The 70,037-nt window shown below is 43.6% G+C and overlaps 5 protein-coding genes across 8 annotated transcripts; 4 read left to right on the top strand and 1 right to left on the bottom strand.

Annotated features, from left to right (window-relative positions):
* Positions 1-16,891: 16,891 nt before the first annotated feature.
* LOC116328983 (interleukin-25-like) lies at positions 16,892-19,483 on the top strand. The gene is made up of 3 exons (XM_031750882.2): positions 16,892-17,622; positions 17,701-17,921; positions 19,333-19,483. Exons 1-3 carry the CDS (start codon positions 17,515-17,517, stop codon positions 19,481-19,483), a joined length of 480 nt encoding a protein of 159 aa, XP_031606742.2. The 5' UTR covers positions 16,892-17,514.
* A 9,083-nt stretch (positions 19,484-28,566) lies between these two features.
* On the top strand, positions 28,567-32,579 carry LOC120440763. Of its 2 annotated transcripts, none has more exons than XM_039613976.1 (2): positions 28,567-28,835; positions 30,068-32,579. In XM_039613976.1, the coding sequence occupies exon 2, from the start codon at positions 30,120-30,122 to the stop codon at positions 31,284-31,286; it is 1,167 nt and encodes a 388-aa protein (XP_039469910.1). In that variant the 5' UTR covers positions 28,567-28,835; positions 30,068-30,119; the 3' UTR covers positions 31,287-32,579. The 2 variants fall into 2 exon arrangements, with proteins under 2 accessions (XP_039469910.1, XP_039469909.1); XM_039613975.1 differs by having other exon boundaries at positions 28,567-28,841.
* Positions 32,580-33,290: 711 nt separating this feature from the next.
* Positions 33,291-47,049, top strand: gpn1 (GPN-loop GTPase 1). The gene is made up of 13 exons (XM_031750899.2): positions 33,291-33,489; positions 34,198-34,291; positions 34,516-34,622; positions 34,710-34,747; positions 40,027-40,105; positions 40,183-40,277; positions 40,727-40,772; positions 40,865-41,011; positions 41,236-41,318; positions 46,179-46,218; positions 46,295-46,385; positions 46,468-46,575; positions 46,686-47,049. Exons 1-13 carry the CDS (start codon positions 33,322-33,324, stop codon positions 46,790-46,792), a joined length of 1,203 nt encoding a protein of 400 aa, XP_031606759.1. The 5' UTR covers positions 33,291-33,321; the 3' UTR covers positions 46,793-47,049.
* Positions 47,050-51,742: 4,693 nt separating this feature from the next.
* LOC116329003 (stathmin-4-like) lies at positions 51,743-61,356 on the top strand. Of its 3 annotated transcripts, none has more exons than XM_039613964.1 (8): positions 51,743-53,081; positions 54,022-54,434; positions 56,140-56,210; positions 56,292-56,387; positions 56,938-57,146; positions 58,138-58,302; positions 58,415-58,432; positions 59,844-61,356. In XM_039613964.1, the coding sequence occupies exons 3-8, from the start codon at positions 56,198-56,200 to the stop codon at positions 59,850-59,852; spliced, it is 510 nt and encodes a 169-aa protein (XP_039469898.1). In that variant the 5' UTR covers positions 51,743-53,081; positions 54,022-54,434; positions 56,140-56,197; the 3' UTR covers positions 59,853-61,356. The 3 variants fall into 3 exon arrangements, with proteins under 3 accessions (XP_039469898.1, XP_039469895.1, XP_039469901.1); XM_039613961.1 differs by having other exon boundaries at positions 51,749-53,081; positions 56,935-57,146; XM_039613967.1 differs by lacking the exons at positions 51,743-53,081; positions 54,022-54,434 and adding an exon at positions 55,876-55,905 and having other exon boundaries at positions 56,935-57,146.
* A 64-nt stretch (positions 61,357-61,420) lies between these two features.
* On the bottom strand, positions 61,421-63,322 carry LOC116329001 (interleukin-17F-like). The gene is made up of 3 exons (XM_031750900.2): positions 63,082-63,322; positions 62,317-62,507; positions 61,421-62,219 (listed from the first exon to the last, which is right to left on the bottom strand). The coding sequence occupies exons 1-3, from the start codon at positions 63,112-63,114 to the stop codon at positions 61,976-61,978; spliced, it is 468 nt and encodes a 155-aa protein (XP_031606760.1). The 5' UTR covers positions 63,115-63,322; the 3' UTR covers positions 61,421-61,975.
* Between the last annotated feature and the right edge of the window lie 6,715 nt (positions 63,323-70,037).

Raw genomic sequence — 70,037 nt, 5'->3', positions numbered from 1 at the left:
ATCGTTTATTTGTATAGCCCTTTAAGAACACACAAGGCAGTCCAAAGTGCTGAACAACACAGATTAAAACAACCCTAACTACCAATTTAAAAATACTATAAAATCATTACATACAATAAAATAAATAAGAAGGTGTCAGTTTCCTACAGAGTTAAAAGCCAGGTAATAAAAATAGGTTTTCAATCTGGATTTAAAGACCTGCACTGATGATGCTAGTCTAATTTGAAGGGGAAGGTTATTCCAGAGCATCGGAGCCACAATTGAAAAAGCTCGGTCTCCTCTGCATTTCAGCCGCGACTTAGGAACTGACAGCAACAGCTGCTCAGCTGAACGGAGCGAGCGAGGAGGAACATGTGGTTTCAGCAAATCAGATAAGTAGACAGGAGCCAGACCATTTAAAGATTTAAAAACCAATAAAAGGACTTTAAAACGAACCCTAAATTCAATGGGAAGCCAATGCAAGGAAGCCAGAACCGGAGTGATGTGATCGAATTTCCTACTACCGGTTAAAAATCGTGCCGCCGCATTTTGCACTAACTGCAGGCGTGACAAGGTGCCCGACCCGGCCCCTATTAAAAGGGAATTACAATAGTCCAGACGTGAGGTGATAAAAGCATGAATAAGAGTTTCCAAATTGGGTTTGGAAAGGAAAGGCTTAACCGACAGACAGGCGTCTGAGGTGATAAAAGCAGATTTTACCACCCCATTTACATGACCTTCAAAAGTAAGCGCGAATCAAGTTTAACACCAAGATTAGTGATTGAACTTTTCAGATAAGAGGTCAAATCACCAAAATCAACATCTGGGGTATCAGTAGAGCGATGCGGGCCATATAAAATTGCTTCCGTTTTGCGACCATTAAAATTCAAAAAATTATTTGCCATCCATAATTTAATATCACTAAGACAGTCAAGCAATGATTGACATGGGGAGGTATCCAAATGACTAAAAGGTAAATAAAGCTGTCATCGGCATACAAATGAAATGACACTCCGTGTTTACGAAAAATCGCACCAAGGGGGAGTAAGTACAGCGAGAAAAATAATGGCCCAAGGATAGATCCCTGGGGCACACCCCAAAGCAGAGGGGCCACAGAGGAAGCGGCCAGTCCCAGTTTGACACAAAAACTCCTTTCGGAAAGATATGATTTTACCTTTTGTCCTTTCACTGCAGACGACTGCCAATTATCACAGAATTAATTTCAAAGTCCCAATGTCAGCTTATAAAGGCCTACATGGTCTTGCTCTTCCATACCTTTCTGAGGTACTTCAGCCTTATATTCCCTCAGGGGTCCTTAGATCAGCCAACCAGCTGCTTGTGGTTGTCCAGAAAAATCTAGGCTAAAACTTAGTGGAGAACCAACTTTTTTCAACTGTAGCTCACAAACTTTTGAATAGGTTTCCTTTAAATATTACACAGGCATCTTCGCTTCCTGTTTTTTAAGTCTCTTTTGAAAACACATTTTTTTTCAACAGCGTTTGGACCGCTGTGATTTGATATGCTTTTTATGCTTTTATGTGAGTGTTTTGATGTGAATGATTTTATTTCTTATTTAGTTTTTGTACAGCACTTTGGGCAAACTTTCTGTTTGTTTTTTTTTAAACATGCTATATAAATAAACTGGATTTGGATTTAAATTCACAACAAACTGAAAATGCCACAAATGCAACAAAAAATGCAGCACAAAACAGCATGCCACCTTAACTATTTTCTCTGAGGCCTTATGTTTAAGTGTTTAGGATCTTTCTGCAACGTTTCCCACGGCCAGTGTGTACAGTAAGTAAACGCAGGTTTTCACAGATAAAATGAAAAAATAAATAAGAAAGCATAGCATCTAGTCTGCAACCATTAATTTGAACTGCTCTACTAGTTTCCATTTAAAGAAAACGAAGTGTGAAACACAGAGTGATTTAATAACTATGATCGGGTCTTCAGTCCGACTTAAAAGCTGTCAGCCGTTTCCTCACCTGCATTCAGTGTACCATATTTTCCGCACTATAAGGCGCACTTACAATCCTTTGATTTTCTCAAAAATTGACAGCGCGCCTTATGTATGAATTGTGGTTGTGCTTACTGACCTCGAACCGATTTTATGTGGTACACGGCGCTCAAAATTCTGTCAAAAAATGTTTAGTATGACTTTGGTAAGCTACGAAGCCGCACCGCTTGATGGATTGTTGGAGCATTACGGCTACCGTAGTCAGGAGCCTCGCGGAGTAATCTGGGTCCAAAACTCCGTCCGCTTCAGGTCCCAAAGTCAAACAAACACTACAGCATCACTATGAGTGATCCGGTGCGCCTTATGCATGAAAACACACTCGGTAGTCTTTTGTTGTAGTGATGACGTTGTGGTTTCCCTGGAGACAGATTTTCATTATTATTTTTAATCAGGTGGCTACTCCTGTCTCCATGGAGATTTTCTGGCAGGCCATTAGAAGACAAACAGTGTAATTTATGTGGAGTGATAAGCAGCAGGATTCCAGCTAGGAAGGAAAAGAAAGGAGGAAGGAAAAGAAAGGAGGGAGGAGGGAAAGGTCCCTTGAAATACCATTTTAATTTCCTTTTTATGGTTTTCAGTTATTGTTTCAGCTGGTTTTGCAAAGTTTAGTACTGCCCGAGAACAATGTTTGCTTTATATTTATTTTTTGCTATATTATTAGTTATACTGTGATCTCCATGACACTGGGGAAAAGACCACTGTTGTTGTTTTGTTTTCCACTACAGCAGACTGTATATCAAACAGGCGAGATGTGATTGTAGTGCAGACGTTCAGCTTGAAATCAGCTTCTTAAACAAAAGCATTAAATGAACTGTTTAGGAATTATAGGCATATTTATAATTAACATAACTGATATTATATTAAGACTTTTTTAAATACTTGAATGAAAAACCTTTGTAGACACTGATGGCCTGAAGTGAGGAACCAAATGCCGTGTCTCCTCCAATGAGTTGCTTGTTTAGATCTTTACTAACCTTTGCACCCAGGTTCAGTTTTGTCTTCAGTGACTGAAAAGCTGCTCTGTTGGGCTGAGATCAGGTGACAGACGTGGCTACTGAGGGACATCTCATTTCTGTGCTTTGAGAAAGTCTCTGGGTTGTTATTGCCGTGGAATTTTCTGTAATTAAAATTCTGCAACACAGTCAGCTGTGGTGTAATTACAGCGTGCACGCAGGAGAGCCAACACACATCAGACATCACAGTTCACAGTCATGCCAGCTCTGAAACGGAAGTGGTGCTCCCACTTTATGCATTCCAAGGAAGAGGGAGGAAGTTACAAACTGATCATATGAGCCTCGCTATGAAACGGAACAATGGGTATGCTGTTTTGTGCCCTTGGCGTTATCAGCACCTGTAAAGGGAGATGTCTTCTCCCAATGCTGAGGCTGAAAAAAGTTCATCTAGTTTTAGAAACTTTCGCTGAACTGTCTATTATAGTGTCACAACTAAGCATATGCATAAGCACTTAAATACTTTAAATGAGAATAATAGAAATGTTCTATTACATCATCCACCTGCACTCTGTCTCATCAGTTTTGCAGCATTAGCGAGAGTACAGCCCTGAGCGCCTCATAGTTCATCCTCCTGCGTCTACCTGCAGTCACGTAATCGATAAACACCAATGACCCAGTTTCGCTCGGCTCTCTCTTCACCACAAAGGACCAGTAAAGCGCCCGCATCACTGCATCTGCACGACCAATCCCAGAGAACCAAGATGGCGAAGCTCTCGATTTACCGGTCGAGCTACTTCTCTCTTCCCATCAGTTTAGTTTCATCTTTTTTACAGAACTGTTGCGGCTCTTTACTCTCTGCATCAGCATCCTCCTGCCTCTTCAAGGGTGTTCCTGACTTGGTTTGAAGTTGTGAAGTTGGTTTTCTAAACCATGGAAATAATTATATCATCATTCACTTAAGTTGTCTTCTGTGTTCTTTCAGGCCTGTTGGTGTTGCCGAATTGCTGAGTGTATTCATTTTCTCATCTCTCTGATTGGTTTATTTGGGGTTTTCAGCCTGATAATGGCCTCCTACACTTGCACTGGCATCTCAGATATGATGTCTGCCTCATTTATCATGAAATAACAAAAGGGCAGGCCTCACTGGAGGACTGTGTCCAAAAATGGATCTCTACAACTGAAATACCTGATGTGAGGTGCCAGCAAAGCCCGCCCATAAATATATTCCAGTCCAGAGACAAGAGACCAGAGGCTTCATCCACTGTAAGTGGTAAATGAACTATATAGCACGTTTCTACTCTGACTACTCAGAACATGTTCTACAACATACCTCATTCATCCATTTATTATTTCCCCATTTTTTAAAATGTTTTTCTACCTTCTTTCACAATCCAGTGACTGCATCACAGAGCAACGTGGGGTTGAGTGTCTTGCCCAAGGATACTTGCAGCACGCAGACTGATATAGCACTGAGAAATTGGATCAGATTATCAACCTTCAAGTTAGTAGATGACCTGCTCTGCCTGCTCAGCCACAGCCAGCTCTAGATCAGCAACAGCTCATTCACCATCAGAGCTCTTCCTGCAGCGTGCTTAACTCAAAAACCAGACTGCATTGGCTCAAATGAGTCATTTGGTAACAAATATTTCAGAGGCTGATTTGAACCAGGTCTGTGGTTATTTAAAAAAAAAAAAATGCATCTTTAGTGATTGTAGCAGCTTTAAAACATCCTGGAAAAAAAACACACCAGTGAATAGCAATTTAATTAGAATAGGTAAACTACAAAGTCATAATATCGTCCACAGTTCCTTGATGACCCAGGCTGGCAAAGCATCTCAGTTACATAATGACCAAAGAGCAAGATTCAAATGCTGGGAAACCCTGAAGAAGATCTAGACCTCTGACATGTAACGACAACATGCACGTCTGCCAGGGAGGAGCTTCATTTGTGATCAGTTTTTCCTACGCTCGATTTTATTTCAGTTTTTCTGATTTCATATCCACCACGTCACTCAACAAGTTTTATCCAAATGGAAAACAAGGACAGAGTGTGTTCAGAAACTGGAGAGCTTATTGTAAAAAGACTCTTGAAGTATTTTGGTCCTGAGATGTTATATAAGCCAAACAGCCTCTAACAGCCAATGTTTCTGTTCCATCTCCCAGCTCTGACATATCATGATTCATGATGTTATATTGTATTTTAGTAGCATATGTGTCGTGTTTAAATATATTTATATACACAAAAAGCTGTGCATCTACAGGACGTGCTGCCTTTGCGGAGGTTTAAAACTTGTTATGATACAGCAAACCTCACTCTTGTTGTAACTACAGGGGTCCAACAAAGAATGGCCACGCATCATACTGATGTCTTCGGAAATTTATTTCTCTCTCTCTCACACTCTTAATGTCTTCAGACACCGTGAAAACTGAAGAAACACAAAGTTTACAACATAAATGTTTTGAGCTTATCAGTCTCTCATATCAGTGTCCATAAACAGTCTTGTGCAAGCAGAACAGAAAAAATGCACAATAATGTATATCACAAAAATGTCCCCTCATTACCAGCGTAGAACACGTATGCAATAATATACAAACAATATATATGAAACCACACCGTGTGCGCCTCTTGGACCACATGCAGAATAACATTAACACTGAGGCTGTAGATGCATCTGTAGCCATGTATCCATGCTAGCTTCACAATGCCATGGTTGTGCTCTCAACCAAACTCTGGTCATGTGACCATTACAAACTCTACCTCAGGGGTCGGCAACCTTTTTGATGGCGAGTGCCATTTAAAATTTCCTCAGAAGTCAGTGTGCCATATGATTGCATTAGCAATAAATTTAATAACGCTCTATATGAACAGTTACACATTATATAGAACAACTTTATAGAAGTATATTTGTTCGCAGATGTTGGCAGCTATCAGCGAATAGTTATCAGCTATTTTGAAACAAAAACAAAAAAAAGGTTCCATAACAAGAACTCCATTACAGCAAATACAGAAAATACAAATGCTATTTATGGTCTCCTCACAACAATGATAAGTAAAATAAACTGGACCAATATGGCATGTTTGTTAATACAGAGACACACATATTAATGTGATCTCTGGTCTCCCACTCAGAGACACAGGTCTCAGAGTGTCCAGCATTCAGACGGCTACCTGAGGACACTCATGTGAGAGAAAATCTGCTCACACAGATATGTAGAGCCAAATACTGTCAATAAGGCCTCTGCAATGTTCTGAAGACAGTTAAACTTGTCAGGCAGTGATGTCCAGCAGGTGACAATGCAGCTCCATGAACACGCACAGCTGTAGATTCCAGCTACTTCAATGTTATATGTATGATTTCTATACATTTTATGTCAGATAAAAACTTTGGTTGTAAGCTTCAGATAATTATTTAATAACAGCCAGACATTTTAAATGAGAATAAGAAAGTATTTCCTTGTGCCCCCCTTTCCCTGTTAATGCCCTACCTGCCCCCCTGGCAACACTTTGCTAGACCCGCCCCTGCACAGTTACCAGCTGTCAGCTACGTAGAAAAGGATCCTGGTGTTATTTGTCTCTCAGAAACAGTTCATAACTTCCCTTCAACTCATTCATGTCACCTAAAAGGTAAACCTGTTTCTCCATCAGCTGTTCAGCTCTGATGATTCAGTAAGGACATCTCCTGGTTTCATCTTCATGTTTCCCTCTCACCAGATATACAAACCACCATGACCAGCAGCTTTTACAGCTGTGGCTCCAGCAAACATCAGCTGATACTAGAAATTAATATTAAATAAATTCTAACAACAGCTGATCAAGCTTAAACGTGCTGCTGTTGTTTAGCGCGACATCCGCTGGTTTCCTCTTTCTGGCGCAAATAAACAAACACGAGAGAAAAGCCGATCAGCTGATCATTGATCGTTTCATGATTGAAGTAGCAACAGGAGAGGGAGGGGAGAGAATGAGAGAAGAAGAGGCAGCTGACAGCGTAAGGACAGAATAAATCCAGCGTTGTCTTTTTTTCCATTCTAGCTGAAGTCCGGGACAAACTGTGTTCCTTTTCAGCTTAATACGAAACGCGTAATATTTTCTCTGAATGAGGGACGATTCCGTCTTTTTACAGACAACTCTACTAACCTTATGAATAAAATACAGTTCACTATCAGTAACATCATAGCACCCACCCAGCTGTATAGAAACTCCGTCATGCTAGCTAGTACGCAGTACGAGTTATTGTAACTGACTGTAAAAAGTCAGCACAACGAAAATAAACTCCACCTAAACTTGGTTTATATCTGACCCAGATAGACTGCAGGTCATAACCTCTTACCTGAAGTTCAGTTCACCTGACACTCGGCCGACTCTCCTCCTCCTGCCTCCCTTTTCTCTCATCCACCTGCTGGCCTCCACCACTTGTTAATTTTACTGAATCTGAGGAAGCGCCGCCATAGCCACCACCACACAACTGAGTTATTTTTACACACCGACCAGCATCTGGACAAACCACCACCTTTCATTGTTTATACCGTTACAAAGGGAAAAAAAGTCACCGGGCCACCGAGCAAATGCCCGATGGCCAGTCCAGCATTGGTCGTGCCATCAGTTAACCCTTCGCGTGCCAGCTGTGGCACGCATGCCGAGGGTTGCCGACCCCTGCTCTACCTCATACAAACATTACAGCACTTTACATATTTAACAAATCCATATTTTGTAATCACATATTTTAGACAAGTTTTTTATCAATGTTACACTTTTATCAACTTATCTTATAAATAAATGAACTACATTAAGCATGAATCTATCACAGAAACATATGAAATAACCAACTTTATTTTAACTGTCTCAGGGACAGTTACACTTATATTTTAAATTCCGAGATAGGAAACAATTGCTTAAAAGCTGAATTTGCTCTTCTGGGATAAAGTTTAGCTTTTTCTGTTGCACCTGTTTAACAGATGACAAGAGGGAAAAGGGAAGGGTCATAATGAGGAATCACACTTGTTTCTTCTTACTATCGTTGTTACTATAACAACGTGACAGTTTACACCTGAAAATAAAGCACAGATGCAGTGCCTCTATTACATCAGCTGAAACTGTGGGAGCTGAGTCATCTGATGAAAAGAGTGCAAGCCAGAGCCTCCAAATACAGATGGAAAAATTTACTGAGGCGGACACTGCTGTGACATTGCATCAGTCCACTGGGACTGATAGTAGCAGCCTGTTTTTGTACTGGGGTGTAAATGTTTGACTGTTATTTCCCGAACGACCTACAAACTGTTCAGCTGAGTCACTCAGCATTTTCGTCATCTTTATAAATATAGCGCTTCTGCAGTAAGAGATTTGTAACTAAATAATAACCCTTTTTACAGTCGTGCATGTTTTTACTATTTTTAATCTTCCCTGTAAATGTTATTAAGGCACACTTCGACTGTGATCATAGACTGAGTCATGGAAGTTTTTAAGTAAACTGCAAACACTTGATGAGTGTCTTTTATCGCATGCTGCAGCATGGTGAGAGCGCGCCAGTCAAACGTCATCTCTAAAGATGGGCCGCCACCCTCGTGTCTTATATACGAACTGACGAAACACACAGAGCCAAAGGGAATTCCACAGCACATCAAGTAGGTCTGTGCTTTCAGCTCATCCTTAACTCCTCTGGGAAAAGGAATTACGACTATGTTTTTCACTTAGCCGTTACCTAAATGTGGCAGCACGAGGTGGGGAAGAATGGAGAGTCTTCACAATCTGACAAAAACCCGACAATGCCACCCTGGGAATTTCACCCAGAGATTACTGGATCGAGATGATGCTAATCACCAAGAAGGCACTTAGGTTCGTTATGCTCAGCACAGAGACATGCATCAGGGATAAAATAATTTATTAACCACTATTTAAAACATTGCATAAAAGCATTAACAGGTTGAGCAACATACATGTATTCTAAAAAGTTCAGAGCGGAGGCTTACCAGTGGGAAAATCCACCGATAAATGTGCAGCACACCGTCACACACACTCACACTCTCGTGCAGCTCAAACAAAGGTGTGTAGTACACCGAGGGTCCCACCACCAAGACACCCCAGTCACTTCCACTTCAGGCCCTCTGCATCTGAATAAAAGAAACAAAAGAAAATTATAATGTATTCAAAACAAACTTGATATACTCCCCCTGTGGTTAGCCCAACCAACACACGGTGATCCGCGGCTAGAAAAAGGGCCTCCTTCCAGTGGTGCAAAGCAAAAGGTTACAAATCAAAAACATTCAAAAACCAAATATACATTGAAATGAATTAACCCTGTGCTCTAAGCAGAAGGCGTCACAATATCACTCCAAATCGTCGTCCATCCGACGGCTCTGATTGAATGATTCAGTCAATTAACATGGACGTCAACAGGCTTCCATATCTGACATGTATGGCGCCACTGTTCTAAATTATCCACTTCTAAGAAGCTGCTAGCAACAGGGAAAAGGAAGGCAAAGCAACAGCACTTCTGTCAGTGTAGCTTAGAAAAGGCGCCCGACTAAAAATGGGATCAACCAGAACATATAATATTCATCCTGCTACATAAAGATTTACCTCTCAAATCCTCCCCACAATAAGCCTGAGAGACTCTGACTTACTCACAGCGGCCTCACTGTGTGTGTGCGGAACATGAATGTGATAAAGCATTAAACACACTTGTGATGCTGTCCTATATGTATATAACTAAGTGACAAAAAGTGATCATTACTATTACTAAAGTGATCAATACATAAAATAAAGAAATTTCCATCACAACTGTATATAAAAGATGGATGTCAGTATTTGGCTGAGAGGGTGGAGATATCTGTTAATAAGTGTTGAGTGACATTAAAATACCTCTGGACATTTCCAAATAACCACGGTCACAAAAAAAAAAAGGACTCGTGTTCCTGGTTTCCAAAAGAAACGCTACCAGTTGCATTATGACTTAAAGATTGTTTTATTTATTGCAAACTAAAGAAGTAACAATGAGGACCTTCCAATAAAAATAAGACATTTATCAAGAACAACCTGTGTCAGAAAACCGTGAGACTCCTAACCTCTCCGTCCGTGCTCCTCCTCGTCCTAACCACACAGCTTTCATGCTGCCATTGCACTTACATGCTTAAAGTGGTAGGCACCTCTTTTAGGTTCTAATCCCAAACATGTCATTACCTTACATAAATGTAACTTAAATGTTCAAATTTATTAATCCTGAAAAGATCAATTATGTAACTAATCTATGAATTATAAACCCAACATGAACTTAATCGCAAATCAAAGTATAAAATAGACATCTGACCCCTACAGGCTTTGATCAGTGGTTGTTGATCAATTTGCATATTGATCAAGGAACTGACCTCCCAGCCCATTGTTCCTTCAGTGGTGCTAGTTTCAGTCATTGTGCAGATGTACTGTTTATAAGGCTGGAAACCTGCAGTCAGCTGATGATGACGAAACGTTTCTCTCACTGAAAACGTCCAGATGGACAGAAATTTGGGGAATGGCTGCAATCACAGCACTGTAAGATGGTGACAGATGTACCCTTACTTACCTGATTGTCACCGTTTGTTTGGTAGAGGACTCAATCGCAGGACTCAGAAGCTTAGAGAAAAGGTGAAGGGTTTATTTATAATATTGCACCTGATGAAGATATATACATATAAACACGGTGCTGCAGGGAGTCCAAAGGTGAAGCAAAGGTCCAGGGCAGGCACGCACACACACAAACACGTTCTGCTTTACGCGGTCTGTGACTCACTCAAGCAGTCTGACCCAAAACGCCCACCGTCACTCACACACATCCACAGAGGTCCACGCTGCAGGGGAGACAGGAAGCCTGTACACAGAAGAAAAAGACGCCAGGGAGAAACTCTGAGAAATCATAAGGAAAAGATGCTCAAGAGGCTGGGCTACACTAGTTAGTACAGCGATCCAGCGAGGGAGTAGAGTCTCCTGCCGGCTTAAGTAGTCTGCCAGGGTAATCGCTCATGATGAGAAGCCAGAGTAGGATCAGCGTGAATGAGCAACAGGTGTGCAATGAAAGCGGGTTCAGAGGCAGGGGAGCAAGGTCCAGCTCCGCCCTGGTGGGACAGGCGAAGGCAAAAAACACACCACACATTCTCCAGATCCTGAGAACCATGACATGGATGATTGAGCATGCCTCAAGAAATTTTTGTTGTAGTTTTAAATGGTTGAACAAAAACAAACAGCCTGAGCCACTGGCTGCAGCTTTAGGTAAACAGCTGTCTATAAGTTTGTACATGCATTTTTTTTTTAAATTTACCATTTATGTTATATTTATAAATATAAATGTAATTTATATATTTCAAATTATGAAAATGATTGATTAAACATGTTTGTGGTATAACTTTTTCCCTACTCAGATTTGAGTGTTTTGTGTGATTTTATGTCAAAGGGACAAAATAACTGTAAATTCAGACATGTGAGGTTGTGCTGAAAGAATGATACCAAACATGGCGAGGTAAAAAGTTTTAAAGGTGAAGTAGTCCAGCTCCAATGTCCCTGTGAGATATTGCTCTCTTCTGTAAGGCTGGGTTTGTGTTGGTATGTTTGTAAGGCTGGGCCTGCAGGCGAGCTCTGCTTCTAAACACAGGCAGCAAGACTTTATAGCGAGAGGGAGGAGACTGCAGTGACATGGCGTCACCTCACTGGTTTCTGTGAAGTCTGTGCCAAAAAGCAGTTCAAAGACACGAACAGCACAAGCCACACAGCGTCAATCAGAGAAAAGCTGGTTGGTTCCAGATCCTAATTCTGTGCAGCTTTTGATGAGCAGCAGTTCAAAGTGAATCGTCCCCAGCAGCCCCTCATTTCATCAGCATTTGGAATATCCACCCTCTCTGACGTCACACAGATCCTGAAACAGAAAGTACTGTCTGAAGACTGGATGCTCAGCTCATTCAGCCACTTGAGGTGCTTTAAGCTGCATTTTACCATACTATGCTAGCTAAGTTAACAAGCTGCATTCATATACTTTTAGACATGGAAGGACTAAGGAAGAGAACCTCAGTTTTGTCACTGTTTAACTAGGACCTGGCGTCCACATATGTGGACATCACATTTTGGGTTATTTAGACCAAAATACTAAATTTTGCTCTACAAGGACCTGATATCCACTTAAGAGGACGTTATACTGCCACTGTTCTATCGAAATTTTAAACGAATATCATCATATATGGGTCTCATTTTTCTCAGAAAAAAAATCAGGTAAAAAAAAAACCAATCTGGTAATTCTTTGTTTTTACATTCATCGGGTCCCAATCAGCCCAAATATCAAAGAGAAGTTAAAACTGCATGCCATGGAAGAGTTCGGGTCTTAGGAGGTTAACTGGAGGACGTTATTAGTGGACAGCCTGGTTGTAATGAACCCTGAGGTTTGAGTGGAAAGTAAAGCTGTAAATCATTAGCATAGAAATGAAAGCAGATGTTTAATCTCCTAATAGTATCAGCAAATGTAAGCAGACACAAATACAAGAGGACTGGTCCCAGGATGGATCCCAGTGTTCTTCGTAAGGTGAGAACTGAACCAGTGACGAGCTGCAGCCTCAATGCCAACCCAGCGTCTGAGGCAAAGAAGGCAGCAGCTCTGAGGTCCATCAGATTCAGGGCTGCATTATCATCTGAATCTACTGTGAGTGACAGATTATCACTCACCTTCAACGGTGCTGTTTCAGCATCATCAAGGGCTCAGAAGCTTTCAGGCCAAAACATGATGTAACCTTTTCCTTTTTACCAATCAGTAATTTCTAGACTTGTAGTCAAGACCGCCTAATCCGAGATCAAGACAAGACCAAGTCGAGACGAGACCGAGGCCGAGACAAAAAAGTCTTTAAACTGCAGCCAGATGCTGCTACGTTTACGTGTGTCAGGCATATTTATGTGTTTTTGCTTTCGCACAGCCCTCCTCACCGCTGTCTACTGTCTCGCTCACTTACTGAGAGGACAGACGCACGCTCCACTTGACTGTTGCGTCTCTCACCCTCTCTGTTTTTCACATAATGATATTATCCTATATCCTCACATGTGATTGACCACAATATGGAGGGATTGGAGCATAGCTGAGCCACTGTGTGAGAGCTGAGCAGCCAAAGGAAATTAAGTGAGGGTAGAAATGACTGAAAGATTATTAGGCTCTGTTTTGAGTTTTGTTCAAAAAAGAATGACTTCATATAGGAAAAAAAAACAAATATCACATATGCAGGACACCTTAAACTGTATCAAGACACAGGGACTAAACCCCAATTCAACCAGACCCAGAACTGATCCGGAATTAAAACAGGACTACAACAGTTCAAAATCAGGACTACTTAGGACTTAACCAAAACAGAACCAGAATCAAAACTAGATGATAGTAGCACTAAAAATCATCATAGACCTGCACTACACTTATTTTTTAATTCTACCAAAGTCCACTATTTAGATTCAGAAAAGTTTATATAATTATTTAGCCTTCATAAGCCTGCATAACTTAATAAATATAGAATTTGAAAAGTAACAAATGGTATCTAAAAAGTTACACTAGGCACTCGATACATGCTCTGATGAGTTTTGGCAAACAACCATTTGACTAACATGTGTGTCTCACCTGCTCTTGTTCCATCTCCCTCTCTCTCCCTCTCTGCTCCTCTCTCTCTCTCTTTGTGCTGACAATCAAGCCAAACACCAACATCATCAAATATACAGTTGAAACCAGATATTTACATACTCTTCAGATAAAAACACAAACATTGTAACATCAAATCAGACTAAATGTTTATTTTTTTAGAATGATAAATATAAAAAACATATTTGTTAACTTTTGTATTTTGTATTCAATTCTGTTCCTGGTGTTTTGGTTGACATTTCTTGATTTTCCCATGTCAAAGAAACAGGCTCTGTGTTTTGCCTTATATGCATCCACAGGTGTGTCACCAATTTACTCACATGGACTCTACGAACCTATCAGAAGCTTCTTCAGCTCAGAAAGGAATCGTCTGGAGTTTTCTTATTAATTAACAATAAACTTAGTGTATATACTCCTAAATTTGATGAAAGTGATTAAAATAGACAGCTCCCTCTTTTTATTCTGACATTTAACTAATTCAGAAGATATTTCAACATTTATTTATCTAAAACAAAACAAGTTTACTCTGAATTGATGTTTAACAGTAAAAAAAAAAAGTGTTTGTAAACATCTGGTTTCAGCTGTGAATATACTGCTGTGTATTGGAATTCCTCTTGTTTTGCATAGAAATATACTGAACAACATACAAAGCATAATATATAAAATAACATCTACCTGAGTTTTTTCTTTGAAAGAAGCTCCTTATGTCCATTGTTGTGTTCATCAGTACATAACTGAAACTGATTCAGAGAGTTTGTTTAGCCGTGGAGGGTAAGAACTGAAAATATGAAATGTAAGCTAAGACTCTCTAAAAAATCAGCATTGTTGTTCGGCTTTTTATTTATCCATTTGTTGATTCACTCGAAGAGCAAGTAACGCAACCAAGTGATCAGTTTATATCAATCTTTTGTGATACACCGTCATATTTACATTATTTGTTCAGTACGAATGATTTGCTTTGGTACCTGGTCAAACTTAAGCTGTCCTCTGTCTGCAGCAAACTCACAGGGAGCAGTTTCTCCCCTCTCGCTCACATGGGTGCTGCGCTCAGTCGCCTAGTGCCTGAGCTCGGATCATACCAAAATTAGGGGGAATTTACGACGGTGCGATCTGTGCTTCGTGTGTTGTTTTTGTTTTATACAGTTGTCAGTCAGGCATCTAACTAACAAATTACACTCCAAAAGACCCCATGCTTCTGAAAAAATGACCCAGGCTTAAGCCCAGTATGCCCCCCCCCCCCCCGCTCCGCTGATCGTTGACTCCAAATCTCCCGAACACTACGTCGATTTGAGAACTCAAGACCGAGACCAAGACCACGACCGGTCTCGAGACATCCAACTCTAGTAATTTCTCACAGATAATCATTGGATGCTTCTTCAACTGGATATATGTGAGGAATCGATAGTGCTGAATATCTTAGGTCCGTGAGAACATTTCCCCCGATATCAGAGAGGCACGCATTCCCAACAGTGTTACTCTGAGCTCAGGCACATTTCCCCTCCGCCCAATATTGGTTTCCTGACAGGGCAGAGGGGTGGGAGCAGCAGTGGGAACCCTGTGTGTTTCCCTGTTTCCTGTGCGTAATCATACTTCTTGCTTTCCAATTATCACATCTACTTCAGCTCCCATTGGACCGTGTTACTATTGTCTTTGACACAAATGTTTTTCTGACGAGATTCTGACCACGTTGATCAGCCTAAAACCTCAGGATGTAAAATCAGTCATGTGCGCAGCCACTGCAGGTGACACATTTTCACCATAAATGCTAAAGGTTTTTTTTACTTCCTCTTGTGACTTCTACTAAGTAATGTGCAGTATAAAAACGAGGAGTGCTATTCAAATATGTGGGAGGACTCCACATTCCTGATGGTGAACTCAGCAGGATGACTCGGAGATCTAAAATTAGCAGCAGTGGATGGAACTACCCAGGAACTGATGTCACCTGTGTCTAAAGGTCTAACAGCTAAGAATAAATGAGCCAATAAAAAACAGAGTTTCACTCTCTTAAATGACACAGCCTGAATGATTCATGCAAATGATGCAATGTACCACAGTGGCAGTGCACGTTTTTTGGGCTCTGATGTTCTGATTCTGTACAAAAGCCAAGTTGAATTAAAGGTGTGAGCAACAGCGATAGCGCCCTACCTGAAACACAGCGGTGGGGCTAAGCTTTTGCAGTTTTATAGGCGGTGCGATGGGGCCATTGTGCTCCACCCACTTGCAAGGCCCACGAAATATGTAAGTTTTGTGCAAAATTTCTTTGGGTTTAAGCAAGTCTAGTTTTTCAAATAAGTGATTAATTTTTGCAAAGAATAACTGTGATAAATGAAAGTGCACACCTCTGGCTGCAAATGACAACATCTGCATTTCTGACTGGGGTGGACACATGTTCACGTGTTCATATTCAAAAAGTCACTCTGTGTTGGACCTGAACTAAAGCATCTGTAAGAAAAACTGGAAAAAACATTTATTTTTGTTCCTTTCTTCTGCATCTTCGTCTGCAGCTGGTCCAAAATCCTGCTGCACGACTTCTAACCAGAACCTGTAAGAGAGCATATAACTCCTATCCTGGCTTCACTCCATTGGCTGCCTGTTCATTTTAGAGTTCATTTTAAAATTTTAATGCTTGTTTTTAAATGTTTAAATGGTCTTGCTCCACCTTATCTCTCTGAGCTTCTTCGTGCTTATTCCCCTCCTGGGTCTCTCAGGTCAGCTGACAAGCTGCTCCTGGAGGTACCCGGGTTTAAGAGGAAGCTCAGAGGGAACAGGGCCCTCCCTATTGCTGCTCCAAATCTCTGGAACAATTTGCCTCAGCACATAAGAGAGGCTCCATCATTGTCCACTTTTAAAGCCCGTCTTAGAACTCACTTTTACTCCCTGGCTTGTGACACAGTCTGACCCGGACTTTTTATGTTTTTAGTCTAATTAAATTTGCTTTCTTTTTTTTTTTTTTACATATACTATTTCACTTTGTTATTTGTTGTGTCATGTGTACAGCACTTTGTTTTCAGCTGAGAGCTGTTTTGAAAGTGCTATATAAATAAATTGCTTGCTTGCTATCTTGTAAAGTTACAGCAGCGTGTTCACTGACAGTTCATGATGTCCTTACACCTGGGGGGGCCCTGACGTCAGAACCGGTCCCCCCACAAAGAGAATCCAGTGTGCAGATAGTAAAAACTGCAGCAGCCATTTTTCAGCTGCTGTTCCTGATGCTGATATTGCAGGAGACAACGATTCCAGATGTTTAAACCTTCAAGAGGATTTCTTTCCATGTGAAGAGTCAGGAACGACCTCACGTTTTATTTTTTAATTCCTCATGTGTTTTTATTTCACATTTATATTTTACAGGATAATACAGGTGTTTCACGGCACAGTGCTGACTTGAACCTTGGACCGTTTAATTAGGGTGACCATGTTTTGATTTCCAAAAAAGAGGACACTTGGCCAGTCATGAAGAACTTTAATATTACTGTTTGCTATATTTAAACGGTACCTTCTCTGTGCGGTTAATGAATGGTGAAATAAAAAATGTCATAAAGGTTTTTACAAATCAACAAGTGCAAAAAAAAGAGGACGGTTGGTCACCCTAGTTTAATACATTTTGCAAACTTTTAATTTGAATTTTGAAAAAGAAGCCGACAGAAGCTTTTGTGACTCTGATGTGTAAACACTGAGATGCACTGTTGGGGATCAGAATGACAATATTCACGTTTCAGGCGATAAAACCTTTTTCTGTAAAACATAAACATCTGTCTCTACCTTTAAAAAAGCAACAAACCAACAATGAAACGTGAAATGTTTAAAATGAGCTCACAGCGGAGTCTATTAGAGGTACGATGCTGTCTGCTCCCGGTCACAAACACAGCGCGCAGCCAGCAGAGGGGCGGGGCCGCACGCGGACTGTTTCTCATGAGGAAATGTTGATATTGAGGAGATCCCCATGGCAACGAGGCAGCCGCAGGAGCTACTGTATTTAAAGCAGCTTCAATGGAGCGGCCGCCAGTCTCAGCCGTCCGAAGTCAAGATGGTCGCGAGCTTCCTGCAGTTGGTAAATCACATCACACTAGCGCCCCGGGCTCGCGGGCAGCTCTATCTGACTCTCACGCGTGTTTCTGCCACTTTGCAGATCTCTCTGCTGATCCTCCACGAGCTCCGCGCCTCCGCCGCCAAGTCCACGTGTCTCACCGCCGAGATGGTGGAGGCCCGCGAGCGAAAGTTTAACGCCAGTCAGAAGAAGCTCAACCTTCAGCCCGACGCCCGCGAGCACCAGAACCGGACCACCTGCGTACAGGCTGCCCGAGAAATGCACGAGCTCAACGGCCGCGCGCTGTCTCCGTGGTGTTACTAGTAAGTATGGAACCCGCAGAGGGACAAAAACGCTCATTCTCTCACTCATTGCTGTTTGGAATGAAAGTTTGAATGTTTTTAATAGAGATGGGTATTGTCGCTAATTTCTATAATCGATTCTACTGAATTTTGACTCAGACAGTCAGAAATATTCTAATTCTTTTTTTTTTTTATATCTATGTATAAAAACAAAGCTGACACTTGTGAGACTTTATCAGAGGTGTGAGCATCACAGCAGATGCGTTTGTGTCAAAGTAACTGAGGATAAAACAGAAAAACATGAAGGAGATTTACCTGTTCTGGCTTTTTCTAACAGATAACCTTAAAAATATTCTGCAGTCAATCAAAAATGGAAGACAACCACGAATCAGCGTCTGAACATTACCTGATGCTGCTGAAGCTACAGAGGTTTGATTAGAGACACAGCTAAGAGTTCTGCAGTTTGGCATCATTTTAAAAAGTTTACATTTCTGCACTGAACAGCAGAAATGGGGCTTTTTGTTGGAGGCTGACAGCACTGAACACACAGGTAGACTGGTTCGTAATAAACAGCGAATAATGCAGAAAACAGAGATTTGAGATGGGAAACTGTTCTTGAAGTACACTTAGAGAGACAGAGCTGTGCAGGAAGTGAGATTTTATCGTGGTGGAAGCAAAACAGTCAAAGTAAGAGAGAAACAATGACGATGTTTTACAAATGCAAAGCGTAGCTTGGATCTTTTTTTTGCTGATGATTCAGTGAATTTTGGTCAGAGACTGACAAAAACTGATTCAGGATTTAATGAATCGATATCGCGTTATTCTGGCTAAAATCGATTTGAATTGGAACATATTTAATAATTCCTTATTTATTTACCAACATGGTATACATCATGCTTTGGTTCAGCAGCAGGTATGGTGGATGTTTTTGACAGTAAGTAAGATTTCATCAGAGTGACGGCCTGTGGAGGAAGCTGCACAGATGTCTGTTGGCGTACAGTGCTCTGTAGCGCCTTCTAGAGGGCAGGAGTGGGAACAGGTTTGGTCCAGGGTGTGATGGTCTGCAGTGGCGTTGCCTGCCTGTTTCCTGATTCTAGATTTGTACAAGTCCTGAATGGAGGGCACGTCAGCAGCAGTGATTTTCTGTGCAGTCCTGACTTTCCGGTGTAGTCTGTTCTCGCCCTGTGTGGTGGCTGATCCAAAGTTTGGATGTGCAGAGAGCAGGCTGGATTATTGCAGAGTAGAAATGGATGGACAGCTCCTGAGCTGGTTCAGGAAGTTCAACCTGGAGCCAGCGAGCAGATGAAAGCTACCAGCTTTAATATTAAACGAGCTTTGATTTGAGAAGCCGCGTATTGTCCTGACTGAATCTGCTGTGTGTTCACTGTCTCCTGCACGTGTTGAGGTCTTTTCTGTCTGCCTGTGTCTCCAGCATAGACCGAAACGACAGCAGGCAACCACGCGACATCAGCTTTGCCAAGTGCCTTTGTAAGGGATGCATCATCGGCGGGACGCGAAGTGAACGACTACAACTCTGTGGAGGTTTGGGCTCCGATGTTGGTCCTCATAAAGACCGAGTGTAAGGGCGCAAACACGTGTCGAGTCCAGAAGATGCGTGTCGAAGTCGGTGGGCTGCACTTGTGTAAGGCCCAAAATTACTAAGTGATCTCAGAAACTAGTTTTACTCACACTGAAGGCCATTTTATAGCTGTGCAGCACCTTCACTTACACTGTAAGAATATTTATCACAGCTTTCTGCCTGCATGTGAAAATGTTTTCTGTAAGTAGGACCTTCTGTCAGCCAGAGGGTAGATTTCTGTCCTAAAGCTGCCAGTCCACACCACAATATCTCAGCAACTATCCAGGCCCGTTTGGCCTGGAGAGTTAAGAAAAACTAACTGTGATCGGACATTCGGGAGTCTTAATCATAAACAGGACCAACACTAAACCGCAGACAGACTCAGAGGCTTCACGTCCTCAAAGAGCCTCAGACCTTTCCTATCGTTTGCTAACAGAACATTATTACAGCTGCTGTGCTGCTTTGTGCAAATACATATCGAGCTTATTTAATATAGCACTTTATCTCCAACTACCTGTAACTTTCCTTCCTCATTCGGACGTTACTTGCAAGTGAAAACTGGTGGTGATTTCTTTTGTTGAACCTCCTAAGACCCTCGCATTTTGGGTCGTCTTGACCAAAATACTAAATTTTGCTGTACAAGGGCCTGATATCCACTTCCAAGGACATTACACTGCCACTGTTCTATCGAAATTTAAAATGAATGTCCTCATATGTGGATCTAATTTTTCTCAGAAACAAAAATCAGGTAAAAAAAACCCCAAAAACAGGTAATTCTTCGTTTTACATTCATCAGGTCCCAATCAGCCCAAATAGCAAAGAGAAATTAAAATGCATGCCATGACAGAGTTTGGGTCTTAGGAGGTTAAAATTGAGTTGTGATGAAGACGGATCCATCATCTGTCTGAACATCAGTCTGCTCTGTAGAGTTTAATGAGTGACTTAAATCAGGCAGGACTGCAGTCAGTCAGGCTTTTGATTATTTCTCAGAATAACTGAACTCGTCTGAAAGCAGCAGGTTTCCACCTTTCAGTAACCGTCCAACCAACAGACCAGAAACTCCAAAGAAAGTGAGATTTCTTCCCATGGGTTTTTTAAATGAAAAAGTCTCTTTTCCTCACACGGTTAAAACTGTGAGACCTGCAGGTTTACCTCTGAAGCACAGAGACTTCACCAAAGACACGAGGATGTGCTTTCACACTTTACTATTTATTTTGTTGTCTTTTATTTTATTTTTGAGTAGTTTGCACATGCAGATTAATGTGAAATACCACTAAAGCAGAGTGCCGCTGTAGCTTCACTTGATGCCAGAGCGGCTGGAAGCTCGGCGTGAACAGAAGATGAATAGTTCAACATTTGGGCAAATTTGAGGCCAGGAGACGTTAGCTTAGCTGAGCACGAAGCCTCGAGTTTTAATGTAACGATGAGTCCAAGGAAACATTTTAGTATGTTTAATTTACCAAAAAGAAGCAGAGAGAGGAGCTGATAAAATGAGCCGTCAGTCAGCTGATCGACTGTTTGACGGTCAGTAACAGCACCATGTAAATGCACTGAGTTTACTAAGGAAGAGTCCACAATTACTGTCAGGACTTCAAATAAATATGTTTTTAATGTGACTAATGTTAGTTGTCAGATGGATGCAGAGCAGTAAAAGCTGGTGAGGTCTCTGACCTGCAGCAGAGTAAAAGTCAGGATGCTCGAGCTCAGAACAAGTGGGTGAAAATCCTCTAAAGTTCACTTGATGCGGTTTGGATCCTGGCAGAAACGCTGTGAGCGTTTACAGAGACGGACCTTTTTCTGCTCAGCTAAGCAAACAGCTTCATGGCTCCACATTTAGCAGAACGATGTGAGAGCGGTCCGACCCCCTCAAACTGTGAATGAATCAAATGTTAAACTATGCAAAACAGGACAGTATTGGGCACGTGCACATTATGTAGGAGCTGCACATGAATTAGCTTTAAAGAGACTAAAAAGTAATGAGCGTGTGAAGAGAGGAGAATGAATGTGAAGAAGTGTTTTGTGAGTTTCACTATATTTCTTTGAGATATTGTTCATGTTTTTATTTATCCGTATTTTCGTTGTGAGGTAATAATGCAGATTTGATCCCTTTGAAGAGATTTTTAAAGCTGTTTTGTCAAACTGTCAGTTTCTGCTGGATAAAGGTGTAAAGCAGGGGTGTCAGACTCATTTTGCATTGTGGCCACATACAGCCCACTCTATGTGAAAGGGCCCTTTCTGTCAGTGTAAAGAAGCTTAAATACATATTTAATCCCTGACATGTGTTCATATAAGAACAAGAAGGGCAGTCTGCACAGGACAGCTCAGTTTTTCTACGTGATAAATAAATGCAGCTGCAGGAAAGAAAGAAATCTGTCAGTGTGACTCTTTGGGCTTAAATGTAAGACAAATGTTCTGAGAGCTCATTCCTCACACTGTAATTATAAAACACCAAGTTTTTGTTAATTCACAGAAAACTTTTACTGTAGTCTCATTATTAAAAAAACTTTTCTGCCATTAAACTGATTTTCTATTATTTTATTTCTGTGTTATAATATGAATGTGGATGGTGGAGGTCTTTATCAGTAAGAAAAGCTGTAAACTTATGGAAATACAGTTAAAAGGGCAAAATTGATGCCTTCCTTCACTTGTTCCACCGGCCGAATTAGAGTCTTTGCTGGGCTACTTTTGGCCCCCTGAGCCTCGTGTTTGACACCCCTGATATAAAGACACCTGTGAACTTTAAAATGTGAATGGATGCCTTAATGTGGTCTAAATGTACCATCAGAGCTTTGTTTTTATTTCTGTAGAGAGTTCAGTGATAATGTGAAGGAGTTCTGTGCTGATGTGAAGTCATGTCTCTCTTCAGTCTGTTAGATTTATTTAATTTAAAACTGTGAAAGCCTCCCTGACTCCTGTGCGGCTGCTCGTCTCACCTCAAAACAGTTCAACATATCCTTAAAAGAACACTTTATTTTACTATTTAACTATCAATAAACAAGTTTCCTTCTATAATTTGTCCAGTCGTGTCTTTTCTGTAACTAATCACAAGCATTTATGTACAGCAGTTCCTTTTCTCTGTCATGTGGGTGCGCCGTGGTAACAGCATGACCAACTTTGGACTCTTTAGCTTGAGACACCAGAAAATCTTGCTTCTTAGCCTGTATAGAAATCCAACACAGAGCGTCACTGAGCTGCCAACGTGACAACGTGTGGTGGCTCGAACGCCTCCTGCTGGAGAACTTACCATCATCGAGTCAACTAAACATGCTGCTGCACACCTGACACTCTGGTCCACCTGATCAAAACTCAATCAGAGGGTGACTAACATTCCTACACCTGATAGTACAAGGTTCATATCAAGCTCTTTCCTGTTACCATGGTAATCACATACAGTCAAAGATCCCTAGCTGGCATAAAACTTCCAACTAGCAGAGCTACCATCAGTGGCGGCCCATGAAAGTAGCCTTATGACCATGGCGATTACATGGCATTGCACTGTTATTAGCTGTGTCCAAATTCATAGGCTGCATCCTCCCCCGGACCGCGAAGGCCGGGTCCTCCGAAGGCTGGGTAGGCTGGAACTGCGAGGCTATGAAATGGGACGGTCTGGCCTTCAGATTTGTGTCACCGCTGTCTCAGTAGAGTTTCATAAACTCAGCCGTCCGCTCCTTGCTTCCTCAGTATAACAGGACACTGGAGTAAACTCTCGACCGGGTTATACTCGGCACAGATGTTTCTGTATACTATGCCGGCCACTTGGTTATGGCGTTCCATGTATGCCCTGCCTGCTAGCATCTTGCACCCTGCTGTTATGTGCTGGATTGTCTCTGGGGCATCTTTACACAGCCTGCACCTGGGGTCTTGCCTGGTGTGATAGACCCCAGCCTCTATGGATCTTGTACTCAGAGCTTGTTCTTGTGCTGCCATGATTAGTGCCTCTGTGCTGTCTTTCAGTCCAGCTTTGTCCAGCCACTGGTAGGATTTCTGGATATCAGCCACCTCCTCTATCTGCCGGTGGTACATACCGTGCAGGGGACTGTCCTTCCATGATGGTTCCTTGTCTCCCTCCTCTTTCTTGGGTTTCTGCTGCCTGAGGTATTCACTGAGCACTTTCGGTCAGTTGGGGCCATCTTCCCAATGTATTCTTGGATGTTCGTTGTCTCATCCTGGACTGTGGTGCTGACACTCACCAGTCCCCAGCCCCTTCCTTCCGCTTAGCGTACAGCCTCAGGGTGCTGGACTTGGGGTGAAACCCTCCATGCATGGTCAGGAGCTTTCTTGTCTTGATGTCAGTGGCTTCTATCTCCTCCTTTGGCCAGCCTATTACCCCAGCAGGGTACCTGATCACGGGCAGGGCGTGGTGTTGATGGCCCCGGATCTTGTTCTTACCGTTCAGCTGACTCCTCAGGACTTGCCTGACCCTCTGCAGGTATTTGGTGGTTGCAGCCTTTCTAGCGGCCTCTTCATGGTTCCCATTCGCCTCATGGGATCCCCAGGTACTTGTAACTGTCCTCTATGTCTGCAATGTTGCCTTCTGGTAGTTCAATCCCCTCAGTTCTGACTACCTTCCCTCTCTTTGTTACCATCCGACTACACTTCTCCAGTCCGAACGACAATCCAATGTCATTGCTGTATATCCTGGTGGTGTGGATCAGTGAATCGATGTCTCGTTCACTCTTGGCATACAGCTTGATGTCATCCATGTACAGGAGGTGGCTGACAACCGCTCCGTTTAAGTAGTCGGTATCCGTAGCCAGTCTTGTTAATGATCTCACTGAGGGGTTCAGGCCTATGCAGAACAGCAGTGGGGACAGAGCATCTCCTTGGTAGATCCCGCACTTGATGGTGACTTGTGCTATGGGCTTGAGTTGGCCTCTAGTGTTGTCGCCACATCCCCATTGAGTTCCTGATGAAGGCTCTTAGGGTCCTGTTGATCTTCTACAGTTCTAGGCATTCCAGTATCCAGCTGTGGGGCATTGAGTCATAGGCCTTCTTGTAATCAATCCAGGCAGTGCACAGGTTGGTCAGTCTGGTCTTGCAGTCTCGGCTGACTGTTCTGTCTACCAGTAGCTGGTGTTTTGCGCCTCTGGTATTCTTGCCAATCCCTTTCTGTGCCCCGCTCATGTATTGACCCATGTGCCTGTTCATCTTAGACGATATGATGCCTGACAGGAGCTTCCATGTAGTACTGAGGCAGGTTATTGGTCGGTAGTTGGATGGGACCGGTCCCTTCTTGGGGTCCTTGGGGATCAGGACCGTCCGACCTTGGTTAGCCATTCGGGTGTCTCTCGTTAACTAGCAGCTGGTTCATTTGTGCTGCCAGGCGCTCGTGGAGTGCAGTCAGCTTCTTCAGTCAGTAGGCGTGAACCATGTCGGGCCCTGGTGCTGTCCAACTCTTCATACTGGAGACCCTTTCTTGGATATCTGCCACTGTGATGGTTACTGGACCCTGTTCAGGGAGGTCGCTATGGTTTGCCCTCAGATCCACTAGCCACTGAGCATTGCCGTTATGGGTTGCGTCCTTCTCCCATATGCTCTTCCAGTATTGCTCCGTCTCCAGCCTTGGTGGTGCTGTTCTCTTATTGTTCCCTTGCCACTGAGAGTACACCCTTGCTGGTTCTGTGGAGAACAGCTGGTTTATTCTCCTGCCTTCTATCTCTCTGGTGTACCTCCTCAAGCGGCTGGCCAAGGCTGTGAGCCGGAGGATTCTTCCTGTTAAAAGGGAGTTTTTCCTTCCCACTGTCGCCAAAGTGCTTGCTCATAGGGGGTCATATGATTGTTGGGTTTTTCTCTGTACATATTACTGTAGGGTCTACCGTACAATATAAAGCGCTCTGAGGCGACTGTTGCTGTGTATAAATAAAACTGAATTGAATTGAATCAAAATACTTTAGAATTTGCAGAAGGAAGTAACAAAAAGTCACTTTAAAAATAACAGGGTGACATATTCGAGTCAGTTAACAGTTATTCCTGCTTTCATCTCTTTTTTTTTTTTTTTTTTTTTTTTTTTTTATTTATATGAGTCCATGAACTCTGGTGTTTATTGGTATAAGCAGAGGAGGTACAGGTGTTTGTGCCTACAAACATAAACCAGAGGCTCCTTCATTTTTCCGGTGTTACATCTGGAGGCGATTCTGCTGGTACCAGTTAACAAAGTTCTCGGTCAGTCCTCTGGACTCCCTGTCGTCTCCACCAGCAATGAGACCAACAACTGCTGAGTCATTAGCGAGCTTGTGCAGGAAGCAGATAGCAGAGTTGTAGCAGAAGTCTGTGGTGTATATGGTGAAAGCAAATGGAACCAGAACTGATCTCTGTGGGCTGCCTGTAGTGAGATGCCCCTATCAGAAACACAGTTCTGGATCCTCACATACTTTGGTAAAGTAATCCAGGATCCATGTGGTGAAGTGATCATCTTGTTAAAAGGCTTCAAGCACTCACATACACTCAAGCAGCACTTTTTGCAGTAATAGTTCACTATAGTTTACATACTAAGTAGCACTTTTCCCAACACAAATACTCAAACACTGCTGCTCACTCTAATGGTGTGATATAGTACTGTAAGGTCAATAACAAAATATGGGGCCTGATTATTTGATGAGAAGGACTCTTATTGCAGAATTTTGGATCAACTGAAGACTTTTCAGCTGTTTTTAGGACAACTTGATAATAATGAAACTAGTTTCTCAGACTCACTCTGCTACAGGATGTTTCTAATTTTAGAGATATTGCCCAAATGTTTTTTTTTTTTTTTTTTTTTTTTTAACCTGTCCCATTTGGTTCTTTTGCCATCAGAATTATTGTCTAAAGGCGAAGAAAGATGCCCAACGGATTTACTTTACCAAATGGACCATCCCAGCCTTGCCGTAATGGTCCATTTGATTCACCTTTTATTGTTTATTTTATTTTCACTTGCTGAATACGGGACAGACTTGACTGGTGGAAAGAAAGGGAAGAAAGAAAGAGGGAAAGAAAAAAAAAACAAAAAACAAAACAAAACAAAAAAAAAAACACCTGAGAAGAGGGACGGGGAAAAAGGGCAAAAAACAAAAACCAACAGAATAAGCAGACAAAAAATACATATATCGATCACCTGGATCACCTGTTGAGAAAGAAAAAAGAAAGCAAGCAGAAGAAAACGAGTAATAAACAAGATCACAATGATATATGGGAATATGACAGTAAATACTAAATATTAAACATTATTGTGCAGCACGTGAGATCGACAGCGCAGTGTGTGCTTTGAGGTAGGAGCCAAAAAGGGTGTAGTTTGTGTGTGTGATCACCCGTGTGTGCACCTGTGAGCATGAACGCGCTTGTTTTTAAAAGGTTCCTTCATGTAATGATCTGCTAGAGGGTGTGGGGGCCACTGCCCCGACCTCCAGGGCATGAAGCAGGTATGGAGGAGATCAAAACTCCAGACATCCAGAGGCCCCAGAACACAAGAGACCAAGGAAGACCAACAGAGGGGCAGCAGCTGCTATCCCAGAAAGAGCTGAGGAGAGTCCCAGATGAGGGGTCACTCAGCAGCCGCGGAGCAGAAGCCGGGGGCTGCAGTGACGTGCCCGTGAGCTCCGCCCGGCAGCCAGCTGTGCCTGAGTGACCGAGCCCCGGGCCGAGAGGCCAAGGGCACCCCATCCCAGTGGCCCGAGCGAGCCCCAGGCTCCAGGCCCCAATAAGCAGCCGCCAAGGAGTGAGCCGGTGGGTACCTGGGCGCCCACCCCGGACACAAAGAACCACCAATGCACCGATGTCTGAGGGCGTCTGCCACCGGCAGGGGAAGTGGTGGGGAGATGGGCCTCAAACCTTGGAGGGCCTGAGATGTCCCCAGAGAGGTGGCGTCTGATACCCAACCTGACATATAGACACAGACAAACAGGCACACACAGATACAAACATCTATTCCCACCCTCATGCTCTCATATACAATTACTCAACACTCACCCAACGTGGAGACAGACATAGAGAGACGCTGTACACACAATCACACTCCCCAAGCGTACTCTAAGCCCCGGGTCTAGGTACCCTTGCCCCTGGAGGGGGAAACTGCGCCCAGACCCAGGTGGTGTTACCCTTTTTCCCTGCGGTGGGAGAAGCAGACTGCCCCGACTCCGCAGCAGCAGGAGGCCCCACATTCCAGACCCCAGTCGGACGGCCAACTCCTCCTCCTAGCCCCCGCTCCAGCAGGCCGCAGAGAGAACGGGGGTGTGGGAAGACTCAAACCTCCTCCACCCGCTCATATGTAGTGTTGATGTATGTGTGTTCTAAGGTGCATTTAAAACCCAGGAGGGCATGGAGCTACCTGCCAGAGCAGCAGGTAAGCGTATAGCCCCTCCTGCTAGCCCTCAATGTCTACGTGTATTTAAAATTGAGAGGTGGGCAACGACGCCAGGGGTGAAGTGTACACCCTGATCCTGCTTTCATCTCAGCAGCTGCAGCGCAGGACTCACCCCTCGCTTTAAATTTTGAACGAACTGAAGGTGGAAACTTTTTTTTCTACACCCATCACTAAATAAAGATCACAGACCTCACTTGTGCTGAAATCCAGTTCCCCTACACAGGTCAAACACAGTTCAACATGATTTATGTAGCAGGAGAGGCAAACAAGTCGTATCTTTTGAGAGGCGCAGGGCAAAGAGGGGAAACGGGACTCTGTCTTGTTTGTGGAGGTTCTGCATGCCTGCACATGTATTCCACGCAGGGGTCAAAGGGTTAATGATATAAAACAGGATGTAGGCGAACGAAAGCTGAATCTTGGTATAAAACAAAGTAATGCACAGAATCCATCTGTAAAGGCAGACACTGCAAACTAGTTTAGGCTGGGAATGCTTTGGAGTCTGTGAAAACAGAGAAAAGGCGCTCACTGCCCTTCAGCCGTGCCTGCAGCAAAGGGAAAATATATCAGTTTGTCACCTCATGGTTTGCAGTTTTTATTTAAAAAATAAAAAACAGATTTCCCATGCATGAAAGGAACTGCAGATATTCAAAAGTCTGTTCAGCTTATTTCTATATCTGTACTTTCATAGTTTCATAGTCCAGCCTCTCAGTTCATCCTTTTGTTTGACCAGTTCGAGCTCCTCCCCTGTAACTTTCCACCAGGCGTCTTCATCAGAGGACAAACAAGCCTCGGCTCTGTGCTGCAAACAGACAAATTTCAGGCCAAACTGAACCCAGTTTTTAATTCACGCTTGTCCACATCTGCTCCGCTCTGAGGACAAACTTTCTGTTTCTGTGTTTTAGAAGAGAAAACGACAGGAGTCGGTGTGGATCTACCAGCTTCACGCTGAGATGAGATCAGCCTTTGTCTTCTCTGAACTTCCTGGCTCACTTTACTCATCAGGACCCCAAAAAGGATAAAGGTACAGGTAGGAAGGCAATTTCTATCAATTTGTTTTGTTTCCAACCAACTACTTGCATTTATTTGTAGTACAATTATTAATATTAATTGACCTTTAAGTATTTGTAGGTAAATATAATTACAGATCACATAAACTGAAACTAATTACTGGGGAACTCTGCCCTTAGTCATGGGTGGTACGATAAAATATGGCCAGTTTCTTTCTGAAACACCTTCCGAAAGAAATGAATGGTGGTTTCAGACTTTTGCACTTACTCGACTAAGAGTACTGGTGTAGTATTTCTTACAGCGGGTTGTAAGTGCCTTTATTTCAGTAAATCTGCATCCTTTACTTCCTTCTTTCTCTTCTCTGAATCGGAAACCGTGTCGAATGTTCTGAATTAGTTTCATGCTGCTGTCATCAGACTACTTGTCACTGCCTGAGTTTGTAATGGACAAGTTTAAGGCTTCAGTTGAGCGTGCTCACAGAAAGCTTCAGTCTCTGCAACGTGCTGTCTGCGTTTGATAAGATATGCTTTGCATGTTTGTACTGTACTGTACTGTTATTTCACCTTTTTCCAAAGGTATTAAAACACACAAAGACACAATAATAATAATAATAAGTAGGAAGTTCCTATAATTTTGTCACTTTGTTCATAATCTGGTCTTTGGAGAGATCTGCTTCTTGGAAAGAAAAGCCACTGGACTTCTTTAGTTTCATTCGAGAAGCTTCTTTGCTGTAAAACTTAATGGTGGAGAGTCCCTGGTATTTAAACTCTACTGGGAGTTCTCCTTAAGAGGGTCGTTGACCCGTTGATCACGTGTGTGGGGGTCACTGTCAGCAGTGGTTTTGGGTGAAACCTTGCCTCACTCTGTCATGTGACTAATTGAAATCAGATGACACCAAAAAGTGGGCATTAAGGCGTCTGGGAAGGATCTCAAAACTGGATTATAGATGTCAGACAGTCAGTGTTGTAAGCCCCGCCCTCTGTCTAAAGAGGGTCGTTCACTCCATCTGTCTTCTCTGTCCAAAATGTGAATATTGGCATCCTTGAAAGAGTGACCTTTGCCTTTAGATGCAGCTGTACACACATATTAGTCATAATGATGTCATAATATATCAGGCATGATGAAAGTTTTCTGCATGTTAATTGGTCATTTTATACGATGGGAGTTACAGGTTAACTGTGCCAATCTAAACATCAGGAGTGTGTTTCCAAAACTGATCAACATTTATTCTGTTTCTGTGATCAGAGAAACACCTGGAGTGTTAATCAGTCTTCCCTGCACACCGGGAGCGATCATCATGGGGTCCAACAGCTCAAAGCGTCTGAGGCAGAAAACATTTGAAGGTCCCAAAAGACCAGAACAGCGAAAGGAATTTCCTTCTGCTGTGACACTGGTACAACCTCACCCGAGTGAGGAGAAGTTATTCAAGGAGCTGCAACACGTGGGGCTAAACTATGACTGGCTCCTTCAGGGGCACCAAAGTCCCGAAGCTGAAAAAGTACTACAACCGCCGCCAAATATTCCACAAGTTAAAACGCAAGAGGAAAAAGGCACGCAAACAGACAGGAGAAGTCTTCTGAAAGAGTCGCCTGCAGAAAAAGGCACGCAAACGGACAGGAGAAGTCTTCTGAAAGAGTCGCCTGTCGCGACCAGGTCTACGGCAGAAAAGGAGAGCAGCGGCAGAGAACTTGTGGATGGCATAAAGGCTGTATGGACCCCAGGCGAGCTCTACGGTCTTTTAAGAGATGCTCCTGACCCCATCAAAACACCCAGCGACTTCCACAGGTGGCTGCGTTTCACCTGCATGGTGTATCAGCCGTCTCCTGCTGAGCTCAAAAAGTTGCTGAAGTTAGTTTATAACCACAAGTGGGAAAACGTGAAGGAACATTTTGACTGGCCAGGAGTGGATGGCGAGGCCAGGTGGCGACGCACTTGTGATATGACAGCATGGCTCGACACACAGTGCGCCACCTCGATTAAAAACACAGCCTGGAATGACCCTGAATTTGTGCCCCCTTGGATGATTCTTCAGAAACCTGGAGAGTCGGTGGCAGATTTCACTGAACGTTTCCACCGACTGTGGAATTCCACTATGAGTGAAGCAAATGTTTTTATGTTTAATCTTTACCTTGTAAATAAGTTGCAGCCTCACGTGGCGAAGCTTTTGAAGGATCATGTTGAGTGGGAAACTTTTACTTTTTCCAAGATCAAATTTATTTTAGAAAACATGGAATTAAAGGGCATGTTTAACTCAAAACATCAGCCATCTGTAACTCATCCGGAAGACTGGAGATCAGATCTGTTGGCACTGCCAGAGCCACCTCGAAGCAGCCAGACACGCAGGAATAAGAGAAAAGATCGCTGCTTTTACTGCAGCAAGTTTGGACACTGGGCCAGGGAGTGCAGAGCCCGACGTCAGGAGGACTCACTCGAGTACAGTTCACAATGGATTGTACTCGAGTGAGCAACTGAGCTGAACTGAAAAAAGTAACACACAAAGATCTCATTTTCATACAAACATGTCACTAGGGTAGCTTTGTATGATTGACAGTTCAAAATAATCCTCATGGACTGACCACATTATAAAGTTAGCTTTGAGTGAGAGAGGAGCTCAAACAGCTTCTCCTAAACTGGACCCCTGCACCGTGTTTGTGCTGTTGGAGCCTTGTGGAGCATTTTTAATGACATCATGTGACCAATAATATGGCTGCTGTGAGGTCACTGTACTAACAGACCATCCAAGGAGGCGGAGCTCCAGTTTGAAACTTTAGTAAACAGATGCAATTTGGCAATCAAACAAGGAGTGCTGGATGATACCTCAGCACACTCCTGGTACAAACAAACAACGACTGTGAAAAGAATAATGATGAAGCTTGAAGCTGAAAACAAAGGGTGACATCATAGTCGCTACATCCAGGTTTACTGGGTTTAGGATTTCTGCATCAAGGTCCAGCAGAAGGTAAAGAAGGATTATTTTTAATAGTGACTCATGCAAAGCTGCTCTAGGCTGAAATAATAAAAATATGAAATGATCTGAATAGGTCCATCTCAAGTTCACTTAAGGAAGCACAGGATCATTTCAGGCAGTGTTTTTAGTTTGACTTCAGTCGAATAAAATATATTTGAAGGCCTAGTTTCAGTTCACTGTGATTGTGAGAGCTCACTGCTGTATTTCACGTCCGACTGTGACCTGCAGTGAAACGCTGCAGAACAGATTTTGGAGAGATTTTCTCATTTGGAAAACAAAAAGTCAAGGACAGAACGCTGGAAAAAATACAGCTGCAGATCACAATGTTCTACAAATAAGAGAAGCGGTGACAGCTCGGTGAGTCTCAATCCTGCTCAGCTGCAGCTCCTGAAAGTGCTCGTCGTCAGATTTCTAAATCTTTCATTTTGTCTTGAATATTTTTGTAGTTTTGGTGGTTTAAACTGGAAAATGAATTTCTGCTTTGCACCATAATCAGAAATCTTTTACACTTTTTGATGTTTTAAATTCTTTTGATAGCTGACTCTGACTTTTGATGTTTTCTTTTTTGTCGTATCCTATTATTTCATATTTTTGGTCTCATTATTTCTCATTCTTAACTTTGATTATTATATTGAATGGCTGGTGCTCTTGTCTGAGATAGACTGTGTTATCAGCTGATTAGTATGAGGCTTTTGCTTATGGATGGTGTATTGTACTTTTAATCTGCACTGAAGCTTTAATTACATGTATGCTCACATTTTTCATTTGCAATAAAATCACTGAAAAGGCTGGCTGTTTCACCTCGTTCACATTCATTCATGTGGCAAAATTTAAAATCTACACATTTAAAATCTGTTTTTATGCAAATGTTTATTATATTGAAGTTTTATCCACTGATGGAGGAGACATGACAGAGGTCTTATTGTGAAAATCATCCACCACACTTCTAGCAATTTTCATTTGACAAAGAATTGACTTCTTTTAGAGTTTTATTCAAGGAAAGTAAAATTTCAGAATATTTCTAGACTATAATGAGAAAAATAAGTATTTATTGGTTTGTAATTTTTTTTAAGGGACTGCTAGTGATACATGTGAAAATTCCAGTTAGGTATATTAAAATTAATTACTTAAAATATTTGCAAAACATAAAACTAGTAAAGTCAATATTCTTTTAAAATACGGAAATATATATAATATAGAAATGATTAGTTATTTATATACTGCGTTACTAATAAATTATAAACTACTAAAATGTACTAAAAGTAATGTTTCTAATCCACAAAACATAAGAAAAAAATACCTATTTTTTAAGACCCGTGAACAGCATAAATATTTTACTCTCTGCAGTCATGTGTTTTTTATTTATATTAATGTATCTGTAAAATATTCTAATAAAGTTTCCTTGTGTTTTCATCATGGTTTATTAAACACACTGCTGCCCTCTGGCTTTCGTTTTGAACACCGCGTTTCCATTTTACGACAGCGGCTGCGTGTGGACGGCAGCCGGTTACTATAATATCTCTCCAGCATCATGGCAGCGGCGGCGGAGTGTCCCGGCACTGATGCGGCTTTCCCGGAGACCCGGGGCAGTTCGGCGACGGCAGGTGGCAGCGGGGTCCCGGGAGCTGCTGTCGGGGACAAACCCGTGTGTCTCATCGTGCTCGGCATGGCGGGCTCCGGGAAAACCACCTTCGTCCAGGTGAGTCCCGGTCCCTTAGCGGCTAACGCAGTTAGCAGCATGAGTTAGCTTCTTCAGAGAGACCGGAAGGTAAATAAACGAGCAGCGACAGGTACAGGTTTGTGAGCAGGTTTACATCAGAGGAGGAGGAAGAGCCTTTTTTATTTTTTAATTCCAGCTAAAACTCAAGTACCAACCAGCTTTCTGTGGCACACCGAGGACCGCACGAAGCCCCCAAACTGCGCACAAACCCATTGGCGTCAAATAAAATCAGTTTGATTTCAGTCAGGTAGGAGAGGCAGCAGAAGGTTAGTTATCCTACAACATGAAACAGCCTTTAATAAAATAACTTAGAGAAAGCATAAAAGCTCAATAGAATATAAGTAAGGTCAGCATGGTATGGATTACATAGTATTAGCACATTTAAATAGAAAACAATAGAATATAGAGTAGAGTCAAACTTTACTAAATTGTATTTAACCCAATAAATGTTAAAATAGCTTACTAAAGTCACTAAATTAAACCAATGACACCCTGTGACTGATGTTTGCTTCTCCTTCAGTCTGAGCTCAGAGATGAAGATTTTCTAAGCGGCTGATGTTAACATCTTCAGCTTCCCTCCTCTTCCTCAGAACATTTCCTCCATATAAACAGTGTTTCCTGTTTGTCTGCCTGTTATGAAGTGAGCCACAGTCACGAGTAATCTGAGTACTTTTCTGTTTCCTGCAGAGGCTGACGGCTCACCTGCATTCCCTCAAAGCTCCTCCATATGTCATCAACCTGGACCCCGCCGTCCACGAGGTCCCTTTCCCTGCAAACATTGGTAGGATCCATCTGTTTGTTGGATGCTACTTATTTAAACAAGAACTTAAAACTCGATGTGGGATGCTGGATTTGCAGAAGTGCGTTTAATCTTTGCATTACACATCACAACGAAAGCAAATAACCTTCACGTGTTTTTGTGATTCAAACACAGCCGGAAAGACTTTTAGCTCCACGTCATCTTCAGCGTCTGTTAGTTTTCTCTGTCTGTCCTCTTGCTTTCAGACATCAGGGACACGGTGAACTACAAGGAGGTGATGAAGCAGTACGGCCTCGGACCCAACGGTGGCATTGTGACGTCACTCAACCTGTTCGCCACCCGTTTTGATCAGGTGACTCACAAATCTCAACATCTCGCGGTACGAATGTCCATACCAGACAAACCATTCGGATCCTGACTTTGTGTTTGTTTTCTCCAGGTGATGCAGTTCATCGAGAAGAAGCGACAGAATCACCGGTCAGTATGTAGCTGCTTATTTGCAGCTAAATGCAGTTAATGTTTTAAGGACTGTGAGGGACGCCAGCGGCTTCCTGTGTGTGGTTGTGATGCACAACACTCCAAAATATTAAAGGAACACCTTAAAACACAGCAGATCTCAATGAGGGTAATAGGTTAGGAATAATGGAAATTGAAATGATCCGCCTGCACTGGGCTAAATTCAAACACACCCCAAAAATCAAAGTAAAAAAATCGATGCAGGCCCGTTTTGTTCAGATTTAATTGCAGGAGTTCAGAAATGATTCTCGGGAGTTTGAATCCCCCCCACGTGTTTGTATGAATGCCTGACGGCGCCGGGGTGATGTCCTAAGCTAAGATAAGATAACCTTTATTAGTCCCACACGTGGGAAATTTGTTTTGTCACAGCAGGAAGTGGACAGTGCAAAAGTTACGAAGCAAAAATTAGAATACAATAAGAATAAATACTGTACACAACTGTACAGAATAGAATAAAATAAAATACTGTATACAGTAGAATAAAATAGAATAAAATATACAATAAGATAAAAATAGAATACAAATGCTATATACAACTGAGTAAAAATACAACGATGCCAGAAAGATTATTGCACTTAGTGTTATTGCACATGTGTGGATGTGTGTGTTTGATCAGTTAAAGTCTTTATTGTGGAGTCTGACAGCAGTGGGGAGGAAAGACCTGCGAAATCTCTCCGTCCCACACCGTGGTGCCGCATTCTCCACTGAAGGAGCTGCTCAGTGCTGTCACAGTCTCATGCATGGGGTGGGAGATGTTGTCCATCAGGGATGACAGCTTAGCCGCCATTCTCCTGTCACTCACCACCTCCACTGGGTCCAGAGGGCATCCTAGAACAGAGCTGGCCCTTCGGATCAGCCTGTTCAGTCTCTTCCTGTCCCCAGCAGAGATGCTGCCGCCCCAGCAGACCACACCATAGAAGATGGCTGAGGCCACCACAGAGTCATAGAAGGTCTTCAGGAGTGGGCCCTCTACTCCAAACGACCTGAGTCTCCGCAGCAGGTACAGCCTGCTCTGCCCTTTCCTGTAGAGGGCGTCTGAGTTATGAGTCCAGTCCAGTTTGTTGTTCAGATGAACACCAAGGTACCTGTAGCTGTCCACAGCCTCGATGTCCATACCTTGGATGTTCAGTGGTTGCAGTGGAGGATGTTTGTGGCTGCGGAAGTCTACCACCAGCTCCTTGGTTTTACTGGCATTGATCTGGAGGTAGTTCAGCTGGCACCAGTCCACAAAGTCCTGAGTCAGTCCTCTGTACTTCTTGTCGTCCCCATCAGTGATGAGGCCGACTATTGCAGAGTCATCAGAGAACTTCTGCAGGAAGCACTGGGTGGAGTTGTGGGAGAAGTCTGCAGTGTAGATGGTGAAGAGGAACGGAGCCAGAACCGTTCCCTGTGGGGCCCCCGTACTGCAGACGACCCTGTCCGACACACAGCCCTGAGTCCTCACATACTGTGGTCGGTCGGTGAGGTAGTCCAGTATCCAGGTAGTGAGGTGATGGTCCACTCCAGAGTTCTCCAGCTTGTCCTTCAGAACCGAGGGAAGAATGGTGTTAAAGGCACTGGAGAAATCAAAGAACATGATTCTCACAGTGCTCCCAGCGGTCTCCAGGTGAGAGAGGGAACGATGTAGGAGGTGAATGACGGCATCATCCGCTCCAATGCCAGGCTGGTAGGCAAACTGAAGTGGGTCCAGTGATGAGCTCACCAGGTGCCGAAGCTGAGCCAGGACCAGCCGCTCCAGGGTCTTCATCAGGTGGGATGTCAGAGCCACCGGCCTGTAGCTGTTGAGGTCCTTGGGCCATGAAGTCTTTGGCACTGGTACAACACAGGAGGTTTTCCAGAGCTGTGGGACTCTTCCCAGCCTCAGGCTCAGGTTGAAGAGGTGCTCCATCACCCCACACAGTTGGTCCGCGCAGGACCTGACGACCCTCGAGCTGATGCCATCTGGACCCGCTGCCTTCTTGGCTTTAATCCTCCTCAGTTCCCTCGTAACCTGGGTGGTTGAGAGAGACAGGCTGGAGCCTTGTGTTGAGTGTGTATTGGATGCTGTTGTTGGGGGTGGGGAGGGGTGAGCAGGGTGAATAGAGGAGGTGTGAAGTGTCAGAGGTGGAACAGCAGCAGTGGGGGTGGGTGAGTCTGCAGCCGATGTTGGAGACTGCCTCATGGCTGAATCAAATCTGTTGAAGAAATGATTCAGTTCATTTGCCCACCTCACATCCCTCCCAGGCAGAGAGTTCTGATGTTTGTGGCCTGAGATCGTTCTGAGGCCTCTCCAGACTTCACCAACGTTATTTTGCTGAAGCTGGTTCTCCATCTTCTGCCTGTAGCTGTCCTTCCCATTCCTTATCAGTCCCCTCAGCTCTCTCTGCACCCTTTTCAAATCCTCTTTGTCTTTGGATTTGAAGGCCCTCCTCTTCTGCTTGAGGACAGCTTTAATTTCTGGGGTAATCCAAGGTTTGTTGTTGGAGAAACACCGCACAGTCCTGGTAGGTACGGTGTTATCCACACAGAAATTAATATAGTCAGTAATGCATGTAGTAAGGCTGTCGATGTCCTCTCCGTGGTCGTCACAGATCACCTCCCACACAGTGGACTCAAAACAATCCTTAAGAGCCTCCTCGCTCTCCTCCGACCATCTCTGTACTGTGCGGGTGGCTGGTGGCTCCCTGCGCACTAAGGGCTCATACACAGGGACAAGGTGCACCAGGTTATGATCAGATCTGCCCAGGGGAGGGAGAGGTGATGAACTGTATGCCTCTTCAGCATTGGCATACAGTAAGTCCAGTGTTTTATTGTCTCTGGTTGGGCAGGTCACATACTGGGTGAAGGTGGGCAGTGTGGAGTCCAGTGAGGCATGATTAAAGTCCCCTGATATTATGAGAAGGGCTCTCGGAGATTGTGTTTGCAGTCTGCTGACCACAGAGTGGAGAGAGTCACAGGCTGCATCCATGTTGGCCGAGGGGGGGGACATACGCTGTTATCGTGATAACATGCGAGAATTCCCGGGGCAGGTAGTACAGACGCATGCTAACGGCTAACAGCTCAATGTATGTGCTGCAGAGTTGTTCTTTCACAGTGATGTGCCCGGGGTTACACCATCTGTCATTCACAAACACTGCCAGTCCCCCTCCTTTCCTCTTACCGCTGTCTCTCGTCCTGTCCGCTCGCAGCAGCTGGAATCCCGGTAGTGTCACGCTCGTGTCCGGAGTTAGCGGTGTTAGCCACGACTCCGTTAGCATCATGATGCTACATTACCGGTACTCCCTCTGTGACCACGTTAGCGACGTGAGCTCATCCATCTTATTGGGCAAAGATCTTACGTTTCAAATGATTACAGAAGGAAGAGATGGTCGATAACGTCTCCTTCTCGGGTGATGGCACTCCTTCCCAGCACGACACCCCCGTCTTTTCCTCCTCAGCTCGCTGGGAATGTCAAGTCTGTCTGCCAGCAGAACAGCTGATCCTTACTGTAAACAAAGGATCCCTGCTCTGGGTCCCCAGACACGGGTGAAAAAAGTAGAAAAAAAACTAAGAAAAACGACCAGAACTAACACAAAACGGTAGAACATGGTTGCAGAGTCTAATTACTAATACGTTCGTTATAAAAATTACGAGAAGAAAAAAAGATAAGGAAGGAAGGAAGAAAGAAAGAAAGAAAGAAAGAAACTCAGAATAAGCAGAGCTGCTGTAACAGGCTGCCGCACACGGGGGGCGCCGGAAGTAGAAGCATTCCTGATGAGAAACGTAACATCGCAGAGGAGTTCTAGTGATTTATGTCGGGCGTTGCAGGGCAGTTCATGGATCAGTTCCTTCATCCTCCAGGGACTGCCTGCATACTCTCGAGATAAGAAGCTGCACCAGCATAGACTCCGACAACGACCCTCGTGCAGTCTGTGTCTGATTGGTTGGCCACAGACATTTGCAGCAGTGTCTCAGTGGAGGTCTCTTTGTAGTTCTGGTCGTGCTCATCCTGTTCCTCCTGTTACTAGGAGTGCTGCCCTCCTAGAGTAACAGCCTGTCTCCTGGAATCTCCTCCATGCTCTTGAGACTTTGCTGGGAGACACGGCAAACCTTCAATAGCACTTATGGATGTGCCATCCTCCAGGAGTTAGACTATCTGTGTAAAATGTGTAAGACAAAATTTTTAGGAGTAATTATTGATGCTAAACTTTGTTGGAAGCCCCACATAGAACATGTGAAATGGAAATTATCCAAGTCTATTTCTATTCTTTATAAAACAAGAGATTCTTTGAATAAGAACCGCCTTTATTTATTGTATACTTCCCTTTGTTTGCCTTATATGACCTATTGTGTGGAAATTTGGGGGAACACATACAAAACATATTTGGATTCAATTTTTAAATTGCAAAAAAGAGCTATTAGAATAATAAATAAAGTTGGATATAGGGAGTCCGTTTTTTTTGTAGGATCATCTATGTTAAAATTCATGGACATTATATATTCTAAAACTTTAGAAATGATATATCGAGTGATGAAAAAGAATTTTCAAATTTGTATTTTAAGTATGTTTCAACTAACAGATGGAAAATGTGATTTGAGGGGGTCTTATGTGTTTGGCTCTCACTTTAGGTATTTCAATGTTAAGTATAGATGTGTGTCAGTTTTGGGAGTGAGATTATGGACTGGACTTAATGATGAACTGAAGATGTGTTTTTCTTTGTCATTTTTCAGGAAGAATTTAAAAATTTGTATCATACAAGGTTATCGAAATTTGGTTTGATGAATAACTTTGTGTTGATTTAATTTCTTGATTTATCATTGAGTTCTTTTCAAGCTGTTATATAACTTATTTATCAATGCTATTTATTTTCTTGGTTAAGGATTTGATTATTCCTATGGGGTAAAGGATAGGATAATTATGAGCCACAAGGCTTCAGCCTATTCCTTTTTCGGTTACTGTATGATTGAGTACTTTTATGTAAAATGATAATCTGTGTTGTTGTTGTTGACTGAAATAAATTTCACTTCATAAATATGTGCAGGTCTGGCCTGATGCTGACCAAAGCCAAATGCAAAAATCCTGAAAAACAGCAAAAGGGGAAAAATGTCCACCAGTAAAACCACTCCTGTTCAGGGTTGTCTCTTGTTATTCCACCTGTTCGTCATTTCATTCACAGCGAAGCAGCTGATCCTGATTAAAGTGTTCCTTTAATGTTTTTGAGCAGCGTATAAACATCATACTGAACAACAGCATGAATGAGCAGGTGTCTCTCTGGTTCCAGGTACGTCCTGATTGACACTCCAGGTCAGATCGAAGTCTTCACCTGGTCGGCGTCTGGAACCATCATCACCGAAGCTCTGGTGGGTCTGCTCGTCTGCTTTTATGTGTAAGTTATGAATAAAGACGAGTCATTTACAGCGTCTGCGTGCGTTTGTAGGCGTCATCCTTCCCCTGCGTGGTGATCTACGTCATGGACACGTCCCGCAGCGTCAACCCCGTCACCTTCATGTCCAACATGTTGTACGCCTGCAGGTACCGAACACCAACCACATCAGATTCATTTTAATGTTTTCTGTGAGACGTGATGACTCTGAGGTCTGATTCACAGCAGCTGCTCCTCCCGTTAGTCTCTCACCTTGGAGTCGAACTCCAGCTCCACTTTCTTTGACCGCCGCTGGTCACCATAGTTCTGGTAGCAGCAAATGGGCGTATCCCCCCCCCCTCCTTCTGCAGTCCAAGTCGGTGGAGCTGGAGTCCAGCTGCAGGCTGCAGAGACGTTTAAATGATGCCCGGGATACTTCAGAAGCCCCCGATCATCCTGCTGTTTGGGATACACGACAGCAGCTAGACTTTCAAAATAAGAGCCAGGGGATTGTGGAAGCCTTGTTCTTACCTGAAATAGGTCACCAAATATACCTGAGCATCCCATCAGGACAGTCAGCAGAGTTTTCTTTTAAGTCCTCTGATTCTTTGTGTTTCAGTATCCTCTACAAGACAAAGCTGCCCTTCATCGTGGTCATGAACAAGGTGAGGACGCTTGGCGTGCTGCCGGCTCGTTGCTGGACTCGGTGTGTCTGTCGTTTGATGATGGGGTTTCCTCTCGTGGTTTTCTTTTTCAGACCGACATCATTGACCACAGCTTTGCGGTGGAGTGGATGCAGGACTTTGAGGCTTTCCAGGACGCTTTGAACCAGGAAACCTCGTACGTGAGCAACCTGACGCGCTCCATGAGCCTCGTGCTGGACGAGTTCTACACCAACCTGAGGGTGAGAGGGACCGCCGAAAAACCGGACCCTTAGCAAATCCTTAAACCCCAAAGTTTTAACTTTGTGTGACACACACAGGAAGAGGCTATGCTGACTGTTTACCTGCTTACAGGGTTTTAAATAGACTGTATGTAAAAGATGGATGTAGCCACACTACCTCACACACTGATGGGTCAGAGCAAGTTAGACAAAAGGATAAAGCGATAAAGTCTCTGCACCTGCAGGTGGTGGGCGTGTCTGCGGTGACAGGAAGTGGATTAGATGAGCTGTTTGTGCAGGTGGAGGACGCGGCCAAGGAGTACGAGAGGTGAGTTAGACACGCTGGCGATAAGATGTATGATCATTAACGTGAGGAGCTCCCAGTGAGCTGATCTGACTCTGTACAGCCGTTTTAAAACATTCAGGCACTTTTTGACCAGAGGGGAAAAAAACATGAGGTTATCTTTGTTTGCTTAAAGCGTCAGAATAAAAACTCAAACCTGACATGATTTAATTAGTTAAACAACAACAGCACTGCTAACTTTTCTAAATATGAACATGTGTAAAATCTTTGGGTTTTTTTAGCATTTTAGCCACATGTGACCATTTTTGTGAAGTTCTCCAACAATAGCAAACTTGATTAGGAAACTGGCAGCTACCAGCTACACCTGTGTCACGAAGCCACACCCCTCATATTGGAAACTTTAAGCTTTAATACAGTTTTAATAGGTGAGTTATAAAAATCAAATCAAATCAAATCAAATCAAATCACCTTTATTGTCACATCACATGTGCAGGTACACTGGTACAGTACATGCGAGTGAAATTCTTGTGTGCAAGCTTCACAAGCAACAGAGTTGTGCAAAATACAATAACGTGCAACAAGCAAAATATAAAAATGGTTAATCTAAAAAGTAATAAATATATGTACCATATATAAAGGTATATACATTACTGAATGTGTGTACTAAATATGTTTTTCACGTGTGTGTGTGTGTGTGTGTGTGTGTGTGTGTGTGTGTGTGTGTATATACATGTTTTACAAATGAAATAGAGTAAACAATAAAATAAGATATATAAAATATAAAATATACAGAGGTAGGTATGTGCAAAACAGTGGCATTAATGTACAGTATGGAGTGCATAATGTTGAAGTTCCAGTAGTGAGGGTGAGGTGTCTATGACGTGTTCAGCAGTCTGATGGCCTGGTGGAAAAAGCTGTCTCTCAGTCTGCTGGTGCGGGACCGGATGCTGCAGAACCTCCTTCCTGATGGAAGTAGTCTGAAGAGTTTATGGCTGGGGTGACTGGAGTCCTTGATGATCCTCCCGCTTTCCTCAGGCACCGCTTCCTGTAGATGTCTTGGAGGAGGAAGCTCACCTCAATTATCCGTTCAGCACACACGCACTACTCTCTGGAGAGCTTTGCGGTTGTAAGCGGTGGTGTTGCCATACCAGGTGGTGATGCATCCAGTGAGGATGCTCTCAATGGCACAGCGATAGAAGGTCCTGAGGATGCGGGGCTCATGCCGAATCTTTTCAGTCTCCTGAGAAAGAAGAGGCGCTGCTGCGCCTTCTTCACTGTTTTGTTTATGTGTACTGACCACGTAAGATCCTCAGCCAGATGTACACCAAGGAAGCGGAAGCTGCTCACTCTCTCCACAGCGGCGCCGTTGATGGTGATGGGGTGTGTACTCCTCTGCACCTCCGGAAGTCCACTATCAGCTCCTTTGTCTTTGCGACGTTGAGGGTGAGATGGTTGTCTTGACACCAGTGGGTCAGGCGCTGACCTCCTCCCTGTAGGCTGTCTCATCACCGTTGGTGATAAGACCCACCACTGTAGTGTCGTCGTCCATAAACTTCACAATGATGTTGGAGTTGTTAGTGGCCGTGCAGTCGTGGGTGTAGAGTGAGTACAGGAGAGGGCTCAGTACACACCCTGTGGAGCACCAGTGTTCAGTGTGATGGGGGATGAGGTGGTGCTGCCCAGTCTGACCACTTGGCGTCTGTCAGACAGGAAGTTAAGGATCCAGCTGCAGAGGGAGCTGCTCAGTCCTAGATCCTGCAGTTTCCTGTCCAGCTTCGAGGGAACGATGGTGTTGAATGCTGAGCTGTAATCTACAAACAGCATTCTCACATACGTGTCTCTCTTCTCCAGGTGTGACAGGGCAGCATGGAGTGTCAGGGCTATGGCATCATCAGTGGACCTGTTGTGGCGGTATGCGCGAACTGTAGAGGGTCCAGTGAGTCGGGTAGTGCGGAGCAGATGAAGTCCCTGACCAGCTTCTCGAAGCATTTGCTCACGATGGGGTCAGGGCTACAGGTCGCCAGTCGTTCAATGATGAGATGGTGGAGGATTTGGGTACAGGGACGATGGTGGCCATTTTGAAGCAGGCTGGGACTACAGACAGAGAGAGGGAAAGGTTGAAGATATGTGTAAACACTCCAGCCAGCTGAGCCGCGCATGACTTGAGGACGCGGCCGGGAATCCCGTCCGGACCAGTAGCTTTGCGTGGGTTCACTCTCCTGAAGTACCTCCGCACATCCTCCTCAGACACAGTGTGCGCACTGACGTCATCCGCGGTGCGCACACTGTCCGGTCTCCTGGTGTTCGCTGTGTCGAATCTAGCGTAGAATACGTTTAGATCCTCACACAGAGAGGCCGTGGTCTGCGGTGTGCTGGTTTTCCTCTAAAGTCTGTGATCGTGTTTAGTCCCTGCCACATACTCCGAGGGTTGTCAAACTGTTGCTCCACCCTGTCCCTGTACTCACGTTTGGCTGCTTTGATCGTCTTCCGGAGTTGGTAATGTGCGTGTTTGTAGTCCGATGTGTTCGCGGAGGCAAAAGCGGTGCTCCGTGCCGCTAGCGCCGTGCGAACATCTCCGTTAATCCAGGGTTTTTGATTTGGGAAGGATTTAACTGTTCCGGATGGGACGACATCTTCCACGCATTTTCTGATAAATCCACAGACTGAGTCTGTGTATTCATCGATGTCTTTAGCAGCCACGTGAAACATTTCCCAGTCCGCGTGATCAAAACAGTCCCGCAGCGTAGACTCCGATTGGTCCGACCAACGATGCACCGCCCTCAGGGTTGGAGCTTCCTGTTTCAGCTTCTGCCTGTAGGCGGGTAGAAGCAGGATGGAGCGGTGATCTGATTGGCCGAATGGGGCGCGGGGAGGGCTTTGTACGCATCCCGGAAAGAGGTGTAGCAGTGGTCAAGCCGGTCTCCACGAGTGTTGAAATGGATGTGTTGGTGGAGTTTTGGTGAGACTTTCTTCAGGTTACCCTTATTAAAGTCCCCGGTCGTGATAAACGCCGCCTCTGGGTGTGAGGTTTCCTCACTGCTGATCGCGCTGTACAGTTCCCTGAGTGCTCGGTCAGTGTCGGCTTGTGGGGAATGTAAACAGCCGTAATAATCACTGCTGTAAATTCCCTCGGTAGCCAGAATGGCCGGCACTTAACCATCAGGTACTCCAGGTCCGGTGAGCAGAAGGATTTGACCGGGTGCACGTTGGCATAATCACACCAGCTGTTGTTGATCATGAAACACACACCACCGCCTCTGCTTTTCCCAGTAAGCTCCTGTGACCTGTCCGCGCGGTGCACAGAGAACCCCGGTAGTTGTACTGCGGAGTCCGGTACCTTGTCCGATAGCCAGGTTTCTGTGAGGCAGATCACGCAGCAGTCCCGCATCTCTCGCTGGAATGAGATCCGTGCCCGAAGCTCGCACAGCTTGTTCTCCAGAGACTGCACATTAGCCAGTAATAAGCTGGGTAACGGTGGTCTGTTAGTGCGCCGTCTCAGTCGAACCAGAACGCCAGATCTTCTCCCTCTGCGTCGGCGTTTGCGGCCTCCACGGGCCCAGAACAAAGGCGTCTCAGGTGAGATGAATGGGGGGTCTGCAAACGGAGGGTCCGTGTTGCAAAACTTGAACTCCGGAAAGTGATGAGAAAGTCCGTCTTTTATGTCCAGTAAGGTTTGTCGGTCGTACACAAGGAGACATGTGCTACTCGTGAAAAAATAAAGAAAAAGTAAAATTAAACACAAAAAACAGCTGTTGCTTGGGGGAGCTCGCGACGAGGCTGCCATACTCGGCGCCATCTTCATTTGAGCTTTGATCCTCATAAAGCTGAGAGGTTTTTAATTGTAATTTTATTTTATTTTTTACCTGAAGTGTTGTTTTGAAGTTATATGACTCTAATAGATAAACAATAGTAAAGAGATTAAACATCCTTTGTTGTTCACGTCTGGCTGAGGGTGTCTGCAATATGAGGATGCTGTGTGTGGTGTCAGCCACTAGAGGGCACCAAATAACCATAAATAAGCCCAGAAAGTTGATTCTGGGAAACGTAGTTTTTACAAGGCCTTTAAAAAACTGCAGCAAACCTTAGAAAGTCATGTGTGACTTTATGCCTTTCTGTACAGTTTCTGGGAGGCTTTAAATTTAAATCACACTTTTGTATGAATTAGTTTATTTCAATGCTGTTTTTTTGCACGTTGTGCACAAAAATATTTAGTTTTGTTTTTCCTGCAGTTTATGAAAATTAGTGTATCTCAAAAATGAAACTATGAAGACACTCATAATAAATTCCCTGTAGTGGAAAGTATGTTGTGCAGCTTTTTGCATTTACAGTTTTGAGGGATAAACCTAGAAATATGTGTAAAACCAGGGTGTCAAACTCCAGGCCTCGAGGGCCGGTGTCCTGCAGGTTTCAGATGTCACACCCTGGATCAGCACTCCTGAATCTAATGATTTGTCCATTACTAGGCCTCTGGACATGTTGAAGAGGTCATTTAGCCATTTGAATCAACTGCAAGGGAAAAGAACAAAAGATTTTCAATTTTTTTGTAGTTTATTGCACTTTTTTGAAATTTATGTAGTTACTATGGGCTTAATACATACATAATATTAAGATTTGGGATATAAAGGTTGTATTGATGTATAGCAAATTGAAATGCTCCCAAAAATGACTCTACAGCGGGTAGAAATATAAAGATAAGCTGTAGCGGACTTGGTTCTGTGGTGGGCTTTAAAGGGTTAATCAGTGATTTCCTTACCTGGATGATTGAGCGCGCATCACGAAACCATAAAGAATGACTCTGAGCGTTGGGTTCTATTTTTATTTATTTTTTTTCATGGAGGAAACGAATTGTTGTGACGAACTAAAGTCTTCCTCCTGCTTCCTCAGGGACTACCGACCCGAGTACGAACGACTCCGCAAACAGCTGGTGAGTGCTTTGTTTTGTTTCTCCCTGTTGCTCCGCCCTCACGTCTTCCCGTCTAAACCGACTTCCTGTCCTGCAGACCGATGCTCAGAGCAAGAAGCAGCAGGAGCAGCTGGAGCGCCTCCGGAAGGACCTGGGAGCCGTCGACATGACGAACACGCCGTCCACAGGTAGAGCCGGCGCCGTGAAGCTAAACAGTTATTATGCTACGTTTTTGTAGTTCTAACTGACCGATTGACTTCCTGCCTGCAGACGAAGCTGACATCGCCGGGCCCAGTGACCTCATTATGACACGCGGTAATCCCGACGAGGAGGACGAGGAGGCGGTGGACAGCGACACGGATGACATCGACCATGCCAGTGAGGAAATGAGTCTTGCTCATTGATTGGCGTGAATTAAACTTCCTGATTTTCTTATAAGCCTGAAACTATTTTATAAACATTCGGACGTATGATGTTTGATTTTTCAGTGACGCAGGAGAGCAAGGAGACCGAAGCCTTCGGAAACTTCCTGAAGGAGAGGATGGAAGTGGTTCAGGTCCGAAACAGGAAGTGTATGATACCCGAGGATCCCTGACCTCAGAGGTTTCCCTCTGCAGGACACAGACTATTACCTGGAGCGGATCTTCCACCGCTGACGCACCTCGTCACAGGTTCAGACACGACAAGGCGAGGGCTGAACTTCCTGTATGATCAGGTGACCTGATTGGCTGCTCCTTCCAAAAAGAGAGAGAGAACTATATTTTTATATCTTCTGTTCCATTACTGTTGGTTTTGTTTGTGAAAGTACTGAAAGGATTTATGGCATGTAAAATAAAATGAGCTCTGACATCAGGACTGGTTTTAAGCCTTTGACTCGACCTTGTGATTCCAGAAGCTCCGTCTTTATTCAGACGTCAGGAAACAAACTCCACGTTTATGGAACAATAACAGGTCTCTGAGTGCTGATTGATCGATAATGATGAAAACCAGGCGAAGTCTGCCGTGTTTCTCTCAGACACTTTCTGTAAGTCTTAACAAAGTCGGCTACAAAGCATCCAGGTTCTTCGAAATGTTCTCAGAGAACATGGACAATGTTCTTGTGATGGTCACAAATGTCCAGAGAAATAACGGAGAACGTCTCTCTGCCCTTCCTGAGACGGGCACCATCAAGGGAGGACGTCCTGTCCTAAACCGACCAATCGGCACGCATTAGCAGCATGCTAGTGTTTCGTGGGCAAAATGAGCTTCACTGTGAGAAACTAAAGGACAGACGAGTCAAACTAAAGTACGATGTCAGCTGTTTGTCTTTAGAAAATAAATGATGGGATGACATGTGGCTGCAGGATGCTGTGGTAGCCATGCTGGTTCAGTGTGCCTTCAGTTTTGAATAAATCACACCACCTCCATACTTCACAGTGAGAAACATGCATGTAGAGACCATCGTTCACCTATTCTGGGTCACACAAAGACACGGCGGGTGGAACCAAAGGTCTCAAATTTGGACTCATCAGACCAAAGCACAGATGTGCACTGGTCTAAAGTCCACTCCTTGTGTTTCTTGGCCCAAACAAATCTCTTCTGCTTGTTGCTTTTCCTTAGTCCTGACCGTAAAGGCCTGATTTACACAGTCTCCTCTGAACAGCTGATGTAGAGATGTGTCTGGCATTGAACTGGGCTCTGATCTGAGCTGCTGTTACCTTGCCATTTCTGAGGCTGGTGACTCGGATGAATGCAGACTCAGCAGCGGTGACTCTTGGTCTTCCTTTCATGTGGGCCAGTTTCCTCGTAGAGCTTGATGGTTTTTGGGGCTGCACTTGGGGACACATTCAGAGTTTTAGCAGTTTTCAGGACTGACTGACCTTCAGTTCTTAAAGTGATGATTCCGATGAGCTCTGCATCAGCTGATGGAGAATCCAAACAGCACTGAAGACTTCGCCATGATGACCCGTGGTATCGCTCCAGCTCTGAAACCCCATCATTTCCTCCGTCAGCGGGCCAGGATTCTGCTTCACATTTCATTGTGATTATGTGAAAGTGTCTGAGGGCAAGCATGCTCGTGGAGTCGCCTGCAAAGCGAAAAGAAACGTTAGTGTCAAAGGTCAAAAGAACCTTAATCTGACGGCACGGTCGTGGTTAACGATGACATCATTCCACAGCAGGACAACATTTCAACGCTCACCGTTTTGCTTTGCATCTGGTAAACAGCTGGTAACCACCAGATGTGGATTTCAGCCGTGGATTCTTCTGCTTTTTACTTTTGTTCAGTAAGATTCAAATTCTGCTTAATTTATTAAGAGGTGCTGAAAAGTGTGCAAAGGTTTTTCCTCTGGAGGAGACGGCATGTTCCCAACAAACTGAGTTTGTAAAATAAAGGATGTGAAAGGATGAATGGAGGAAAGAAAACCTCCCACTTGACAGCAGTTCTCTGGTGTTTCTGGAGGTACTGGCTTGTGTGTTGTGTATGTGCTCGTCTTCATTCATGTCTGAGCTCTGTGAATGGATTCAGGTCGTCCGCCCGCCGACCATCTGCCACCAAGCTGCCAACACGCCGCTCGCTTCTGTCGCCTACGCGCTCGCTGAAATCCGGCAGCGTGGTCGGACTGAAGAGCGTCTGACTCATCTCTCCGCTCACTTCAGCTTTCAAAAGGACAAAGCACGAAGCCGCAGAGAAGACGGCACGCCTGCACGAAACACTGACAGCTTCAAACAAGTTTAACTTGTGTTCTTTCAGCTCGGCGATGCCGTTCACTCCAACACACAGATATGAGGGGCTCGCGTTCCCGTGTGCAGAGTGTGGGCCTGAATCTGTCAGGTTTTCATGTAAACCTGGAAAGTTGAAGGATTTCAACTCATTTAAAACTTTGTCTAACATGGATAATCAGGTAACTGCAAGTGTTCAGAAGTATGTGGACAGATAATCAATGGGACTGAAGGGGACTCGCTGTGAGGTCACCAAGAGCTAAAATTTTAAAACTCCCCAAAAGAAAAAAATCACAAACCCTGCTGCAAGTTTCATCTTCACCGAGCTTTACCTGCCTGCAGCTAGCAAACAATACAGACTGTATATGAAAGATGGACGAGGCCTCTGTTACCCATTGGTTCTGAAGATGCAATGTTAGCCACTTGGTCAGAGTCGTGCTAGTTTTTGAGGGCTACTGCCACCAGGTGGAAGTAATTTTAGTCTTTCACCCCGTGTGCTCGACATGGACGTTATTCTATTTTTATTCTATTCAAGATAAAAATAGAATGTTATATAAACCATATGTTATTTTTCTTCAATTTATTTATCAAATGTTTAAACTTGATCATTTAACTGTTTCATAAAAAAAGATTTGTACTAAAAATAAACTGCTGGAGGAACATTTGGAGAGTGGAATCTTGGCGAGCACGCACACGTTCACCAATCTGCAAAAACACTACAGCTAGACTTGAATATGTCATCGTGTGCACAATACCATCAAAATGACCTGGAGAAGTCTCTGTGTGCAGGAGCAAGGCTGCAGGCCTGTGATCTTCAGACCCTCAGACAGCAAAGCATTAAGCACAGGCGTGATTCTGTGATGGAGATCAGTCCATGCACCTCCAGGACTCGCTGCCTGTCACGACCCGTCTGATGAAAAGCTCTGTTATCAGATCGGGTCTTACGGAGCCAGAGCTGGGAAATCCAGGGCAGCAAGAAGTTCAGGGTGTCCAGAGGGGAGCGGTAGGGTTCCCAGGGTTAGGTCATGTCAGGTGAATGCTGTGTGGAAGGTGAAGGTGATTGGATGATGCAGAGGTCGATGTACTGCCACGCCCGAACCTGCTCCTGAACTACGACTGAGGTTAAGAAGAGAGGGAGGCTAGAGCGGGCCTGGCAGTGACGTCCACACCTGCAGGTTAAAGGTCAATCATGAGGAGAAGAAGCGCCGTCTTCTCTGCATGACTGAGGCAATGTGAAAAACCGATCTGAGGTCAGATGGGCCCATAGGTGAAATTCTTTTGGAAAACATGGACCCCATCTTGACTAAAGAGGAGAGGGAAGCTCTGAGGAGCACCGTGAGATGTGTGCCATGCTGTTCCTTTATATTCAAGAGAAGGCAAACATCTCTGCGGCTGATGTCTCCGTGTGTGTCTCATCTGCAGCAGAGCCCAAAGGCAGAATCTGTGGATTTGATTTTAGTGTGAAAATTCCCCCAAACTGTGAAAAATGATCCGACAGAAAGTCACGGCGGTGAACTCAGGTGAATTTCTGGAAGTCTCGTCCCGCAGCGTTTACTCGCCTCCGCTGATATTCAGCCCACGCTGCTCTCTCTCCTCAGCCTGAAGCTCGCCCCTCCCTCACTCTCCTCCTCCTCCTCTTCCACAGTGGGCTGCGGTCACGATGCCTCGCCGACACATCGCTCCAGCTCGTTTCATTCAGGACCGAGCGAGTGTTTCGTGGCACAAAGAAATCATCGTGCCTGTCGATGAATTTAACACATTTGTTTAATCTGAATCCTCCAGCATTCCAAACTGTATTCAAAAACACAGCAGCAGGAGTCGGAGGAGACGGAGGACAGCTTAGACCCCCAACCCACACCCACACCCCACAGTCAGACAAACTTACAGTCGGTCATCAGCTGAATTTTTCGAGTTTCAATCGGTCACATGGTGATCATGTGTCAGAGTAAGTGGTGAGGATTTCTCATGCATTACAGGTTGGTGGCAGAGACTGTATATAAAAGATGGTCAGCCACTGTGATGTCACCTCCTCCCATTGTGAAGCATTTTCACCAAAATACTTTTAAACCTGATTGTAAGTGAGAAACTGAAGGATGCTGATGAGCCTGGATTGTTCTTATTTTCTGACTGTAGTGAGGCCAAAATTAATTTCATGTTTTATTCAAGACTTGAAACCAGCGACTGAGATCATTAGCTTATTTTCTCATAGTCAGACTTGTAGCCGTGTGGATGTTTCAATTTGGCTGTGGGCATGTGTACTGGCGACCTGTGCAGGTTGTACGCCGCCCTTTGCCCAGTGAAGCCTGCAGGGCCCCGCCCCCTCCACACAGTGAACACGCCACTGTACCACAGGCAGCTGCTCAGCAGGGAGTCAGTATCAGTACCTTTGTCCAACCCTCTAACTCTAACCTTACACAAACGTTTTCTCAACGTTACCCTGACCTCAACCTAACCTGATTATAACCCTAACCTTACTCCAATGTTACTGTAACCTTGCCCTAACCATAGTCCAACATTACTACTATTACTAACCTAATTCTAATGTTTGTGTAACACTGCAGGTTATGTCCTCACAGCATGAGTAAAAGATGCTCTAATGTGTTTGTCCAGTCTCACCTCAGCTGCATGACTCATCCACTTTACTTTCTTGCTTTCACTCAGTCACATTATGATGACATCACTCCGAATCCATTTCATTGCAATGACCTCACTGTTGGTGACATCATCTTACGGCCTCAGAGGTGATGTCACCTCTTCCAGTTATTCTGCTGCTGTTTGTCCTCAAAAGCATCCTGCAGAACTGGCCAGAGCCCCGCCTCCTCTGTTCCCATCACATCTGTTCTATTCTATTCTATTCTATTCTATTGCAAACAGCCTCATTTCTGTTCTGCAGCAACACCTTAGTGCTCAAATAAAAGCTCAATATGTTATTGTTTCTGCTGAATCTATGACCTGATTTTACATCAGACACACACACACACACACAGAAGGTGTGGCTCTGAGCACTCTCAGCTGATTGGCTGCAGATGACATCATCAGTTGGGATGTGGAGGTCTCTCCTTCTCCTTGTTGCTGCAGCCTCTCCCTCACCGTGCCTACACACACACACACACACACACACACACACACACTGCAGATGCATTACATCATCTGGTTCAGAGTTGGGGGCAGCTTGTGAGAACATTATGTTCTGCTGCAGTGCATCATGGGAGCTGGAGTTCAGTCCTTCAGTGGTCACTCCCAGGTCATTTTCTGTGTTTTATTGAACCACTCTCATGTGACTAAGATTAAGAGATTAGATTAGTAACCTCGCCCATGGTTTTTGGGCCCTTTAGTCTTTATTCAGACAGGACAGCGGAGCGCGTGCGGGGGAAGACACAGTAAATGCCCTCGGGAATCAAACTTGGCTTCTGTAGAGCGTTTGGGTCACATGCTCCGCCCTGTTCGTGATGCTGGCGTCACTCTTGACTGATGCTGGGTCCGTTTTTGGAGTCTCTTTTGTGCGTTTGTCTTTGCCCATCGGGAACCCATGGATATTTTTGGGTGCTCGGGAATTCTCAGTGTGACGTTGAGAATTCCCAAGCATCCAAAATCATCCAAAAGCATCTCAATACATGCACTACTGGTAAAGCAGTGGCCCCTAGTGGTGAAAGTTTAACTTGGCTTCTGCAGCGGGTAGCTGCTAAAATGACCTTTAAAAGCTGACAGTGCAGCTTACGCTCTGGTGCGTCTGCTGCTCGCCTGCTATCCACGAATATTTCCATCTGAAGCAGGTGCCTTCCTGCTGCGTCCACGTCTGTGTGAAATATCCTCACCTGCCTCCCCCCAAACTGCACCTTGGTCAGAACTGTCTGCAGTCTAATCGATGCTGAAAGCGGTTCGAGGCGTGCATGTGCGAGCTGTCTTCTCTGGACTCCATCGCTGTGGGTTTGTCCCGTGAGTGGAGAGCGGCAGAATGTTTGGCTGCGAAGCTCGGTGACAGATGGAGGCGTTGAGCTCAAGCACAGATTTGTGTTTGTGTGCCGAGGATGAGTAACGCTTCTTTGTCAGCCGGCAAATTTAGCGCTGACATTTCCTCAGAAACACGCCGACCCAGCAAACTGGATCAGACCGGATCAAAGCAGAGCCAGCTCACCTTACACTTCATCTCCACATGTTCTCTCGTTATTCGCCCAGCAGCACATGTATGTGGGAGGAATTTCATCCTTAGGCCTGGAGTGTGCCTTCATGCTTTTTCTGCATAGAGAAATTTGCCATTTGCCAAGGGTCAAAGGTCATGTGATGTCAACAAGCTGCTGAAAAGTTGTTGAAAATAAGTCCAGAGTTTGTAGTGTTTAGGCGTTTCCAGCATTTTCTGCAGCAAAACCAATATTTGTTCCCAAACTGCAGACGTGACGTCTGTCAAAGTTTGAAGGGAACGTTAGCGCTCCTGTGTCACCATCCACCTGTCCATCAGGGAGGCCACGCCCCTGATAATGCAAACTTTAAGCCACAGGTGGGAAACTCCAGGCCTTGAGGGTCGGTGTCCTGCAGGTTTTAGAGCTCACCCTGGGTCAGCGCCCCTGAATCTAATGATTAGTTCGTTACCAGGCCTCTGGAGAACTGCAAGACATGTTGAGGAGGTCATTTAGCCATTTAAATCAGCTGTGTTGGATGAAGGACACATCTAAACCTGCAGGGACACCGGCCCTCGAGGCCTGGAGTTCCTCCACTCTGCTTTAACCCTTAATACAGTTTAAACAGGTGAGTCATAAAAACATCCTTCCCCCCACCGCCGGGGCCTCATTGCCTCATTAGAGTTACTTCTGACTTGGTAGAGCTGTTTAAGTTACAATCAAATGACCTTTGACTTGCAGAACTCTGTAGACTTGTGGCGCATGCAGCACATGCAGCACATGCAGCACATGCAGCTACAGATCTTATTTTAATAAACACGGTGACTGAAGGCTCACCTCTGTCCTGCTCCTGTGGACAGAGGATGTCTCTTTCACATTAAAAGCATTAATATTTTTGCTTGTTTGATGTCTTTTTTTTTTTACATTTTTGTAAATCTTTAGAAGCCTCTTAGAAGAAAGCATTTTATCTTTTTAAAAACGCCTGAATCTTTTCTGTGTTGTTGTCGAGGCTCGGCTTCTCGGGCTGTGAGGTCGTGCCGCTGCTTCCATGAAGCCTTTGTTGGTGCTGCACACATGAAATCCCAGGAAAGTCGATCGCTGCTTAATTTCAGTTGATTTTTCATCTTTAAAACATTCATTTTTCTTTCAGTAAGTGACAAAGTTTGTTCTCCTGATTCTGATGAAGACCTTTAGTTACTGGTCAGGAGGATTCCTCTGAAATAAACCAACACCACCTCCTCCACCTCCTCTCCTTCTCCTCCTCTGCACTGCTGGACCAATCGCAGCCCAGCATCCCTGCCGGCCAATCAGAGGGTTGGTGGGTGATGTCATGTATCGGGCTGCTGTGTGGTGGTGCTGATGCTGCTGAGCTGCAGATCTTCAGTGTGAACTGAGAAGAGCTGGAGCGAGCATCGCTGCAGGGTGAGTGACAGATCCACTCATTCACCTCCACACTGATTATTTTTATTATTATTTTTTTTATTTTCTGCAGCTCAGAGCAGAAAGATGAGGCGATAAAAGCAGATTTCTCTGATGTGACTCGGTTTCTTTGTTCATGCATTTGTTCCTCTGCAGTTTCTCTTCATCTCTTCCTTCTGTCTCGCTCTCGTGCATCCTCTCCTGCGTCTTTTCTCTCCATTTTTCTTCTTTAGTTTTTGTTTCATTCGGTTTGCTGTTTGAGCTCAGCTCCTTCGTCTCTGCAGAAGGCGATGCGCTTTCTGGCAACAATGACATCATCGCTGAGAGCATGCACACACACACACACTCACAGATGCACACAGTGACACACACACCCAAAGTTAGGACATTGTGTTTGCGTTTGTATTTAAATTTTGCAACAAATTCACATTTTTAATCAGTTTCTGCAGAAAAAAGCAAATGTAAACATAAATATGCCTCCTCATTTACAAAGTAGAGATTTGCTGCTTTTCTCCATTTACTCTCTGGATCTTTGTGCCTTCTGATGTTTAGAATTAGAAATGCAGTTTGTGGAGATAAATGTTGGTATTTTCTTCATTTTCTGGGCTGCAGACATGAAATGATCAAATGCAAATAGCTTAAAAGATGAACTTGTAGTGAAAGATGAATCTTAAGCAGGCGTGCATAATAGATGGAGTTGACTTTGAAATTCAAATGATTTTCATGCAGTTTGTAATTTGCTGTAATGACTGTGTGACATCGTGTTCACCAGGCTTTCAGAACAGATCAGAGTTTTTCTGCAGGAAAAAGTTCAAATAAGCATCATGATCAGGTTCATCTGCTTTTCTGCAGATGAACGTGAATATTTCGCTTCTGTTAGAGAATGCAGGAATGAAATAATCAGTGGAAATAGTTCTATAAATGATGTTTCTGCCCTAAATCATGAGTTTTCTTTTCTGGCTCTGCTGACTGTTTGTGCAGCAGCTGCAGAGTTCAGATAACATTGTGTTTGCTGTGGTTTCATAACAGATGCAGCACTTTTCTGCAGACAAAACTGCAAATACAACAGTAATCTGTTTCTTCAGAGAAGATCTGCTTTTAAATCTTTACATTTTTTAGAACTAATGAGGTCAGTGTCAATGTGAGACACTGCAGACATGAAGCGATCCGTAGAATCTCTCTGTAAAGCCTTACGCGGAAGAAAGTGATGATGTTCCTGCACATGTGATCTGAATGATCTCTGATGAGGAAACACCAGAAAAGCTGCTGAGTTTTTGTTTCTGGGGCACACTGAGGGTTTCTCTCTGCAGCGGCGGCTTCGCTCCGGAGGCCGAAGCCTGAGCGGCTCCTCGTGTCTCTGCTGCTGATTCATTCGTCACACTGAGGGGATTATTTTAAGCTCCCGAAGCAAATCAGTGGCAGGTGTCGAATCTTCTCGTGTGAATGACTCATACGAGCCGAGAAAAGCTGCATCGTGAGCAAAAGCTGACCTTTAAATCGAATCGATGGCAGAGATATTCTTAGTGTGTGAACCAGAGAGAGCAAAATGACACTGAATCACAGTTTCACTGGAGAAAAGCAGATGAGCGAGCTGCAGATGAAACAGTAAAAGCAAAGATGCGGCTCGTGCAGGTTTTGATGATTGTGTTGCTGCCTGAGAGGCGTCGTTGTTCATCTGCTTCCACTTATTAGATGTGTCTCTCTGCAGGAACAGACTCTACCTCACCACAGTGTCTTTGACTGAGAACAGCAGCAGCAGCAGCAGGATGACTCTCGCAGGTAAAGGACTTTTCTTTTTGCTTTTATCTCTCAGTCCTGTCTGCGGCTTTTCTTTATATCTTTTCCCTCTGAACGTTCCAGCTTACAGGGAGAAGATGCGAGACCTCCCCCTGGTGTCTCTCTTCTGCTCCTGCATCCTTCCCGAGCCCAGAGAGCCGGCAGCCGACAAGAAGGAAGGTCAGCAGCACAAAGTCACCTTTGTCCCACAGGACAGGAAGTAATGGTGTCCTGCTAAAAACAGTCAAAATGTCTGCAGTGAAAAAGGACTACAGATTCAGGCTGTCTATAAGCTACAGCAGGAAAGACAATGCTGAGGCTGCTTTTTGTTGGTCATACCAGTAAATGAAACCAGAGAATTAAATTAAATGTAAAGAACACAAAATATTTGCCCAAAAAGCTGCAGGCTGAACCTTTCGAGGCTGAGCTCTCTCTGAATGGAAACACTTTTATATTCAGTGTTGAATAAATCATCAAATTTTGAGATGTACAGTTTAATAACCAGCCCATTAATGATTCATAAAAATCTAAATCTCATGCACTGGGAGCTCTGGTCAGAGCACCTGTGAAAACCGATGTTTTAAAAGTTGCAGAGCTAAATCCGTCCGTGTCCGAGGAAGATGTACAAAACAGTAGTTTAACGTAAATCCCAACAGTGAAGTCAGCCAAATGAAGCCATAATAACCGCGGCTTATCTTCATCTCACCGCCTCATCCTCTCTCTGCAGCAGCAGGCGTGGTGGATTTGAACCTCTGCAACATCCGGGACATGGAGGTGATTGAACTGAGCAAGCGAGCGAGTGGCCAGGCCTTCGAGGTCATCCTGAAGCCACCCACCTTCGACGGCGCCCCTGAGCTCAGGGCCACAACACCGCCTCGCCAGAAACCATCGCTGGCGGAGATCCAGAAGAAACTGGATGCTGCTCAGGAAAGGAGGAAGGTGTGTGTGTGTGTGTGTGTGTGTGTCAAAGTAGCAGGTGAAAAGTGTTTAAGGTCATAAATTTGATGTCTCATTTAAAAACATTTAAATATTTTTAATGCACGTAACATTAATTTATTAATGTTTAACAGTTTTTCTCGTATTGCCTCTTGAGCTGACGTTTTGGACAAATTAAAATGTTGACCTGATTTGGTCACACTGGGATGAACAGAGTTAGTACAGTTCAAGCTAAGGAGAACAAACGTACCCGAAATGCACAATTTATGGAAATTCTCCAACGAGTTTAAGAGAAATGTCAATAAAAACAGAGATGTGAGGCTCATAGTGTCAGTAGTCAGACAGATTCATCCTCAGGTCACCACGAATATCTGTGCAGGTTTAAATAGAATAGAATAGAATAGAATAGAATAGAATAGAATAGAATTCAACTTTATTGTCATTGCACATGCACAGGTACAGGGCAACGAAATGCAGTTTGCATCCATCCAGAAGTGCTTTAGTGATATAGATATATTACAATATATATTAGCAATAATATAGATATGCAAGTATATTACAGAAATGGGTCTATTATGGTATGTTATAATGCACACGGTATGAAGTATGTTATGAATATTCTATAACTATAAGTATGTACAGGCTATGAACAGGATATAAATATGAAAAAAACTATACAGAAATATGAGATATACAGTTATACAGAAATGTGAACTATGCAAGTTATAAACAGTTGTAGGATTAAAAATTATCGTATGTACAGAATGATTATTGCAGTCCATCCAGTAGATGTGAGATGTTACTACAAAAAATTAGGGGCCCTAAAATCGAACTCTGAGGAACGCCGCAAGTTCTTTCAAAGTGTTCTACGTGTCTGTTCAGACAAATACATTTCAAGATATTTGAGAAAGGGACATCATCGCGATCACTGCTAACCTGACATCAGTGTAAAGAGACGAAACGCAGTAACAATCCTCCCTCTGATTCGCTCTAGTGTCAGGAGGCGGAGCTGCTGAAGCACCTGGCCGAGAGGAGGGAGCACGAGCGGGAAGTTGCTCAGAAAGCTTTGGCCAAAGAGTGTCAGGAGCATCGCGCCACCGCTGACAAGGAGCAGCGGCAGATGCACCTGAACGCCTCACAGGAGAGGCGCCACGAGGAGGTGAGGACCACAGTTTTACACTGCGAGATGTTACCTTCATTTACTGAAAATAAAATCTGAACTCTGGAAATAAATCACTAAAAGGAGCCTGGTTTCTGTTTGTGTCTTTCAGGACAAGCACAGTGTGGAGGTGAGCACAGGCTGAAAAAAGAGGGAATCTGGGTAGAAACTGTGAGACAAAATGTTTTGATTTTAATGTCTGTTGCTTCTTTTGGGAGAAAACTCTTAATGAGGCTACGTACACACAACTACAGAAACACTAGAGACTCAAATAACACAGTTTACAGTAGCAAACATGCAGTCAAACCAAGTTACTGACAGTTCACGTTTATAATAAGCTACCAAAACTGCAGCAAGGTGATAAGAAATTCTCTTAAAAGATGGAAAAACATAACCACGATTAGTCTGAATAAAAACTCTAACAAGGCAAAGTGGGTCCAAGTCAAAACATCAAAGTCAAGACTCAAAGATAGAAGTCTGAAAACAACTCGTCGACTTGAGACTAGTTGAAACACCCGGCACTGTAATAGTTAACAAGAAGAGGTTATTTAGCTAGAAATGTCAAAATCCTTCTAATAGCACAGGGTTGGGGAAGGAGCTGGGTTAGGGATACTCAGAGAGAAACTGAGACAACATGAATATCTCAGTTATATCTCGATGGTCGTTGTTGGGATATTGTGGTTTAGGTGAAACCTTTCACAACACAAGCAGTGGCCCCTAAAACTGAGGAAAACCACGAGTTATTTTACAACAATAACTTTTTAAAGACTGAGACAATGATCTCTTAGCTTTCTTTCTGATTTCAGTGGGTAACAGTGTAACGCTGTGATCCAATTTTAACAGCCGCCTGAATAAGAGAGACAAGCTTAAAGGAACTTTTGGGGGGTTCTGATAGCATAGAGTTAGCGATGAGATACCTTGCCTTAAGGCGACTGCTGTTGTGATTTGATGTTATAGAAATAAAATTGAATTAAAATTGAATAGTTGTTGGATCTCTGAGGAACGCCAGAACAACTTTCAGACAGGTTTCTCATTGTGATTGTTCAAATCAAACTGACCAACCACAGTGAGATTGTGTCATTTCATCTCTTAACATCCACCGGGTCACCGATGACCCGTGCAGCGTTTGGGTTGGGTTCTGTTGCCTTGTTCAGTTATTTTGGCATGAAAGCTTTTCAATGTGGCGTTTCCAGACTGTTCTAAATACAAAATGAGTGTTTGGACAGTAACCAAAGTCAAAGCCTACCCTTAGATTCACATGTCACAGGTTACCTGGAGGATGTGAAGAGGAGAGAGCAAAACTGCAAAGACAAAATAATTACAACTTGCAGATATAAAGCAGATTCACTTTTACTGGATCAAAGGGTTGTAGACTAAACCAGAAAAAGGTGCCAGAGGTACAGAAATGTGTTTAGCGAGAGCCTGTAGCTCATATCCCTGCAGGTTTTAAGCTTTTTAATATCTTCACCTCCTCCTCGTTTAAATGTGAGTGTTTGTGGACGTCTCTGTGGTAACAACAACCTCCTGTTCTCCACTCCCAGGTGTCTTGATGGCCTGATCACAACACAAGCTGAACCTTATTTGGAAGCCATTTTGGAGGGCTGATGAGCTGATATTTGATGTGCCGGGATGCTGGCGCTACTCCGGCTCAGAGACTGACAGGAAGTAGCTCTGAAAAGAGTGAGAGAAGAAGACGATGAGGGGGGCGGAAGGGAAGACCGACTGCACAACACCTCCTCTGTACAACCAGGACTCTCTTTAACAAGACGAACTCTTTATAACGAGACGGACGCTCAGATTCAGTCGTCATTAGATGGTTTGAAGGGGTTTTACTGTGCTTTGTTTCCATGCCAACGGTGCCAATGTGCTCGTGTGTGTGAATGTGTGTGCCTATCAACCAAACATGAATTGGGCCTAACATGAACCCGATGCATCCCCTACGACTGAAAGGAAACCTTCCTCTCGGACTTTGAACATCAAAATTAATTGCCTGGAATTACCGCTGCTCTCAATCAAACAGCTCCATCTGCTGGATCGTTTAAATCATTGCATGCGGCTCTTTAGAGACATCCAGTGGCATCTGTAGCTATAAAATAAGCTTCGAGCAGATTGTTTTTGTCTTTTAGGATCAGAGTCAAGATCACTGAAAGTGAGTCCAAGACGAGTTAGTGTTTCTGAGGTCAATTTAAGACAAACATCAGTAAAAATAGAGCTGAACTTAGTTGTAGAGGTGAGATTACCATCAATGAAATCACCGCTACACAGGAAATCAAACCACACCCTAAAATCACCAAACCAAAACAGCGCTGGCCTCCAGGGCAGCTCGTTTCACCCGTTCTTTTCATACTTTTATAGGCAGAAGTTCTAGGCGCTGTGCAGAGGTGGAGACATCACACCTTTGCTGTTTCACAGATGATGTGGTTTGGATCGCTAGATTCTGTTGTGGTGACGAGAGAGAGCTGAGCGTCGAGGCGAAGCCGTCAGTCAATCCACGCTCCTACCCTCACCGATGGCCCCGAGCGGAGGGTGGTGACCGAAAGAGATGAGGGGGTGAGGACCTCAGAGTAGACTCCTTCACCCCAAAAAGAGTCAGTTGAGGTGGTTGAGCATCTGGCCAGGATGCCTTATGGGCATTTCCTAGATGACCTGTTTCCTCCTGGGCGTCTCCTACAGGGAGGAGACGGTCTGCATGTTTGGAAACACCTCAGTGTCCCCCCAGAAGAGCCGGAGCTAGCCGGGAAGAGTGAGCGCAACCAAAAGACAAATCTGAACCGAAGCGCAGGTTTTCCTGTTTCAGACGCTGCCTTTAGGTTTGTTTCCCATCAGTTATGCATCTCTTTGTCTTTCCTGTGTGAAATGGATGCGACACAATGCTTCTGAGACATCAGTGATGTTTGCTGCACCCTGCTGCATCGAATGAGTGACTGGACCGATGTGTGTACAGTGTTTACAGCTGCTTCTCACTGCAACATCATGTAGGATTATGATATGATTATGATAATGTACAGAAATCACATTATATTTTAAATTCAACAATAAAACAGTCACACTTTACTACTTTGTTCAGGTTTTTTATTGAGTCAGATTCTGGACTATAAATACATTAAGATTCAATAAATATCTACCGAAGAGCACAAAATACTTAAATAAAACAAAATTAAATTACTTTAAACCATAAATAACAGAAAGAATATGAAATAAATCTCTGCTTTTAAATCTCAGCTACAGTGTGCGTTTGGTTGTGTAGTTTCTCCCATTTTCTATTTCTGGAGTAAATGTGAGCTGTTTAATAATAATAATAACAGTAATGATAATAATAATAATAATCGCTGGAAATATACATAAAACAAAACGATGGCAGGTTTAACGCTAAGCAGCATTTCACTAAGTCACTGAGATGAAACAGCAGACTGAAGTCAGTCTGTCGGTCATCAGCTCTCATTCATTTAAATAAACGTACTCTGACAGCTTTAAATTATATTTAAATTAGATATTATTAGATTTTTGTCGCTTTTGTCGGATTTTCTTATTTACATGCAGGTAATTCTGTATTTTACATGTATGGACCCCAATTTCATGTTGGATGAGAAAATCATTTCTCATGAAATCCTTGATGGATTCGTTTTCTCTCGACATTCCCGGTCTTCCGTACGCGAGCCTGTTTTGCTGCTCCTCACTGCTGGATTCGGACCACAGGCTTGACACAGGTGCAGCCCACTGAGATGAGGCGGGACTCCAGGCGGTAGTGGTAGTCTGCTGACCCTTCTGGCCTGATGCGCCGCAGCAGCAGCACCTGGTGCATGATGGGTCTGGACTCCAGGTTCCGGTCCTCCTGGCCCTGTGAGTTCAGGCAGCCTTGCAGCAGGCAGTGAGCCTCCGACAGGAAGGGAGGGAACAGAGTGTCGTCAGTGGTGACGCTGAGGATGGCGAGAGAGAAGGGACAAAAACAAAAGATGATTAAAAGCGCTGTGTAAGCTCTGTGATTAAAGGGCCATGCCACAGTTTGTCACTCACTTGTACGTCCACGGCGAGATGGAGGCGTTGTTCAGCAGCCTGGTGTGTCTGTGGGTGGCCAGAGTTTTGGCGTCCAGCTGCAGGGAGACTGTTTCTAGCGTGGCACCATGCTTGTGTGTCCTTCCTGTTTTCGGCATGGCCGCAGCCTCTGTGATCATCATCATCATCATTATTGCCACGACACAGGCGGCCTGAGGAAGAGAAGCCACAAAACCTTTTTTTAAAAACTTTTTTTTCAGATAACGTCATTGTAATAAACTTTTTCTCAGTTTTCTACGAGATACTGCAAGAAAAAATTTCACAAATCAGGGTTATCTATAGATGACACTTTATATTATAAGATAAAGAGCCTGCAATATCAGCGATAAAACCCCAGTGACCGGAGACTGTGGTGAGGAAGAACGTCATTTTAGCAGGAAGAGGCATCTGGCAGTAACGGAGGATTATTTTATTTCATAAAATCAACATATGTTTGTAAAACTTGTTCTTATGATGAAATAACAGAGGACTTCCAGACAATGTTGTTTTTTTTAAGTAAATAAAATGTAAAAAAAAGAAAAAATTAAAGGACCCGTTGTTGTTGTTTGAGGAACTGTTGAATTACATAAGTGCCGAATGGAAGTTTCTTGTGTTAATTTATCAGTAACCCCCTGGGATTGCAAACAATAATCATGATAAACCATTTCAACATTTGCAAGTTGTATAGCTACGTAATCATTTAAATTGGGGCTTCCATAAACATTTTAGTGGCGAGCGTTTTCTTACCGTCACTTTGGAGGAGTTTGTCGCTGAAAACATGCTGCCAGGCTTCTCTTTTCGTTCTTCGGTCGGATGTCCTGGTTGTTTCGTTTTTGGGGTTTTTTTCAGGTTGAGAAGTTGTTGGATTTTTTTTTTAAACCCTGGGGCTCTGTGGGTTGAAGGCTCCTCGGGCTCTGCTGGAGGTTCAGGCTCTGCTGGCTCTTGTCAGAAACCTGAACGTCAGGTTGTGCCTTTGTCTTCCTTCTTGTTTCGTGGTGTTCCGTGTGATTGCAACTCGGAGCTGCTCTCATTTTTATGGTGAATGACACCTCCTCTCATGATGTCACTTTCTTTCTTGGTCCCTCTCTCCCTCTTCTTTGATCTTCATCTGTAAACCACACAGAATGCATGACGAGGCCCGAACGTCGACCCACTTTCGCGTTCAATCTCGAGGTTAAAGTTTTTGGCACACAAAGAAAATTTGCTGCAGATTTTTTTAGGTCAGCTCATCCTCTGGCGTCTCAGGTCTTTACCTTAGCACACAATATGATAATTCTTCATAAAATTAAAGCAAGCAAGCAATTTATTTATATAGCACTTTCAGATCAGCCCCCAGCTGAACACAAAGTGCTGTACACTTGACATGCCAAAATGATACATTAAACATGTTAAAAAAAATAAGAAAAATAATAATATAAAATAAATAAAATATATATATATAAATGATTATTAAAAGGACATTAAAATAAATAAAATTAGCACAAATAGCAAAGACAATAATAAAATAGTATAAAAAATGATGATGAGAATTACATTTAAAACAATAAAATCAGCACATTAGATCAAAACAATAAAATCAATAAAATCAGGGTCAGACTGTGTCATGTGCCAAGGAGTAAAAATGGGTTTTAAGACGCGTTTTAAAAGTGGACAGTGAAGGGGCCTCTCTAATGTGCTGGGGCAGATTGTTCCACAGATTAGGAGCAGCAATAGAGAAGGCCCTGTCCCCTCTGAGCTTCCTCTTGGACCTGGGTACCTCCAGGAGTAGCTTGTCAGCTGACCTGAGAGACCTGGGGGGTGAGTAAGGATGCAGAAGCTCAGAGAGGTAAGTTGGGGCAAGACCGTTTAAACATTTAAACACAAACATGAGGATTTTAAAATGAACTCTAAGATATACAGGCAGCCAATGGAGTGAAGCCAGGGTGGGAGTTATGTGCTCTCTTTTACGAGTTTTGGTTAAAAGTCGTGCAGCAGAATTCTGGACCAGCTGCAGACGGAGAGAGAAGATGCTGACTAACTCCACAATATAGTGCATTACAGTAATCTAGACGACATGAAATAAAAGCATGGATTACCGTTTCAAGATGCGGCCTGGATAAAAAGCGCATCTGTCTAAACGTTTCGAGACATCTGAACTTTCGGTGCTCTGTGCTAAAGGCCTGAATCGCCCACACAGTTCTCTACACCACAAGTATTTAATGTAGTAAATAATCCTTTATTATTTACAGTGAAAGAGCCCAAAGCAACACGTCTTACTGTCTAAATACTGTATATGTACATTCAGTGGCATTATTCCTCCTGATATGTCGTCAGCATCTGATTCCTTCAGTAAATATTTTACATTTATCTCTAAACTAAGTTTCAGATCTTCCATCTGCAGTCGGCTTATCAGCCATCATCTGCGGTCGCCAATCTTTACTATCAAAGAGCCCAGAAAGATCTTCATTTCATGTTTTATATAATGCGGTAACAAGGAAAATTCAGCCCTTCAACAATCCTTATCATGATTGTAGATAATGTTATCACACGTGACTCCTTTGTAGTGGCTTTTTTCGATTATTTGGTACTTTACATTTGTATATTTGTTACAATACGCCGTCTGTGTTGTGTTTGTGAGATCATGGAGCTAAATGTACCGAGAATCTTCTTGCTTTCATTATCAACAAAGAAGCACCTTTAACACTTTGCAGGCCAGTATGAGTCCTACTCGTGTTTATGCAAAGGAATCAAATTAAAATAATGAGTAAAAAGATCAAAGTCTCGAGCTGCAGTTTGAGACTTCACAGCCTGTTTTATACAGAAATACCAGCTTGTTTTAGTTTTTGCTCTTCATTTTCATTTAATTGTCAGTTTTCAAAACTGTGTCATGTTGTGTCAGCAATCTGAGTTCATAAAGAACCTGAAGATGATTCCTTTCTGTGTTCCTTGAGGCCTAACGTCAGGATCTGCAGATCTTCTAAGCTGCTAGTTTCCTCCAAACTCCAAAGGTTTGTTTCTGCCGCAGCACCCAGTGTGGTCTTCTGCTGCTACAAGATTGACATGTTGTGCTTTCAGAGACCCTCCTATGCATGTCTCAGTTGTAATGAGTTATCTGAGTTACTGTTGCCTTCCCATTAGCATCAACAAGTATGTTCAATCAGAGAACTGCTGCTCGCTGGATATTTCCTTTTTTTTGGAACACTCTCTGCAAATTGTAGAGAAGATTGTGCACGAAAATTCCAGCAGTTTCTTAAATACTCAGAACATAAACAAAAGAGAAGTGGACATAGAGCAGAACCCTGTGGAACACCAATTTTAATGTCTCGAAAGGCTGATTTTTAAATATTAACAAGAAAAGCGAAACTTTGAAGGATTTAATTGGAAATTTCAGTTTAGAAAGCTCAACATGTCGTGTCTTTGTTTCTTTAAACCAAACGTATCAAATCAGCTTTAACAAGCGAGAAGTGGTTAATTGTTAAATCTGAGAGTTAATCCAGTCTGACACACTTTGTTACATCACAGCCTCCATAATGTTCCATGCAGTATGACTGATGCAACTGAAGAAACTTGTTAACAGTCCAGTGTGACATCACTTCATCCTGAGACCCCGTGAATCAGTCTTCCCGCCTCACCTCCGCCGGAGTTTTGAGATGTGTGTTTTGTTGCGTTGCCAGAGCTGCAGCATCAGCCATGATCGCAGGATGCAAGCGCGCTTCAATCTCTGACCTGATTTGCAGTCGTGTTGTGAATCAGGCTGGTCTAAAGTGCAGTATCATCACTGTTTTCTTCTGTTTTCTTGCAGCCTACAGTACCTGACCTGGTTTGATTGAAAGCTTGATGCTTATCAGTAATTTTCTGCTTTCTGCATCACTTCACAGCCTCGGGATGCTCATTACCATCTTAACTTTGTTCTACATCTGTCAATGAAATGTTCACACGCCATTTAAGGTAAGAAAAGGGTCACCGCATTCGAAACTCGTATTTAAAAGTCAACCTCACACCTCTTTCGTTTTTATTTCACCCGGAAAATGTAATTACTGTAAAAGAACATGGCTAGAATAAATAAAAATATCACAACATGAATAAAATTAAAAAATTAAGCTATAAACTACATGCAACTTATCTCCTTATTCCTGTGGGGGAGGTGCTCTTTGTAATATTTACAGCTGATCCTGGAAAACGAAAAGCACACTGTGGGCCAAATATATAATGTACATACATGCATCAGTTTATCTGAAGGCGCATGCCTGTCATGCATGGTTTGGTCCACGTAGAGCCTCCAGTCCCCCCCTCCCCCCACAGAAGCTGTTTCACAGGCATAAACATTATATCTCGAAAGCTGTGCAGGAAGTTTCATGAAAAAGATCTCAGCATAGATAGCATAGGTCACCTGCACGATGCAGACTAACGTTTGCGATCCGTCACTTTTGGATTTGGCCTGAATCAGAGAAACTTGTGCTCTGGCTTCATATTTCAGCTGTTGCATGGATTCAAACTTATAGCAGAAATAACTCTCATGCTAATGAAGTGCACCGGTGTCTCTTCGCACTCATCAAAGGCGTAGGCGACGCAGCCTCCATCTGCTCTGCAACTGTCTGCCTTCAATATCAACTTTCCGTGACCAAACAACACGTAGGACGGCCAAAATTCATTAGGACCCTAAAGCGACTTCTGTGGGTCGGATTTAAATCACATTTAAATCCGTTTTGACACGTCACATCTTTTCTGCCACTGCGGTCTCCGGGTCGAGCGCCTCGTATGGAAACGTGTGATAAACAACTATTTGCACATCAATTAGCATCAGTCCCCTCTTTCCTTTCAACTTTCATGTGTATGTGTTGAGCAGCATAGTATAGCAGCCCACTAGGTTGGAGCTGGGTTTATGCTCATCACTACTGAGCCAAGTTACTTTTCTCAAATGAAGTGGAGTTCAGAGCATCCAATGACATCACGTTTCACTGTGTTAGATTTCACAAAAACATGTAAATATTTCCACAGGCAACAATTTTTTTTCCCTCTTCATGATTTCTGCCACAGAAAATATTCAATTGATTGAGCTGATCTGTGTGAGTTAGCCTGGAGGTTTCTTCTTGTTAAAAGGGAGTTCTTCATCCCCACACTCACCAAGTGCTGCTAATATGGGACACTGGATTCTAAAATTTTACAATCTTCATTAGGGCTTCACAACTCCTTGAATTTTAATCTCGAACAAGATTTTGGCTTTTCACGAATAAATGAACATGACTGAGTGATAGTGAAATGCTGCAGAACTCAAAGCAAAAAGCAAACTGGGTGCTCCCTCCATCAGCACCGGACTGCATGCCTAATGAGCCAGTCCAGCTTATTGTGGTCTTGGTCAGTTTACTCAGTGTTTTTGAATTTTTTACTCTTTCATGTTTCATTTATTGAAATATTCAGTGTTTCTGTTTTTTCAAGTATTTTTTCCCCTCTTCGTGTATTTAGTCTGGGTCTTGGTCCTGAGTGGTTCTGGCGTTTAATTCCTCTTTCAGTGTTGTGTTAAGTCTCCTGTATGAAGTTCATGCCTGTGTGTTTGTGTTCTTAATTATCTCATGTCCTGCTTTGAAAGTTAGCGTTCCTCATATTTTACTTTTAGCTTTGCTTTCGTTGTCTCGTCGTCTGTGATTTAGTTCAGCTATGCCTTTTTCTCTCCAGCTGTCTCCACTTCCCCAAACTGCCTTCCTGTCCATATATTCAATTCACTTCAATCTAATTCAATTTTATTCATAACCAAAATCACAACAATAATATTGTAAGATAAAGACCCTACAATAATACAGAGAACCCCCAACAATTAGACAGCTCCCTACAAGCAAGCACTTTGGCAACAGTGAGAAGGAAAAACTCCCTTTTAACAGGAAGAAACCTCCGGCAGAACCAGGCTCGGGGAGGGGCGGGGCCATCTGCCGTGATAAGTTGGGGTGAGGGGAGGAAGACAGGACAAAGACCGGCTGTGGAAAAGAGACATTAATAATAACTCATAATTAAATGCAGAGAGGTGTATAAACACAATATATAGTCGCTGCCTCCACTCATGCTTTGTCAGAGTGTCTGTTCACCTTGTTTCAGTGGTTTCCAGCCCAGGCTTCAGCTTTAGGACTGGGTTTGTTTTCTGTTTGAACCTCACGCTTCACCTTTTTGGATTTTTGTAACAGTCAATAAATGGCTCACTTTAAGTTGATCTCTGGCTTTGGTCCTCATCTCCACACGTACAACGAAGTGCTACACTAAAAGACAAATCTACAAAAAATGCAAGTAATCCAGAGGAAGGTGAAGAGCTTCTCCCTCAAAGTGGATCAGCCATCATCTAGAAATACTTTCAATTTAGGTCAACTCATTTTAACCCCAGGGAAACAGAGAGGATCTCACACCTGTCAAGGATTTTACAGTGAATTTTATTTGCATCCACCTTTTTCTACAAAGATTAAGTAACAGCAAGAACAATGTAAAGGTTGAAGATGTGCAGTTTATGCTTTTTAATTTTCTTCAGTGAGACGGAGTGAATTCATGTGAACAATGACGAGCAAATTTTATTTTGCTGCAAAAATAAGTTCATTAATCTTTATTATGATAGTAGAGAGAGGACAGGGAGGTTGAGAGAGAGCAGGGGGAAGCACGCAGTGAACAACTGGATTCACAGCCGGGCCTGAACAACATCCAGGTCAACCCAGTGAGAGCTCAGTTTATTAACCTGAGTTTGCCATGTATGCACTTTTTTTTCATTTAAATATTTCGTAAGCATAATACGGTGATATTTTGATTCTTAGGCTGTTTCCACAAACTGTTTACCTCCCACTCTCACCAAAAGCAAGAAGAAATTAAAAATTGGGTCACAGTAATTCAGAAGTTTCAGCACAAAGAATCAGGTAGGTGTTTGAGTTTTCGATGGACGTGATCCTCGCAGTGTGGCGTGTCGAGAGCTGTGCTGCTGCGGTGACTGGAAACAAAGGCAGAGTAGTGACGAGAGGGGGGGGTTTCTGAGCTAACCAGAGCCTCTGCTGTGGTTTGGGGAACCACAGAGTTTCTGACATCCAGGAATGTTTTATTCATTCAGAACTGCCTCTTAAGGTTCCCATTCATTCATGGCTCATTCATTCCCTCTTTCCCTGCCTGGAAATTAAGCTTATGATCTCTACAATGTGTCTTTATTTTTTGTCAGATTAGAACCTGAAATAACACACATCCCAAAACTTTAAACTGAGTTTTCCAAAAGTATATTTATCTTTCCCTGTAATATTTCTGTTGACCTTTTACATAAAATAAAATGGATATAAAACATATTTGAGGAGCTAAAACTGATTTGATTAAGTCTGCCTCACGGCTGAATTCAGTTTTACTGTATTAGTATTTTGTTTTAAGGCATTGCTTGTAAATGTGAAACTGTTCTTTATTATATTGCATACAGCAATATTAGATATTAAATTTTACTATTATGGGTTACATGCTATAAAAAGTGAAACAACAAGTTAAAGCACAAAGCCCTGTTTCTATGACAACAACTAACACCTAATGACCTAAGGAAGATGAAGATGAAGCTGTTGACATCAATGAATTCAACTTCCGTCTCTATGCAGAAGGCATTTGTTGTCAGATGGAGGCAGTGTCCAAATAATGTGGTACGGCAGGTCTGTGGGCTGATCCTCCATTTCCTGTTGTTGGCCCATCAGCCAGCTGCAGACAAGAGCGAAATTAGAACATCTGAAAGA

This window comes from Oreochromis aureus, linkage group 1, assembly GCF_013358895.1.
Source record: "Oreochromis aureus strain Israel breed Guangdong linkage group 1, ZZ_aureus, whole genome shotgun sequence".
In the NCBI taxonomy this organism is placed as follows: domain Eukaryota; kingdom Metazoa; phylum Chordata; class Actinopteri; order Cichliformes; family Cichlidae; genus Oreochromis; species Oreochromis aureus.
This window is presented reverse-complemented; position numbering and strand designations above follow the sequence as displayed.

Bases quoted from the DNA above. Each gene is read 5' to 3' on its own strand.
- LOC116328983 (XM_031750882.2), top strand. From the start codon at position 17,515: ATGGCAACGAGGCAGCCGCAGGAGCTACTGTATTTAAAGCAGCTTCAA. The intron at 17,623-17,700 runs GTAAATCACATC...GCCACTTTGCAG, and splicing joins TCGCGAGCTTCCTGCAGTTG to ATCTCTCTGCTGATCCTCCA. The intron at 17,922-19,332 runs GTAAGTATGGAA...CTGTGTCTCCAG, and splicing joins CTGTCTCCGTGGTGTTACTA to CATAGACCGAAACGACAGCA.
- LOC120440763 (XM_039613976.1), top strand. From the start codon at position 30,120: ATGGGGTCCAACAGCTCAAAGCGTCTGAGGCAGAAAACATTTGAAGGT.
- gpn1 (XM_031750899.2), top strand. From the start codon at position 33,322: ATGGCAGCGGCGGCGGAGTGTCCCGGCACTGATGCGGCTTTCCCGGAG. The intron at 33,490-34,197 runs GTGAGTCCCGGT...TGTTTCCTGCAG, and splicing joins GGAAAACCACCTTCGTCCAG to AGGCTGACGGCTCACCTGCA. The intron at 41,319-46,178 runs GTGAGTTAGACA...CTGCTTCCTCAG, and splicing joins GCGGCCAAGGAGTACGAGAG to GGACTACCGACCCGAGTACG.
- LOC116329003 (XM_039613961.1), top strand. The intron at 56,388-56,934 runs GTCAGCAGCACA...CTCTCTCTGCAG, and splicing joins GGCAGCCGACAAGAAGGAAG to CAGCAGGCGTGGTGGATTTG. The intron at 57,147-58,137 runs GTGTGTGTGTGT...GATTCGCTCTAG, and splicing joins CTGCTCAGGAAAGGAGGAAG to TGTCAGGAGGCGGAGCTGCT.
- LOC116329001 (XM_031750900.2), bottom strand. From the start codon at position 63,114: ATGTTTTCAGCGACAAACTCCTCCAAAGTGACG. The intron at 62,508-63,081 runs GTAAGAAAACGC...TCTCTTCCTCAG, and splicing joins CAAACTCCTCCAAAGTGACG to GCCGCCTGTGTCGTGGCAAT. The intron at 62,220-62,316 runs GTGAGTGACAAA...CGCCATCCTCAG, and splicing joins ATCTCGCCGTGGACGTACAA to CGTCACCACTGACGACACTC.